This window comes from Gracilinanus agilis, chromosome 5 (genome assembly GCF_016433145.1).
Source record: "Gracilinanus agilis isolate LMUSP501 chromosome 5, AgileGrace, whole genome shotgun sequence".
NCBI classification, from domain to species: domain Eukaryota; kingdom Metazoa; phylum Chordata; class Mammalia; order Didelphimorphia; family Didelphidae; genus Gracilinanus; species Gracilinanus agilis.
This window is the reverse complement of record NC_058134.1, coordinates 81,692,239-81,764,327: the sequence shown is the minus strand read 5'-3', so window position 1 is coordinate 81,764,327 and position 72,089 is coordinate 81,692,239.

Genomic DNA, 72,089 nt, shown 5'->3' with positions numbered 1-72,089 from the left:
AAAGAGTCACTGGAGATAGGGTTCTCTCAAAATAGATTAAGTTAAAAAGAATTGAAGATAAAAAGAACCATAACTATAGAGGAAGAGTTATGAGAGAGATAACTTTTTATGGGTTGTTAGAATCTTCTCTATTGCTTTATATGAAACAACATTCTTGCACTTATTCCTTGATTCTTTTTTTCATTATTCTAGAATCTTACCCCCAATTGAGATATCTTCATATCAAACATGAGGGTCCCTAAAGCCATGGATTTCAACTCCATATACTTGTTTAGGTCCTACATAACTTCATCTTCCTAAATGTCATTGTCACTATCTTATGCAGTATGTAAATAATTTGACTAATCAGATATTATTGATTGGTACTTAGAGATCCTTTGGTTGTTTTTTTTAATTTAATCTATATGCGTGATAAATAATTCATATTTAAAAAGTGGAATTATCAAAATAAAAATTATTAACATGAAAAATTTCCTCATTTGTAGTTTCCAATACATATGAAATCACAGGTCTTTACCCTCCTGCATCCCCCAACAACATTCTTAGTTATTCTTAGGCCTGAAATAAACAATTTTATTCCTCCACCATCCTGAGGTACCACTAATTACATGGTGGCCATCACTAAAACTGAACATAGAGGACCTAGAAAGAATTTTTAAAAGATTGTTTTAGATTTGTCTTGAAACCTCAATGCCTTTTACATGATAAAAAATGTTACACATTGAAATTTGAACTTCATATTACATGTGAGGGCAGATTGATTTTAATACAATTTAATTTGATTTGATTCAGTTCAATTCAATTCAAACTTAAACCCATTTAAGGAACTGGTTTATTTAGTAGACTGAATGAATAAGAGAAGAAATGGATGAATGGACAATCAGTAAAGGGTTCAACAAATTTTAAGTGGGGACAAATCAGTTGTGATACCATAAATACAATGCAATTCAATATATATTACTGTTTTCTTCAGTTTTCTTTTCTTCAATTTTCAGTCATTGGTTTTAGGCAAGTGAGCATGATATAGGTGTACTCTCTGTCACCTTACATTGGAAGCTATAAGCGACTTGCCACAAGCACCACTTCCTCTCTAAAGGTCATAATCAGTGATTTCTAAAGAGAACTCCTCAAAGACTATGCAGAGTATTGAGATAAACAGTTGTAGTTAAAATTTTGCTGGAAAAGCCCAGAATCAAAACAGCACATCAAGAAAAGCTCCCCATGGTGCTCAGTACCATTATCAAGGTCAGCAGGTATTGAAATGCCCCTGAAATAGACAAGTCTTGAGAGCCCACACAAGAAAATTAGGTAAAGTACCAAGGGAAATAACCCATTTTAACCAGAAATGTCATTTGTGCACAGCCATAAGGAAGCATATTCTTCTGCAAGAGAGAAACTTAAATGGTAGCAAAGATAAAAATGCAATCATTTTAAAACTTGGAACTTGATTTCAGAATAACATTTGAATCATAGGTACCTACGCATTCTGGCTATTATTCTTCAGTTTTTGATTTGTTTTCTTTTTGAAATTGACCTCCTCCAAATCATTACTAGCATATTTAGCCTCAAAACAACTCTGAGGTGGTCAGATTGAGGGCTTTTTTCCTAAATAGGTCTGAATTTTTGACCATCATTTACAATGACAAAGCAAAATTCCAAATTGTCTTCTAGGAGATGCAAAATACTCTCTCCAGGGAGCTGATATCTGATGGATTGGGTATCTCTTTTCCTCTAAACTAGAGTTTTTTTTGTTTTGTTTTTGTGGGACTGCCTTCCTTGTTTACTACTAAGTAGTTAGAGCATTTCATTATCTTTAATCATTCTCACAGCAAACTAGGGCTGAATTTAAGAGGAGAACTTGTTGCACCTAAATGTCCTCTGGCAGCTAGGTGGCACAATGGATAGAGCCTAAGCCTAGAGTTAGGAAAACCTGCGTTCAAATCCAGTCTCAGACACTTACTAGCTATGTGATCATATGCAAAACACAACTCTGATTGCCTCAGTTTCCTCACTTAAAAATGAGCTAGAGAAGGAACTGGCAAACAATGCCAATATCTTTGTCAAGAAAACTCCAAGGGGGCATCTGGGTGGCTCAGTGGATTGAGAGCCAGGCCTAGAGATGGAAGGTCTTGGGTTCAAATCTGGTCTCAGACACTTCCTAGCTGTGTGACTCTGGGCAAGTCACTTGACCCCTTACCACTTACCACAAGTCACTCTAGCCCTTACCACTCTTCTGCCTTGGAACCAATACTCTGTATTGGTTCCAAGACAGAAGGTAAGGGTTTACAAAAAAAGAAAACCCCCAAATGGGGTCACAGAGAGTTGGGCATGACAGAACAATAGCATTTCCCTTTAGCATATATGAAAACTTTTCTTTTAGTTTTAATTGGGTACTGTGACAGAAATAAGAAAATGTAGTGATGTAGAATGGGAAATGTAATTGGAGTCCAGGAAGACCTAGATTTACATCCTCCATTTGTCAATGATGAAGTATATTTTTTACCTTTGAGGCTTGGGTTCATACAATGATATGCCTGTAGCACCTAGCCCACTTGATTATTGTAACAATCATAATATTTATATCTTAACATATAATACAATACAATAATATTTGTAGGATATGGGAAATTGTAAGATTACAGGGGTCAGTGACAATCAAGTCTCCCTAATCCCTGGTCTTTGGAGAAACACAAGCAGACTTGACTGGAAGGAGGGGCAGAAGCTTTCTGAGTACTCCTTCACCTCCCCCCCTCCCTCTAATCAGTTGGAAGTCAGTTAACTATTTGGTAATGGTGGGTATTCCTAGCTTGATAACTTCTGGGTCAAGATGTTAAGTGGGGAAAGGCTAAACTCCTTATGATAATATCTTTCTCTGTATTATTCCCCACAGGATAGAATAGGTGAAGCTTGATGTCTTAAAAGCAATTCACTGGCTCAGAGGTTAGGATTAACTTCAGGGCCACTAGTAAGAGGAACTTGGCTTATGGAGGATGTGAGTATTTCCCCAAATTATCTGTATCCAGACACTGTTCCTAGATGATAAGGCTTTAATGATTTCAGGAAATGGGAAGGTGGGAAATGGCTTAGGATTGATAGGTAAGGAGAAACTACATAAACAGCTATGTCAAAAGCAACCCCTCCCACCAAAGGGGGAAAAAGTATCTTGAATGGCTGAACTCTTATCTATGCCTCTAAAATATTCTTCTTTCTAAACCCAGATAGCTAAACTAAGGTAAATTGTGATTTTGCTTGAAGGTCTAACAAAAGTAAAGCAGCTTTGGCTGTCAAAGACTGAATGCGTCAGCTCAGAGTCACACAGATTGCCCCTCTGCTCAGATCCAAGAGCAAAGAGACAGCACCAGGATTAGGACCAGGACCCAGGAACCCTGCAAGCAGGGTGACCTGCCTTTTTATACCAAGACTCCAACTGCCTCTAACTGCCCCCCTCTCTTAGTGTTCTAGAGGGCACTATGGAATTCTGTGCTGCAGCTTGAACCCCTCTCAGCAATATGGATCCCACATATTACAACAATCATAACAAATATAATACTAAGAAAAAGTGTTATAATAAAAAGAGTTCTGAACTTGAAATCAAAGAATCCAGATTCTCATTCTGCCTCTTCCACTTACTGCTTTTGTGAACTTGGACCAGTCTCTTAAGCTTTTAATATATCAGTTTTCTTCTCATTTGCAAAATAAAGAGATTCCATTCAATGAACTCTGTTTCTTTCCCACATTAAATCTGTGATATTTTGATAGTGTGGAAATTATTTTGAAACTCTTAGAATGCTATATAAGTACTAGCCATAGCCTGAAAATGTATCCCTGTCAGCCAACGTATTATAATAAAATACTTCAAAAAGCAATCTCTAGAAGTTTGTAAGAGAGAGTGAAGACCCTTAAATTTCCTCAACCTCCTGTGATCTTACATTTTTTAATGTTAAGATTTTTTCTCCAAAACCTTTCAAATGTTATTAAATCACTTATTTGACATAACCTAGTAAATTATTTTGCATTCTTGCAGGCATCCCTGTCAAGCAAGTGTTATAAGCATAAGCCATGTCTTCAGGCTAAAGATCACCAAAGAGGGCCACCATTTTCTACTCAACTAGAAATATTGTCCAAATGTTGGACATTCCTCTGTAGGGACATCATGATATAGTGGACCATACACAGGACTTTGAATGAAAATTACTTGGATTCACATTCCTGCCTCAGATACTTTATCATAAAATTTAAAAAATCTAGTTATTTTCTAATCACCAAATCTAATGGACTTTCTCAAACATAATCCTGCTTGACCACTGAAATCTTTGACGTTATGAATCACCCTTGTCTCCTTGATGCTCTCTTTTCTCAAGGTTCCTTCTAACTTTGTTCTCCTACCTCTCCAACGGCTCTTTCTCGGTCTCCTTTTCTACATCTTCATCTTTGCCCACTAAACGTATATATTCTCCAAAGTTCTCTCATGGTCCTTTTCTTCTTCTTCCATGTTATTTGCTTTAGTAATTAGCTCCCAAAGATTTAATTATCATCACTATGCAGAAAATTCTCATATATTATTAAGTTTTAACCTTTCTCCTTGCCTCTTGTATCATATGCCTCTTGGAAATGCTGAACTTAGATGCCCCATAGATGTTTTCAAGTCAACACACTCAAAAATGAACTTGTTTTGCCACCAAAACCTCTACTCTGCTTAAATTCCCTATTATTGTTGAGATCACCCACCACCCTTTCAGTTGCCCAAATCTAAGTGTTATCCTCAATTTTCTCACTTCCCATATCTAATCAGCTGCCAAGTCTAGTTGATTATGCTGCGTATTCCCCTCACCACCCTAGGATAGCCTCTCATCATATTTTGCCTGGACTATTACAAATAGCTTGGAAAATCTGTCCTTTTCAAATTTCTCCCTACTTCTGACCATTCTTCACTAAGCTATCAAAGTGATCTTCCTAAAGCACAGGTTTAATCAAGTTATAAACACCCCCTCATTTAACAAACTCAGTTTTCTCCCTACTACTTCTAGGATCAAATATAAAATCCTTAATTTGATTTTTTAAATCCTCTTTTAATCTGGTATCTTCCTCTCTTTACAGTCTTTTCATACCTTACTCCCTGGGAATTCTCATCTTTGCCACTGTCTTCCCTGGCTTCCATCTTTTTAGCTAAAATCCTACCTTCTATAACAGACTTTCCTTATCCCTCCTAATTCTAGTGCCTTCCTTCTGAGATTTTCTCAAATTTAGCATAGACATGTAGATAAGACATATGTGTGTATATCATCTAAACATGGTTGTTTACACGTTCTCTCCCCCACTTGATTCTTAAGATCAGAGACTAGTTTTGTCTTTCTTGGTATCCTCAGTCTTGAGTACATCTGGCACATTGTGTAGGCACACAAATATTTCTTGACTTGTAGTTGTGTGACTCTGGGTCATTTCACCTATTTTTGACTTATTACCACAGTTTCCTCATCTGTAAAATTGAAAGGTTGGATAGTCTCTAAGGTCTCTTCTAGCTCGAGTTGTTATTCTGTTATCCACTGATATATTATGGTAGCATGGAAATGATCTTGCGTTCTGAAAAGCAATGGCAGTTCTAGTGGCACTTAAGCCATAAAATTTCAAGTCTATGCTCAGTAAAATCTGTAAGCTGACCACCCTAGAACCTTTGCTATATGCAGATGCCACAAATGAAATGTTTGTCACTAAGGATACTTGTTTTTAGTGAAAACAAACTTGCAACATCTATTTAGACCTATAGCTGCTAAAAGTTAAATTTATGGAGGGACTATCATCATGTTTAAAACCATATGCTCTTAAATATTAAGTTAAATAGTTATCCATTTTTTATCTTTTTCTCAGAAGGAAACAATTAAAAGCAGTCAGTTCCATTTTCAAATATGCAATTCAAGTTCTGTTACCAGTTAGCGGCAGGGAAGTGAACAATTTAGCCTTCATCCACATTTCAGTAATAAATCTTTTTTTTTTCCTATTTAAGATATAAACCATCTGCCAACCACCCTTCAAGAACAAGAAACCTGAAAAGAAATGAGAATAATCATAAGATGAACTGTGCTTTCCAAAGGTGAGTTGAAAATGGGCAGTGCCAATGGATCCTGCTACATCTGAACACTCTTTCCTTATTTTTGAATTAGTTGGCTTGACCCATTTGGATGACCTTCCATAAAGAGATTATGCCATGGTATCACATTGTGAACACTGTCTCCCAGGAAACGACTTTCAGCATGGGGGTGGTGGTGAAAATCAGAACCTTACCACAGGGTCATGGTTGTCATGGGGATTAGGGCTACCCTATCAAAGTTGGTTCCAATTGCTATATGCAGCAGAGATTTTAGCATTCGACAAGGATAGCTCTCTCACAATCACTCAGGAAACAGTGCACAGGAATTGAGCCAAAATAGGAGGCTATCATATGAAATTTCACTGTTACCTTTTAAAAGTCCAGGTTCCAGTTTAATAATTCATCAATTTGTTCATTCATTCAACAAGCTTATTTTTGTATAAATTGATCATTCTAATGGCAGAAATCAGTCGAAATAAATCTTTCTACACTGGTTTAGGATTTGCTGTTTGGAGCAGCGGGATTGGAGAAAGAGGATTGTTTAGGTGAATCATATGCCATGTCTCCACATTCTTTGGTTTCATATTTGCTGACCCACGAACTGGGAATTATCCAATAAGCACCCACAATTCATGTATACCTTTTTAGAATAGATCATTTAATGGTTCAAAACAGAAGATGCTACATGGATAGGCACATCCAGGGTATACAATGTGAAAAGTAAGAATGTTATCTTAAATTGATCCTCTTTAATCCTACCATTAAGGAAAGTCCTCAATGAAACAATAACTTACATTTTTAAAGCATTTTAAAGTTTATAATACATATTTTATATACAACATCTCATTTAAGTCCTAGAACAACTCTTTAAGATAGGTACGGTCCTAGATATAGAAAGACATGTAAGTGTGTGTGTATCTATCTATATCTATATCTATATATATGCATATGCATACACACAAAACAAACAACCCAGGTTTGGAATAGGTAAATATTCTCTCCATCATGATAGTATCAGAGGGTACCTTCAAAACCACGTTTTTCTTACCTCCAATTCTAGGGCACCATCCCTGACATGAGATTTTATATATATATATATATATATATATATATATATATATTCAAGGATCCCCAAGGGTAAAACTGAGGGGCACAGTAATGCTTCAGGAATAATTAGCACATAGTGCCCCAGTTATATTTCATAATAGCTGATAGTTTTCATTCAATTATTTATTGCTTCAAATACAAACTCCTCGTGAACAAAGACTGCCTTTCATTTTGTTTTTCTATCCCAACTGCTTGGAACATAGTAGGGGTTTCATAAATGATTGCTATTAAATCAAAACAATTCAAAGTATTTCTACAAAGTGTCTGTAACAGGAAATAATATGAGGGTCCTTTTTAAAATTGATAATTTTTAAATGATAAAGCTACTTTTGAAAATAATAAGGGGTTTGTGCTATAGTGTTTATGATCAGCACATACACATTTTTGCTGTATGTTTATATCATATTCTTTCTAGGCTTTCTGAAATACCAACCAGTGCCAGAATAGAAAACCTTTATAAGAAGGATCATAGCATGATTGAAAATATATTCAAAACAGTGAAAGTACTATTCCATGCATCTACCTTCCCATCACCAGTAATTACATCTCTTGCCAGTACATTTTTATTTAGAAATATGCCTCACTGGAGACTTTTATGATGTTTCCAGTCATGGGTAACTGACTCTTAAAACAAGTGAAGAAAACATTTGTCTTTTGATGTTCTTAATTATTTTTTAAAAAAACATGTTGGTGTCACTATATTTAAAAAATGAAACTAGCAAGAAGCAAAGTCCTCCATGACTAACCCCCTTCTTATTGTCTTCTTATATCTTGTTCCCCAATGCTTTCACTTTGATATGGTGACATTGGCTTCCTGACTGTTTTACAAACAAGATACTCAATCTCTTGGCCCTGAGCATTTTCTCTGGCTCCCCTTACTTACCTCATACCTGGAGTGCTCTCCCTCTTCAACTCTACCAACTGGCTTTCCTGACCTCCTCTAAGTTCTAATAAAATTAATTAAATAAATGAACATTTTCAATAAAAAAAAAAGTTCTAGTAAAATCCTATCTTTTATAGGAATCTATTTGTAATCCCTTTTAATTCTATTGCTTTCACTCTGTTAAATATTTTTCTATTTATTGTCTATATAACTGGTGGTATATATATTTGCATGTTGTCTTCCCCATTAGATTGTAAGACCCTTGAGGGAAGAGACTCTCTTTGCCTATTTTAATATCATAAGCTCTTAGAATAATGGCTGGAACATAGTAGTCATTTAATAAATTTTTATTGCTTGAGTAAAAATAAGTATGCGAATATTATTTCATACACGTGACTAAAATGTTTTATTCATTTTTTCCTGGACAACTGAGTCATAATAGCAGAGTTCAGGTATACTTGGGAGGTATAGTTGTATAAGGATTTTAAAACAATATCTCAGAGTTGATTGAGGGAGTTCTCTTACATTTGCATATTGTTTCTTTTATTATTGAAAAGCAATAATAGGGATAGCTGGGTGTTCAAATTATAAAGAGTCAGGCTTAGAGATGGGAGTTCCTGGGTTCAAATTAGGATTCAGACATTTCCTAGCTGTGTGACCCTGGGCAAGTCACTTAGTCCCCACTGCCTGTCCCTTACTGCTCTTCCATCTTAGAATCACTAGTGTAAAGTAAGAGTAAAAGTAAAGTAAGAGTAAAAAAAAGGAATCAGTCACCAAAAGAATTAAAAAGATTGATATTCTTAAAATTTTTATTATAACCTATTTTTATGAGAGAAATAGTGGTTTTAAAATACTTGACAGGAAATATTTCTTTCTTGCTGCTTTTAAGCCCAGTCTTTTGAAAACAACATATAATGTTTCAGCATCTTCAAGAACTCAATTCATCCTTCTCAGAGAATAAAAAAGGAGCCTGCCTCGTTCAAAGAAATGTGATAAAAACTAAATACTCTTAAAGAAAAGAATACGTGGAAAGTTCAACTTACTCCAGATATTACTTCCTAACCTCATCTTCCCTAAAGGATTGCTCTTAACTCCAAAAAGGACAAGCCAAGCAGAGTCTAAATACTACCTACATTTGAGACAGTAAGATGACTGTCTGCCTGCTTTTTGATTTTGCCTAATTTTTATTATTTTTTAAATAAACACAATTTGTCATGTTCACAAACTCGAATTTCTGAGGCAAATTTCCAAAAGCAGCTTCTAATTGATCACCAGACTTCGACAGGTCATGAACGTCTGCAATTTTACTTACCACTAGACTTAAAATAATAATTATCCAATTAGCAATTTGCACCCTTTTAGATAGAATGGAAACTACCCATGGAAATATCAATGTTTCTTCACAGAATCCATATTATAAAAACAACAGAGGTTATAATATTTCTAAAGCTATCCATAAATTCATATTTCCTGAGATTCCGCTGTCTACCTAGCAATATGAGAAAAAGAAAATTGGTGTAGTGGTAAGTGCCAAAAGATAGAGACTGATGTCACCTAGAACTTTGCTCTAAGGCAAGAATGATAGAAGGACTAGAATTCAACAATACTTTGAAAGACCAAGCCAATTTTTACCTCCATAAAAGTGCCTAGTCAATCTAATATTGACTCTATTGTTATTGTTGCACAACCTTTTGGCACTGGTGAAATCTAAGGATCCTTTTTTCAGAAAGTGTTTTCTAATAAATTCATACACATCTATATGTTTGTGTGCACATGTGTGTGTATCTAAAAAGGAAACCAATTATTCTTGAATATGGTTATCAAAATGCAAAACAGAAGAAAAAAAGAAAGAAAGTTTAGGATCCACAGGTTAGGCAGCCCTGCTTTAAACAAAGATTTTAGGGAAGAAATGAGACCTGATTGTCTGATCATGGAAGGTATAAATGTGGGGAAAGAGAAATTTATGTAAATGTCAGCAATAGAAGGCATTTATGTAGCATTTCACATTGTTTGTCTTACTGATTAAAAAAATTATCACATTCTTTTCTGAATATATGTCAGACCTCTACTACCCAGAATATATTTCCTTGATACCGAAGATTTAAAAATAAAAATAAAAGTTGTTCATAAGAAACAACCAATAAATCTATGGGGTTTGACTTCATATCTATATAGCATTTCATACCTGTAGTTCCCCCTCCCCATCTCCATTTTTTCTTTTATTTTAATGAAATTATTTTAAAGACAAGTCTTCCCCTTCAACATTTTCTGTGTATAATTACAGACACCAATGAAATATTGATATTCGGAATTTGGAATTTTCTTTGGATTTGTGTAACTACCTATTCCATTAAATTCAAATATTATTTCAGCACTAAATAATACTTATAACTCAATTTATACTTACTATGTTGTGTCAGGCACTGTGCTAAGCACTTTAAAATTATATTCACATTTCATCCTCACAATAATGCTGGGAGGTAGATACCATTATTATCCCCATTTTGCAAATAAGAAAACGGGCAAACAGAAGTGAAGTTACTTGCCCAGAGTCACACAGCTAGTCAGTATCTAGGGATGAATTTAAATATTGATCTTCCTAACTTAAGGCCAATCACTGTATCCACTGTACCACTTAACTGCTTTTCTAAAAATTAGATACAATATGTTTTAATTAATGTTGAGGAAGAAGTTAAAGGGTTAAAATTATTTGCCAGGCTAGAAGTAACAGAGAAACACTGTTCTCAAATGATAGCAAAGAGGGTTACTGTTGGTGAGAGCCCTTCAGAATCTAAGGGACAATTCTTCTCTATTAAATACAGGAAGAAAACAATCTGGGTCAATTATCTCATGGTAGGCATAAAACTGATCTAGAATGGACACCATAACCTTAAGGACATCATCAGACATCCTTTTCCAAAATGTAGCTTTATGACATAGTCTGCATGGAAAGAACCACAGGATTAGGAACAAGCCAAAAGGTATTCTATGACTTGACAGCAGAGTAGGAATGTAAAGCTTAAAATGCACATATCCATTACCAGAGATGAACATACATGATATGTGGATTATAAAACAATTTGGATTGGCATGAATTCATTTTATATACCTCGTGATTATTCATGAGCTTCCATTAATTCAGATTTGTTAGAATCTGAATAATAGCCAATTTGTTCATTTGGAATTCTAGTCCAATTCACTTGTGTCCTACTGATGACCATGCCACAATGTCACAATATCTCTCCAGACCGGAACCAAAACCCAGCTGGGTGTGTATTAAATTTTGCTTGGACCTACTTCTCAGTTTCCTTCTGTTGTTTTTTTTTCTGATTTCTATATATGCTCTAAATTATTTTCATAGTTAAATTTGTTGTATCTAAAGTAACAAAGTGGGCACAGCTACTATACAATAAGATGAACCCCACAAATATTATGTGTCCCACTTATCATTTAGAAACGAAGAACAACTAATGAGTTCTTGAAATTTTAGCAGCATTGAGAACCAAATGAGGTTAGTTAGTCAAATTTTCATAAACAAAATCAGCTTTGTATTTTAATTGGCCACGTTAAAAAATGACAGTTCACTTATAAATATTGATGTTTAGAAACAAATTCAAGCAAAAATTTAGCATTAAGGGGGGCAGCTGGGTAGCTCAGTGGAGTGAGAGTCAGGCCTAGAGACAGGAGGTCCTAGGTTCAAACCCAGCCTCAGCCACTTCCCAGCTGTGTGACCCTGGGCAAGTCACTTGACCCCCATTGCCCACCCTTACCAATCTTCCACCTATGAGACAATACACCGAAGTACAAGGGTTTAAAAAAAAATTTAGCATTAATCTATTCCCAAGCTAGAAGAATAACTTTCATTTCATGCGGCCCAACTAATATTTAGTTATTTTTATATGCCAGGAAGATACTAAGATTATAGGAATTATTATTGAGGACCATTTTTGAGATCCCTCAGTTCATCTCCTTAATTGTTCAAATGTTGAAACTTCCTCTTCTGTTTTAGAAGTTACTACATTCATACTTTGAAAACACTTTAGAATTTGCTTCCTCATGATCCCTTTGGGTCTGCTCTTGAAATGAGTGAAGGAAGGGGGTAGTGATTAGCCTTCTAATCTTGACAGCTGAAAATTGGTCGGTACTGCATATAAAATAGACCTGTCAGGACGCTTTGTGAGGATTACATTTGGACATCACCTACTAGTAGTTGCTTAATTGCTACAAAGCAAGACACGGGGGAATGGATTTCATCTACAGCTCTGGCATTGGAAGGACGATGTAAAAAGCAAAGGTGAGAAACCCAGAAAGTCAAGAGAAAGTAAGGCATATTTTCTGGCTAATTTTAGAGGGAAGAGGGGGAAATTTTCAGAATTATTCAGGTAATTCATATTAGATTGTCTTACTTTCTCCTGTCACTCATATGTAGAGATAAAGAAAAGGTGAGGGGAAAAAGGAATTATCTGAGTTACTTCTTTAATTCACTAACAGAGAAACAATATGCTTTTACAGAACGTACAACAACCTTACTGGCTAACGAGGGCCTTTTCCTCAGATCATTTGTAATTTGTTCTGTCTACTGCCAATCCTTATGGAGACTCAGTGAGCTTGCTTTTAGAAATTCACAGAAGAGAGCCAGTTCCCTCCCTGCTTCAGAATACAAGCAGATATGCCCTGGCTTATTGCTGAAGGCTTATCATGTGATGGCAAAAAAAAAAAATAGTATAACATTGCTGCTGAGTTATGCAAAAGGTCCAAATGCACTGACTCTGTTCCTTCATCTCTTCCATTTGTTCATGAATACACAGCATTCTATTTCTTCTCTCAGGTGTATTTATTTTTTTACATAATCTTAAAAGACTGAGTATCACAGAAGGAAGGCACCAGTCTACAACCTTGGGAGTTTCAAAAGTTATGAGGAGTCATCAGAGGTCTCCCCAACAACTAGAGTCTAGTGACAATAGTGCCTAAGTCTAACAGAGAAAGAGCCTTTGAGGTGGACCTTACTGGAGGCCAGCATGGAACTAAGCCAGCAGCCAACACACCTCGTCCTACAAACGAGGGAAAAACTTAATCTTTGGCTAAGTCACAATCAAGAGTGAATTTAATGCATATTCTGCAAAGGGCATGAAAGATTCTCTGATTATATCACATTCTGGGCTGGAAGGGAGGAAAAATTAGTCACGTCTTCCCAGAAATTAAGAGGTACAGAAGGGAATGGGTCTCCAATTTGTGATTTTATTCTATTTCTTGTCTTACTATACCTGTTATACTGAAAGTTCATTGTATACATTAAAGGATTTTATAAAAGTGAATTCTTGTAATTTAACTGTAATTGTAATCTTTTAATGTAATTCTTGTGGAAAGATAGAGTAGCAAAAAAAACTATTTTGTTGAAATCTCTGTTACTAGAGCTTTGAATGAAACAAAGAATGGAAAGAAACTACTTTCATTTATAAATAACATTTATTTCAAATTTCATTATAAATCCCTCTTTTGATAGTTTTAGATTCATATTCTTCAAATTGGAAATTGTTGTTCAGTTGACCAGGAAAGGTCAGATGTGTAATTTCTCTCTAGAAGTTATCCATCTCAAATGTATCTTAAACAACTTTAGGGGGAGTGGAGTATTCTAAAAGCAGCTCTCTTCCAATGAGAAGGACTCTACATTGTTTGAATTTGTGGAACTTCCACTAAAATTTTAACAAAGAATATTCTTGTGAGTAAGAGAATAATTTAAACCTAATGTAATTTTATTTACTGAAAGTGTCTGGAGAGAATACTTCCTCTATTTTATCACTGTTTGATCAACAAATAATCTATCACTCATAATGAATCACTTTGCCTTGGTTTTGTTTGTATGGGTGTTTTGTTTTGTTTTTTTCTCTTTGAGCCTGGATCCCCCTAACTTACCCAGTCTGGAAGTGCAGCAGTCACTCACAATCTAGGTTCTACCACCAATCAGTGTTCAAGCTTAGACCTGTTCTGTTTTTTCCTGACCTATAACAGTGTGCTTCTCCATAGGCAGCCTGGTGCCATGATCACTCTTCATGCAGAAGCTTCACAGTTCAGTAAAGATACCTAATTTGTTTTAGCCTTACTGCAGTTGAGAACTCCGGAGCTCATGGGATCTCACAACCTCAGCCTTCTCAGTCAGAGAGGATTACAGTCTGTGCTGATGTAGGCTGATAATGAGCAAGAAGGGGCAGGAACAGGAACAGGAACAGGATCCTCATGCTCTGAAATCTTGCGTTTCTCACTAGTTAGCACTGATTAAACATCAACCACAAAACCTGTAGTTTCAGCATTAGTCAAGTATGAATTGGAGATGGATCATTACCCACTCTGGGTACTGGATCTGAACCATTCTATACTAGGCACCAGCTTTTTACCTTTTCTGTTCCATTCATTACTAATATTGTTCTCAGAAATAATTAATTATCTATAGTAGTCCTCCAATGTACTTCATTCACCCCCCAACCATATTCCCACTCTGAAAGTGCTTCAAGACCTCTTCCTGACAAATGATGACAAGGTGGACAATGGAAGAACATGGAATCTGTGCAGGGGGCACTCAGGCATTCCAGAAGACTCCTTCAATCTTTCACATGCTCCTGATTCCCTATGGCAACAAACAGCAAAATATACCTCCACCTGAATTTGGAAAGGGAGATGCTAAACTACCAGACTCCAATAAATATGCCAACCCTGATCCATAGGGTAAGTCCACTCCTCAGAGGAAGCTGCCACCCAATAGTGTAGCTGCTACTCTACTTTTCCATCAGCTCCAGGGCTATCTGATTATCCCTCAGGCTTTTTTCCTCTAGCTATTAGCCTATTATTCCACCTCTGCTTCAAATAAAATTCTTTTCTTACTTCTGGAGCTTGAGTGCCCCATTCATTCTTCGTTGTATTTCTCCCACATCAGTGCCACCATTTTGTTTTCTTTTCTTTTGAACAAAGTCACTATATGACGTTTAGCCATACTCTGTACTCTCTTTTAAAAAAAACATTCTTTCACTGATTGGTTCATTTCATCCCTCAACAAATATTTCCTAAGTGTTACTTATTTGCAAAACATTGGTGAATCAGGGACAAGGGGTTGTAGCAAGCAGCAGCAGCATCTTCTTCTGCAGCATTTTAAAGCTTTGCAAATTATTTTATATGAAGTAATATCACTTAAACCTACACATAAATAGCCCTTTGAGACATATAGGACAGATATTATCCTTTATGATGCAAGTGGAAACAAAGTCTCAGAGTGATTACAATAGTTTTCCCTTGGTCACACAGGTGTGAGGCAGGAATGGAACCCATATCTTCAAGCCAACACTATCCAAGAATAAGGTGCTGCTATATTGTCCAGAAATTTATTAGCTAAGAGGAAGATGGAGAAGACATGTGCACACATAAATGCAAAACTAGGACATGGTATCACTTTATTGTTTGTTGGTACAAAATTAAATATACCAGATGTTAGTATTTCCCATACACTCTAAATGGTAGATTTAGTCATGCCTCTTGAATGAATTTCAAATATGTAAGTTCCCTTAAAGAAATTTTTGCTTCATGGACAAAAACAATCATAGAGTCTTAAAGCATAAGGTTATTTTTCATATATATCTTGGTTGTCAATTCCAATATATCAATGAAAGGGGCTATGGCATGGTAGAAATAATATTGTACTTAGAGCCATGAGAATTGATTTCAAATTTTGTTTCAGATACTCCCTGGGCAAATGAACCTAGGCAAGTCATTTAACATCAAAAAGCAATAATTTTTTATTTGTAAAATGGGAGTAATAATTATTTGCACTATCTACCTCATTGGGCTGCTATGGGGGAAAGGCATTATAAACCTGAGAGTACTATATTAAGGTGAGTGATTATTTATGATTTTTGCTGGAGATGACACTGGTTTACAAAAAGCTAGGATGGCAGTAGACACTTGAAAGGTTCAATACAGCTGGGAAGGGACCCCAGAGACCTTGGAGGACAGAAAGATTAATAACCAGATTGGCTGCAGGGTCTTAATTCATTCAACAGCAACTCTCAGTGACTATCTCCTGACTACTAGAAGGGATTTTGTGGACATCAAGAAGAGAACACACAGAAGGACAAAAGAATTACAGATTCCTGAAGTTTTTCTGCAAGTATTCATTCATCAGGAAAATGGGAACAAAAGAGTAGTATATTAGATAATCTTTCAAGGTCATCTCAAAGCTTTATGATCATAAGATTAAGAGAGAATAAAAGTATGATTAAAGGGTTATAAAGCAGCACCTATAAAAAAGGAAAAGGAAAAATGAGATTTAGCTTGAAAATGAGACCATTATGGGATAGTTTAAAATAATATTTCAACACAGAAAGGTTTATTATAGCGTCTACTCTCTATCAAGGATCTATTTAGACTCAAGTTCAAGAATTATATATACTTATATATATATATATAGACATATATAGATATATAGATATACACACACATATATACACAAAATAGTCCTACCCTCAAGGAACTTATATTTTAATAGGAAAATACAACACAATAAAGGAGTGATGGAAAGAAGGGAAGGATACTGATTGGAAGGGGAAAAGAGGAGGAAACTGTAGGAAGTGTTATGGTGGCCTGATTTAGCTGGGAGAATCTAGAATGGAGTCCTTGTTTCCATCAGTGGTGAAAATGGACCCACTGTGAGGCTTTGGTGGGGAAATTATAGGAAATGAGGAATTGAAGGGATGTCTGAGAAAAGTGGGTTTAGGGTATTGTGAAGATAAAGGTCCCAACTTATAATTATATAAATACATTTGTATGGTTTAAAAAAAGTTAAATATATTTTCTCCCTAGAAACATATTTACTTAACCAATACATGAAAAAATGTCCACAAAAACAATTACCCCATAAAGGGTGAAATTATAGGTCTAGATTCCTATCATATTCTCACAAAAAAATCATCTTAGATATTAGATAGTGTTCATATTTCATATTAAAGCCAAGGTGTTTTAAGCTATTTTATTTACAGTTGTAAATAGTAGAAATGAAGATGTGAGAGAATTTTTGTCTAATGTTTTAAAATGAAACGAAAGAAAATTCAGTGATATCCAACCTCTTTAGATAGCCACAGCTTTGTACTAACAAATTTTCACACTTTCTCATTAACCTCAATATGACTAAGTATAACAGAACCAAGCCAAATTAGATGCAGTGCAGCTAGAGAGGTCAAGTGAATATGACTATCAGGGAATCTGCATTATAGCTTCTCTGTGACCCATACAAATGGAGTTAATGATTGCAATTTTAATGAAGAAGAAATACAAATATTGAGGGAAACCGTCAGTGAAAATGTATTTTCATTTGCAATTATACTGTCTGATTTAATTTTCTTTTTTACACTATTTTAAATGTTCTGAAAGAATATTTCTTTTATGCTATCTATGTAGCAATAAGATATGTTTGTAAATGAAAAATAACTAATCTCTCATTTCTGTAAGTGTTTGCCTTGCCAAATCACTAATGTTTGTATAATGCTTATTTTGTTCTAGGCACTATGCTAAGTGCTTTATAATTATTATTAAATTTGATCCTTATAAAAATTCTGGGAGATAGGTACTATCATTATTTCTATTTTGCAGATGAGGAACAAGAGGGGAAAGAGGATTTAAGTGACTTGCTCTAGGTCACACAATAAGTTCCTGAAATTGGATCTGAATTCAGATCTTCCTGACTCCAGGCCCAGTTCTTTATCCACTTGCCACCTAGTTGTCAAATATAAGTTTTTATTGAAACTATAAACCTATTAAACAACTCAATTGTGGGGAGGAGAGGCAAGATTTTCCAGTATAAATAAATTGACCATTTTTCTAGGAAAAAAGTAAAATTATTTTCTTCCCAAGTAGCTTACCATTTGAAGCAATTTATTTTAGTTCACGAACAGGATATAAAGCCTCTACAATGGACTTTTTTTCTGACAATGTAGAAGATATAAAAGAAGGGAAATGTCATTCTTATTCTTTAAGAAGTCTCATTGGAGAGGCAAGACTGGCTCACTTAAGACAATTTAAAGGCTGTATTAGGTTAAGATCAGTAAGGATAATGGCATGGACAATAAATACTATGAAAATGTAGAAAATGGAGGATGCTATTGAGGCTAGAAGGAAAATAAAGAGATAGAAGTATAAACAGAAGGAGAGAAGGGAGGCCCTGATAGTATAGGACTAAGTAAAAGACAATAAAAAGAAAAAAAAGGGGAAAAAGACAAGATTGTTGGACATTTAGGCTGATTCCAGGTTCTTTTCTTCTCAAATTACAAATGATGATGCTACAAAAATTTTTGAACCGGTGAAAGTAATGATAGTGGTTCTAAATTGTTGTAGTGGCTGTGGATTAAGGTTATTCTTTGTTGTTTTAAATAACACTTTTAGGTCAACTATGAAAGTATGTATTGGATCCAAGGAGACAATTAAAGTTTACTGCTTAAAGTCGTCAAATCAAGTCAATATCATTTTTTCAATGCCTACCATGTGCCTGACACTCTACTAAGCACTGAGGATACATAGAAAGGCAAAAAAGAGCCCCTGCCCTCCTGGAGCTCACACTCTAATGGGGGAGACAGCATGCAAACTTGTATAAGCAAGCTATATACATATAAATTGAAGATAAGGAACAGAAGTAAGACACTAACATTAAAGGGTACTGGGAAAGGCTTCTTTCTAGAAGGTAGAGTTTTAGCTAAGCTACACATACCATCCACTTCTAAAGCAACCTAGCATTGTTGTCCCTGTTTGGGGCTTCAGGAGAAATCTTCTTCCTCTACCCTTTGGTATAAGGTATAAGGTTTATTTCAAAGAGCAAGTCCTCTGAGATACAGTCTCCTACTTTGTTTTTCACAATATTGCTCTTTTTTCCTAGTTTAATTATTTCTGTAAGATTGTCTTTGCTCCATCTTTCTCCTCTTTTTAACTACTAGTGTCAGCACCCTCTAAAAGTTCCTTTTTCTTTTATACTTTTGTCCTCTCTTTCCTTGACCTCAATCCCTTCATTCAATTATATGCATCCTGATGACTCCCACTTTACTTATCCAGCTCTTATTTCTCTCCTGCATGCCATTTCTTCATCACTTGCTGGAAATATCCACTTAGATTTCTAAGAAGCATCTCCAAATTAAAATGTCCAAAATTATTCTCATTATTTCACAACAAATCTGTCTTTTCTCTAGATTTTTTCTATTTATGTTAAGGAGAAAGCTCCAACGAGTTATCCCTTCATTTGCCTCCCAATTCCAGTCCTTTCCACTTCTCTGTCATGTTCCTTTACTGGATATCTCCCTTGCCCCCTTTTCAATGGCTGTTATGGTATTGTCTTCCCCTATTACATCAGAAATTCCTTAAGAGATTTAGTTTACTTTTCATATTTGAATTCCCAGGTCTTAGCACAGTGCCTGGCACATAGTAGATTTTTGGTTTTCCCTATCAAATGACTAAGACAGGCTTCTCCACTGTTTCTTTATACTTTTTCCATTCTCTCTGTGTTGTTGTTAAATTAATCTGTCAACTGTCCTGCATAAAGGATCCCTCTGCAGATTGTCTTCTAAGTCTGAAATTCCTACCTTCCTTACCTCTTTCTCTTAGAATACCTAATATGACTCAAAGCATAACTCTGGTGCCACCTCTGGTACAAAGCTTCCACTAATCATTGTCTCAAAATCATTTCTTTGCAAAGTTTTCTTTACTTACCTGAGTTCTCTATTTCCCCAGCAGAAGGTTAGCTCCCAAAGGCTAGGGACTATTTTGGTCTTACTTCATATCCCTAACATCTAGAAGAGTACCCTTCATGTACTATGAATTTAATTTCTGAATTGAATTAGATTTAAATTGATGTATGCATACTTAAATCAATTTGTAAAATTTGTAAAAAATTCTTTAATAAAATCAATAAGTCAATATGGACCAATGGATTTCCTGAACTCTAAAGGGTAATAGAATTCATGGTAATACACAAAGTAGTCAATATATCATGCCTAGTTATAGATCTCTTAAGACAATAACTTTATTCTTAATAAACTTCATAACCATTTTGAGACTATTCAGGTACCATATAGGACATAACCTCATTAACATTTTCACAAGGAAGTAAGCCATTATCTTTAGCTTGTGGAAGGGGTGATTACTAGTTCAATTAACTCTTAAATGGATATTTACTGATTCCCCCAATACTGTTTCCAGAGCTTTGGATTTGAGGAATATATTAAGAATTCCAATGTGTATAATGCAGTGATTTCTTCAATGGGTTTTCGACAATAGTAAGCTTTTCAGAAACAAAAAAAAAGCATTGTGTCAAAAGCCTTCTTATCCATTACTGATAAACAGACAAAACCATAGGTAACAGAGGATAGAAAGTTCCTGCCTAGGGGGAGTTTACACTTCATTATCTCTAGACAATTGATTGAATTTTTCTTGAGAAGGAAAGATTATGACCACCCAGAATAATGTAATTCATTAGATGCCTTCCTTTGGAGGTGAATTAAATTTGTAGTCCAACTCTAAATTCTTCCCTTCTTAGACTTTAATCCATTAATGGAATCATCAAAGAGGTGAAAATACCCTTAGAGGCAAATTGAAAAGTTCTTGGCACATCTCTGATAATGCAGGCTTGTTTTCTCTTATCTTTAAGATAAAAAGTCTTTCAAACACCAATTACCAAACTGTCCAAGATGCCAAGGGGTATGAATTAACTTTTACCACTTGATGCTAGGTTATACCACTTAAATAGTCAATCAAGGTGTAATTCTTATTCATTCAATAGTCTTTGGAGACTCAAAGATATTTATTGAGTATCTATGGAATCTGAGGTACCTTTAAATAAGTTAAATAAGTTTTAAAAAAAGAAAGAAAGAAAAGAAAAAAAGTCCCAAGGTGCTATTGAAGTAGAATATAATTTGGAGCTAGAGGTCTTGAATTTATTTATTTATTTTTGTTAAATATTGCTTATGTAACCTTGATTAAATCACTCCATTTCTCTGGGCCTCAGTTTTTCTCACTTTTGAAAAGATTAGGTAGCTTAAAAGGAAAGGAAAATAGATGTTAGGATCTATGAGATAGATAAAATACATTTGATAGTTGATAGATTTATACAAATCTACAACTTTAGGACAGCTGTTATTCAATCATGTCTGACTCTTCATGATATCATTGGGGGTTTTCTTGACAGCAAAGACCCTGGATTGATTTGCTCTTTCCTTCTCCAGCTCATTTCACAGATGAGGAAACTGAATTAAAAAGGGTTAAGGGACTTGCTCAGGGTCACACAGATAAAAAGTGTCTGAGATTCAAATTGGAATTCAGATCTTTCTGACTCCCTGAAACAACTTTAGGACAGAAACTAGATAAGGAAAGAACTTTTTTTTTCCTCCTTCTAGACAAGGAAAGTATGTCTATTAAGACATGTCTATTAAGACTATAAAGTATGTCTGTGTCTTCTCATAGAAGGCATAATAATAAAAAATAATGATAATAACAAGCGCATATATTTACTAATGAATAGACATATGTATGATGTAGATATAAATAATAAGTATATTTCTCAGGATCATGAAAAGGTTTCATAGATAAAGTATAATTTAGACTGAGGCTTAAAAGCCAAGCACCCATCCAATGGGTTTCCTTACTCCATGAGCTTGTGTGAGTCACAACCTCTTTATGCCTTCATTTCTTAATTTATAAAATGAGGAGAATGTACTAAATGAACAAATAAGATCCCTTCCCATTAAAAAAGGCTGTTCCTTTGATCTCTGAGAAATTCACCATATTTTCCAAAAGTATGCACAAAGATGCCCTTCAATAGTTCTTTAGATGATATTTACCTCTTAAAACTTTGTAAGGAAAGTTTTGTGAAGTGAAGGTTGTAGCTATTCTTCCCCTTCTTTGTACTCTTATTCATACTACTTTATGATTTAAAAAAAATTTGCCACCCATAACCCTTGGTTCATTCCATAATTTCCTTTCATTTCTTTTTTGCACTTCTTTGATACGTCATTTAGAAATTGTCTTTGAAGAAGTGAATAGTAAAGACATTTATTCTGCAACTTCAAGGTCCTTAAACAAAGGCTGCTTCCTTTTTGGGTTTCATTTTTATTCTTTTTTTTCTTCCATGCGCATATTCCTATATTTATTCCTGGAATGTACATTCATTTACAAACACTTGCAAAAAAAAAAAAAAGATCAGGTCTGATTTGCTGCCATCTGGCCTTCCTATTTAATATCTGGCTAATACTATTTGCCAAGCCATAGATAAAACATCAGTTCTAGGTTTGGGCCAAGCAAACTGCATTCATCTGAGGCTTTTCTTGCCAGAACTCAAACTATTTAAATAGCCTCACTGTTATTATTTCAACTGCCTGTTCTTTCTCTCCTTAATTTCCCTCATGTTCTAGAATGATCTTTCACTTTTCATAGTTTGTTTTTCAATAGACGTGTTCCTTTTATCTATGTTTCTTGATTTATTCAAGAAACTGATACCCAAATGGCAAAACAGAGAGAGAAGGAATAGTTTGCAGACTTAGTTAATATTATTTGTTATTTCTATGTGTGTTTTCTATTTATATATATGTATATTTATATACACATATATCTCTATAATGTTATTTCCATAAAAAGTTTTATGAGATTGCTTTGAAAAATGATCTGCTGAGAATATCATAGCGATCTTACAGTCACTGCAGAAATGACCCTATTTTAATTATTATTATGAAAGACCCTATTGTGGTTCACCCTAATAATTTTCTGAATCTCTGCTCTCTGGAAGAGAGTGATTAAATAAAAACTGACAAAAGAAAGGTAGCATTCTACTGTGAATGGTTAAAAAATGGTAAAGAATAGTAAAACCTTTCAGAAAACCTAATAAATAAGTAATGAAATAAAGTGTGACTCTGAAAGCTATCAGTGGAATAAGGGTGACCGTAAGCTATTCCAGGCCTTGCTAGTATAACTAAAGTACTGTCAGGCTTTATCAACCTTGAAAGCTTTGGAGTACAATCCTAATAGCAGATTTTTTTTCTCTTGTCCAAAGACTAGTTTTAATGTGGCCCTTTTTAACTGCCTGTACTCAAGCTCACCTGCTAATCCATTTTAGGGATAAAAGATACTTCTGAAGAAGCACCCACCACCAAAGAAAAGACTTGAGTAAATAAGTAATCTGTTTGTTAGAAATATGTTAAAGTTAAGAAGATGGCTGGGGAGAATTTGAAATTGTCATATATTTAGTCCATAGATAGCCTAAATCAGTCAATCAACAAACATTTAAAAAAATGCTTAAAATGGACCTGTTACTGCACAAGATTCAAAGGACCCAAAGACAAAAGCGAAACAGGTTCTAAGCTCAAGAAGTTGACATTCTGGGGACAGCTTTATTCATATGGGTAACAACTATCCATATGCAATTTTAGGCATTTATCTCTAGAAATTAGCAAATAGAAAGGAGACTTTAATGCATTCTCCCATCTCTACAATCTTGAGTACAATGCTACCTTTTTTGTCAGTTTTTATTTAATTACCCTCTTCTGAAGAGCAAAGTGATACAGAGATGTAGAGATTTCAGAAAATGTCACTTATCCTAACATTAAATCAACCCTTCTGTGTTATGAGGTATGTAGGCAGTGCAATGGATAGAATACTATGCCTGGAGTCAGTAAGACTTGAGTTCAAAACCAAAGTCAGACAAATATTAGTTGTGTGACTCTTGGCAAGTCACTTAAACTGTTTCTATGAGTTTCCTCAATTGTAAAATGGGGATCAATGCTGTAATAGCACTTATGTCACAGGGGAGTTACAAGGATCAAAGGCAATAAAGCAGTAAAAAAAAAATGCTCAGCCCAATGCCTGGCATCTAGGAGGTACTATATAAATGCTTATTCCTGTCTTCCTTTCTCTCAGTATTAACCAAACACTACCTCAGGACTTTTGAGCTAGAGAGTTTCTGGTGATATGAACAAAGTATCCCTACTTTCCCATGATTAATAGTTGAGCAAAGTAATGGGAACATTTTAGCTCATGTAGGAAGATGAAAATTCATATATATATATATATATATGTATATATATATGTGTGTGTGTGTGTGTGTGTGTGTGTGTGTGTGTGTATGAATGAGAGCAGGCCCTTTCATCACAAGACTATTGCATGTGTATGTGTGTATGTATGTGTGTGTGCCTGCATACATACCTCCTAATGACACTTATAATAGTGAAATCTAGAGTAGGCTCCTAACCAGAGACAGGTAAGCCTGGAAGATCACAACCAAATTTGGAATTATTCAGAAATACAATCAGTAACCATGTACCTTATCATGAGAGCAAAGACCAACATAATGCTGCCCAAACTTTCATTCCAAAAAATATGTATTTTTTAAAAATAAGTTAACTATCTTTCACCTTTTTGGTATGGATTCAAATATACCACAAAGCTTAGAAAGCATTTGCTCCTACACGATGGAGAGCAAGTAAGGCAAGCTGGATCTTCTACCCCAATTCCATTAAAATCCACATGACCCTTAATATACCATTTCTAGTAAAGTATAATAAGAAAAACCACCGAGATTGGATCCTTAATGATAAAATCTGACAAAATTGGTATAAAATAGATACCACTTTATAATGAACCAATGGTCTACTTCATCTTTCATAGTGATAATGGAAAAGCAGTAGAATAAAGAAGTTGTAGTGCTGAATGGCAGGCAATTCTTAAACCATTTATACTGATATTTGTTCTTCTTAATGGTGCTCACCAAATAAGGAGTTAATATATGACTGAATTACATCTATTCTGCCATCTCAACTAAAAATGAAACTAAAAGGACAAAAAAGTTACTAAATACGAGAATAACAAATAATTTGCTCAGAAAAGAAAATAAAAGAATTGGTAGAACTTTTTTAATTGGGTGTGCAATGGCAAACTAAAATATAATTTCATTGGCAATTTAGTCATTTTGCTTTAGAGAGTTTATAAGATTTATAATTAATGGGGAGTGATACAGTTATTGTTCCAAAATATTGACAGATGGAAAGACACTGCTTCTTCACCTAGTCCATAATCTTTAGTTTTATGATCACACTTCACTCCTTACAATTCTCCCTTTCTCTTTTTGATCTCTGGGAGATTGGAAGCTCTGAGATCATAATATATGGTATGCTGATGAGTCTTGGACTCTCTGGAAATGATTTCCCTGCCCTCTTTATTGGCACAACTACAGCCAACATAAACTGTTCTTTGTTGAAGTTCCCACTCTCCTAATTTGAATTATCCTAAGGCATAACAATCCATCCAAGATCTAGATCTGTTTGTTGTTGTTTTTTTATAAAATAATCAAACAGGACACTGAAGATAATTACAGTTTATGTGCCATCTGCTAAAGAAGATGAAGAAGCAGAGAAATTCTATGAAGAACTTAGAGAAATATTCTGAATTAAATCAACTTCTGCTTTCATATTCAGTGACTTCAGTACAAAAGTGAACCCAGGGTAGGACCTTGTAAAATACACTGGACAATATGGTTGACATTTAGGAAGCTGAAGAGGATAAATCTCGAAATCTATTTATCATCACTGATAAGGACAGCTTAGTTGATAAGAAGTAAGGACACAGAAGATCTTTTCTCTCATGCTTCCAGCTCTGCCTCTAGGAGCATGGAGTTTATTATATATATTTCAAGACTCATTTCACACAAAATAACCCCCCCCAAAACTTCACAGACGGGCAGAAGTTACAAATTATATCATATCAAAACACAAAAAATCTCATTTGACTTCAGAATAGAACAAGGCCAAGACTGAATTTTGGCTGGTCCATTATCAAAAGCTAAGTCTGGGAATACTTTCTCAGGGACAAATAGCCCCCAACTGGAGGAGGTTTTGTCTAAATTTTGTCCATTATTGACCTTAATATGTCTAGAAACAGATTCAGAGTCCAGGCAGCCTTTTGCTTAATTTCTGTCTTTAGTCTTGGAGAGAAATTGTTTACCTCTTAACTGTTGGTTTGCTAGGAACCTAAAGCTTTTCAATAAGGAAAGGTGTGTATCAGAAAAGGAGTCAAAAGAGGAGTCTCAGATTTTTATCTAATTGAGACTGTTTCTTTTATTGGCTTCCCATAGATAAAGTTTTCAAAAGATTCATTTTTTCATAGCGCAAATATTTTCTTTAAGAAGCAAGTCAGAAAGTACTTGACATGATGAATCTTAAACAATATTATTTTTCTCCCCCCTCGCAAGGTGTCCACCTGGAAAAACACAGAACCACTATAGTAGTTAGAAAAACCAAATCTTTAATCAGGAAAGGGATGGGTATCCATAATAATTGGCACCACACAGAGCCAAGCATCAAATACTACACAGTCAAAACCCTGGGGCTCTGGGGACAGTATTTCTGAGAGGATCATGGCACTAGATGATTTTCCAAAGAATAAAAGAACTAGGGATCTTATATACCTTTAGGCAAATTAAGCACATCAAAAATACACTGACAGATTATAAGCAGGTTTGGAAAAGAGGCTGTAGCCAGAGGCTGGGATATCAGGGAGTGGTCTACTACAATGAACACTAAAAGGATGGTTCTCACACAGGTGTTGGTCTTCTTGGGAACAGATCTCTGACACAATGAAGGAAACTTCTAAGACTAAAAGGGTGATTGAGCATTTGAGCATTTCTGTTATTCCTATTCAGAACACTTAATGGGTGCTGGGAGATCCCTTATTCAGTCTAAGACTAAGTCACTTTGGGACTTCCTTTCTGAGAGTTCCCAAGGGAAATGGGCAAACTTGGGGCTTCTAGAATTCTCATTGACAGAGGGTATAAGGTCTAATTCTTCAGATCTGAAAGGAGATCAATATCATATCCAATCCCCACTTTTCAGATTGCTAAATGTTAAATTTTGCCCACATAAAAGAGTTATATACAACTAAAGTAACATTATTCAAAAATATGATCTACTTAGCCAAGTCCCAAAGATGTGCAGGAACAGTGAGCTGTCTCAGGAATTCTCTAGATATGGTTTCAGTTTCTGGGTTAATTCCTCAATCCATGAAGAAAAGTGAATACAAAAGATTGCTTGGGCTTCATATTTATATAGCTTTCAAACTCTTTATCTTATATGTTGAGATTTTCTGTTCCAGATAAGCTTTTCCCAATCTCAGAGAGCCCTAATCTATTGGTTTCTTTGTGGTTTAGGACAGGAGTAGCTATTCTTAAGGCCAGACGGGTTAACCTATGTAAAAATAGTTATTGGTCTGGATTAAACACTTAGAAGGTGGCTGATTATTATAGACAAGTGAGATGTGCTTAGTTACATATTTGAAAATGCTTCAACAAGTCAATCAACAAGCATTTATAATGTGGCTACCGTTTTCCAGGCAAGGCATCTAGGTGATACAGTGGATAAGCGCTGGGCCTGGAGTCAGGAAGATTCCTCTTCCTAAATCCAGATCTGGTATCCAGCATTAGCTGTGTGACCTTGAGCAAGTCACTTAACCCTTTTGCCCAAATTTTCCTTTTCTGTAAAATGAGCTGGAGTAGGAAATGACAAACACTACCATATCTTTTCCAAGAAAACCCCAAAATGTGGTCACAACAATACAGATGCTCCTGAAAAATGAATGAATAATATTTTCCAGTCATTATGTTAGTTACTGGAGATAAATATGTAATTGATGAAATAATTCCTCTTTCAAGAATATTATGTTATAATAGGGAAGAGAATAATGCAAAGATCTATATAAATATGGAAATTAAATGCCCTACAGGCAAGTCACTTGATATAAAGTAGTTTTTAATGCAGGGTTTCTGAAAGGGGATCAAGAAAACTTTCATGAAAATATGATGCTTCAGCTATGTCTTGAAGGAAGAGATGGATTCTAAAATATGAAGGCAGGGAGGGATTCATTGGAAATAAGGAGGAGATCAAGGACAAAAATTCAGAGATAGGATATAGAAAATATGATGAGAAACTAATGTATTCCTCTTTTGGCTGTATTATAGAATGTGAGAAAAAAGGTGATATCACAAGAGATAAGAGCTTTACAATATATTTTCTTTTATTTTAAATAGATCATGAGCCTCAAACAGCGTAATGCTAAGCATCTAAACTTTGTAATCTAGAGGTTCAGATTCATATATCTAAATCTAAATGGACAATGTGATCCTATGCTCAGCATATGACTGTCCCCAAAGTGAAACTGATTCTATCTTAATAGCCCAACAATGGATGGATACCAATGGGGAAAGTCTTCTGATTTTATTTTATTTCTATAAAACATTTAAGAAGTGCCTATTAATTTATTCAGTGATACTAATTGAAGAAGCTTATAGTCCCCCAAAATGATGAAACATGTTTTAATCAATCCTTTATTAAGAACCTGGGGGAGCCCCAAGGTGGCTCAGTGGATAAAGAGGCAGGCCTGAAGATGGGAGTTCCTGTGTTCAAATGTGGCCTCAGAAATTTCCTACCTGTGTGACCCAAGGCAAATCATTTAACCCCCTCTTGCCTGGCCCATACTGCTTTTCTACCTTAGAACCAATACATAGTATTGATTCTAAAATGAAAGGTAAGGGTATAAAAAAAAGAACCTGGTATGTGCCATTATAATTCCCACTTTTTTTCTAATTCTAATGGTTTCATTTGTGCAGTCTTTTTAATTTCATGTAATCAAAATTATCTATTTTACTTCCTATGATTCTCTTTACTTCTTGTTTGGTTCTGTTATTACCAAGCACCAAGTTCAACAATCCAAGTCTGTAGGAGCTTATATTCATTCTATTAGGGGTGGGACATGTGCATACAAAAGTGTAGTAGATGTTAACAAATGGCTCTCTGGAAATAAAAATATACACAGAGGGAGTCAAGATGGTGGAGTAGAGAAAGCACTGTAACCCATCTCTCCCAATATTCTCTTCCAAATAACTATAAAATAAACCTCAAATCAAATTGTGGAGTGGTACACACCCAACAAAGTTGAGGTGAAAAAAATTTCTAGTCCAAAACAAGTGAGAAGGTTGGGAGTGGAGGTCTGTGAATACCAAAGAATTATTTTACAGAGCTAGAACAAAATAGCAACAAAATTCACCTGGAAGAACAAAAAGTCAAGAATATCAAAGGAATAAATAAAAAAATGTGTGAAGAAAGAATCTCGAAAAATCAGATTTCAAACTATATTACGAAGTGGGTATGAACAAAACAATCTGTTATTGGCCAAGAAATAGAGTGGCAGATGAGTCAGATAGATTATGTAAATAAAAATTAATAACATATATAATAAATAACATAGTAATCCAGGGTTTGATAAATCCAAAAATCTAAGCTTTTGTGATAAGAACTCAATATTTGACAAAAATTGCTGAGAACCGGAAAGCAGTTTGGCAGAAACTAAAGAAAGTTCAATATCTCACACTTTATTCCAACATAAGGCCCAAATAGATAAATTATTTAGATATAAATTGTGACAAAATTAATAAATTGGGAACATAGAAAAATTTACTATCAAATCTATTGTTAAGGTGACAGTCTATGACCAAACAAGAAATAGAATTATAAAAATCATATGAAACTTAAAAAAATGCACAAATGAAATCAATGCAACCAAAATTAGATGGAAAACAGGAAATATGTGTGTAGGGGGTGTAATATGGAAAATGGCAGGGTGGAATTTCTTCCCCCTGCCATTTTCCAAGGGATTTCAATGTTTCCTTGATAAAGATTTCATTTCTCAAAAGTACTGGGGATTGATCTAAATTTATAAAAACAAGAACCATACCCTTAACTGGGTATAAACAGGCAGTTTTCAGGAGAAATCAAAGCTGTCTATAATCACATGAAAAAATGATCTAAATCATTATTCATTAGAGATGCGAATCAAAACAAATCTGATATACCACTTTATGTCTATTAAATTGGCTAACATGATAGGAAAGGAAAATAATAAATAAAGGGGAGGTGGAAAAATAGGAATTGTGAATTGATCCAACTATTCTGGAGAACAATTTGAAACTATTCCCAGAGGGCTATAAAACTGTCCATATCCTACTCATGAAAAAAGAATGATAGCCACCTCTAGAGAAAGATCTGCTAGAGTAGGATTGCAGATGAAAGCATATTTATCACTAGTTTATTTGGGTATATATTTTGAAGTTTTAGTTTTATAAGATTATTCACTTATAAAAATAAGTAACATGGAAATGTTTTGCATGATATTATACATATACATATGTATATTTTATATAATCCAGATTGAATTTTTTGCCAGCTTTGAGAGGTAGATGGAATTTGGATCATGGAATTTTGGAAAACTTAGGTGGAAATTTGTTATTGAAATAAAAAATAATAAAAAAAGAGTACCATAAAAAATCACCTAAACCTTTTGACCCAACAATGTCATTACAAAGTCTATATCACTAAGATATGAAAGAAAAAGGAAAAGGATTTATATGTACAGAAATATTTTTTTGCAACTCTTTTTGTAGCAGCAAAGAATTGGAAACTAAGGGATGGTCATTAATTGGGAAACAGCTGACTGAACAGGTTGTGATACATGATTGTAATGGAAAACTATTGTACTATAAGAAATGATGGGGGGGTAAGAAAACTAATGCAAAGTGAGCAGAACTTTATGAACTGATGAAGTGAGCAGAACCTAGAGAACACTGTTCATAGTAACAGCAATATTGCCATGAAAATAAGCAATGAAAGATTGAATGATTCTGATTAATACTGTGATCTAAGACAACTCTAAAGGTCTCATGAAGATGAATGCTATCTATATCCAGAGAGAAAACTGATGAATTATGAGTGTAGACTAGAGCATGCTTTTTTCCAGTTACTCTTTTTATTGCTTTTTTTGCAATGTGGTTAATATGAAAATAGGTTTTTCATGATTTCATATATATATAATTCATATAGTGTTACCTTCTCATGGACGAGAGAGTGGGAGGGATTGAAAGCCAAAAATACTAGCAACTAGAAGGACTGGTGGGCTTTCCCATAGAACATGGCACCTCAGCTAGCTTTGAATCACTGGATTATTTTTCAGTAGAGTAGCTACTGAATATAAGAAAGATCAGAATTAACAGTTTTGGGGCAAGGAGGAAGATAAAGCATTTTAAATGACTTCAACTTAGTCTCTTTAAAGGAGGCATTTTAGAAAGTGAAGACACTGATGCTGAATACAGCTTTTTGTTTGTGAATTTTAACTGATGTAAAATAGCCTGTGAAGGTAGCCAAGGTGGCAGTCAAAGATGGTATGACTTTATAATGCAAGCTAATTTTCACAGTATTACAGGGAAGAAAAGTGGAAGATTATGAGCAAGATCACATGACAAAATGTAAAAAGCTGTAGAAGGCAAAATGACTCTGCAGAAAGCTTGGCATGAGATATAACTAAGCCAGATGGTCCCAAGAACATTCATAGATAAAAATGGAAAGGTAAAAAATAGTATAAAATGGAACATATTTGGCAGTTATCTCTAGTGATCTATTCACATCATACATTGATAATAGTGAATAGTAGCACTAGATTTTGACTGCATTCCATAGTACTGAGTTACATAAAGTATTTTACTTTCCCAGAGCCTTCACCATAGCTCAGACACTCATCATATCTAGGAAGACAAATGCAAAAGGCTTCTTACTGGTTTGCCTGCCTAAGTCTATCTTCTAATTTATCTTCTACAAAGTTACTAAAATTTTTTTTCTTAAAGTCATTTTATTGCCAAATGAATTCTCATGGCTCCTTATTATCTCTGGAATGAAATAGGAAGTCCTTTGTTGGGCATTTTTAGCCCTTCACAATCAAGATGCAAACTACTCTTCCAAGGCTTCCCCTTTAGGTCTAGAGATACTGAAGAGAGGAAAGGTACAAAAATTAAAAAGTACTGGAATCGAAGATGGTTTGATTTCATCTGGAACACAAGGAAAGTCAGAATCTGGGAAATAAAGATAAATTCCACGTATGCAGGGCAGCCAATGTAAAAGCACAGTGAGGAGACAGATTATAGTTTTTAAGAACTGCATGACTACATAATAAAGAAAAGGGAGCAAAGTGTCAGGAAAATGAAAGGGTAGGATGACACCAGGTTACAAAGAGATTTGAAAGCCAAACAGAAAGTCCAGGAGGTGATAGGGAGTTACCAGAGTTATGGAATGGGAAGGCTGCAGAAATATGGTCAAATTTACAGTTTTAAAAGATCAATTTGACAGCTGAGAAGAAGATGGACTGATGGAGAAAGACTTGAGGCATTGAGCCCAATCAGAAGGATTTTGTAATATTGAGTGTGTATGTATGTGTGTGTGTGATGGAGTGTCCTTTACTCTGGCATCTTAGCTCCCAGCGTGATCCATTCTCTGGTATTGTCTTCTGAAGAACCCTAAGAGATGGTATTTCCCAGAACTGTCCCTAGAATAAAAGGAGTAGGGCTTTGTTTGGATCACTGACATTCTCATGGGTAGATTTCATTCCTGAGAAAGTTCCCTTCCTCTCTCAGAGTTCAGGCTTATGCCCCTCAGCAAATGTCCATCCTCCAGTGGTCTATGCTAACTCCTCCACAATATCTTTAGAATACCAAAGTATGATATGATGTCCCTCTCCCAGTGTCAGCTTTCCCTTAAATTCAATCTCCTTGATTGGGATAGAAACAAGCATCCCAGAGGACAGGTCATAACACCTTTCAGTGCTATCATGCTATCTACCTCTAATTCAACCAAAATGGCCCCAAGTAAAATAATCCATATTTATGGCTATGGTATTCACTGCCACTTAACTAGCTTGTTTGCTTCATATTTGGCAAGTACAAGTTGGTTATTTTTTTTCTGTTTAAGATAAAGTTTTAAATCATTGATTTATCTGGTATGTGTCTCACTGCAATTTACTTATGCATTAAAGTGTGAATTTTAAAAAAATCATTCTTTTGTCACTATAAATTTTGGAAAGGGGAGATAATTCATTTGCTAGTTACTGTTATTTCAAAAAGTAGATGATAAACCAGTTTTTTTTATTAAGAATTAACATGAAAATTTCCTTATGACTAGTGTCTAGAGGGAAATGTAATTATGCCGTGTAACAGGTATTTTGTGTTATACTGAAGGTATATGACATAACTGTGTGCACTAAATGAGTTTCTCACTGTCCAACATTACAGTAGATCTCTGATCTCAATGTTTTTGTGGTGTTGGGTTTTTTTCCTCTCCAACAGTACAGATCATAGGTCACAATCACTGGCTTTCCATTTTGTGCCTCATTTTTTCATTTACACCAAAAAGTAACCAAATTTGCAACTTAGTCAAGTTCTTGAATGAACAGCACTTTCCAGTCTATATTGTTCTTAGTAACTCTCAGTCAACAGAGAAGCAGCATTTGCTTTGAATGCAATCAGAGCCATATATCCTTTGAAAGCCAAGCCCTTAATAATAAAATGCAAATGAGCCTTTTAATCTCAATATTCTGGAAACGTTTTGTAATGAAATTCAAACCAGTCCTTACTTGTCTGTGACCTAGCTTTGTTCCTCAAGAGGCAGGGTTCAAATATATCCATAGCTAGAAAACTGTCACTTATTCAGAGGTTTCTTGTTATGGGGCTACCTGGGAAAAGTAAGCTTTCCCTAAAGAGAATAAAGGTTCTGTGGAGGCAGAAGAACAAGACCTTCCTGAATGGCTCTAGTTAAATCCTATACTATAAAAGCAGTCTTTAAGGAACAGAATGTAGTTTGAGGAACAGAGTCAAAAATTAAATCAGTAACTAACTGATCTGTCAATATAAAAATCTATTCCTTCTCCCTCCAAAAATCTGTAATAAATTTGTTATGGATGGCAAAAATAGATGATATTTAATTTTTTAATATATTTCTTCTTTTTCAAAATACTTCAACTATTTTAATAAGCATCACAATTTAAAAAAAAAGTTACAAATCAATGGAACTTATAAGACCTGGGTTTAAGTCCTTGTTCCCCAATTTTTCAACTAAGTGCATGACAATGGGTAATTTACTAATTTAACCTTTCTTTCTTCATCAATAAAAAAAGGCAATATATGCATTGTTTAACTCAAATTTGTTGTGGGGATTAGATAACAAAAGAATATTGGAGTTGTGAAGTACGATAAAATGTTGTGTCATCAATAAAACAAATAAGATAATATTTGTAATGCACGCAGCATAGTACCTAGCACACAGACTGTATTTAATAAATGCTTATTCCTTTCCCCTTTCCATATCAATATTTCATTTTCTAAAGAGCTCTGACTTCTCATTATATTCAATTCTTATTGTGTCCTATCATGGAAACTTCAAAGAGAAAGTGCCTAAATTTCTTTAAATCTTTTTCTAGAAATCATCATATTTTTTCTTATTCAGTGGTTACTATTGAAATACATGGACAAAGGTTATTCCTTCATCCTTACTACATGACACCCCATATCCCTTTAAGTCAGTCATTCCCAAAGTGGGCACCACCGCCCCCTGGTGGGTGCTGCAGCAATCCAGGGGAGTGGTGATGGCCACAGGTGCATTTATCTTTCCTATTAATTGCTATTAAAATTTAAAAAAAATTAATTTCCAGGGGCATTAAGTAATATTTTTTCTGGAAAGGGGGCGGTAGGCCAAAAAAGTTTGGGAACTACTGCTTTAAGTCATGCATTTCCTTCTACTATCTTTCATGACCACTTGTTGTTCAGAGCTCACCACTGGAAATATGTGACTTCCCCCTTGAATCTGCCATTAATCTATCCATTGTGGTGTATGAGGTGTTCAGGAAGAACTAGGCATGTGGAAATTTACCTGATGGAATAGGCAGATAAGAATAATTTGTTCCAATGCTTATGAAAGGAGTCTGAAACAGGCCCTGTGGAAGGCTTAGAAGGTGGTCAGACATGGAAGATGCCAAGGTCATCCACTGGGCTATTAGTAGTCTTCCTGACTTGTCTTCCCACTGACCTTCAATAACTTTGGAAGAAAGAGTGAAGCCACTGACTTTGTGCAATTCTGCTTCCCTGAAATCCAATTCATGAGCAAGTCAAGACATTACCCCATGATAGTCCTTTCTGAGCAAGCAGGATAAACGCCTTTCTCCTGCTCTTTTCATTACATGTAACTTATTCTTTAGAATTCATTTTATTTCAGGATTTCTGTCCATATAGTATTCTTAGGATACATATTAAATGATTCAGTATTCAAAAGGTTATATGTATGTGTGCTGAGAAGCAAGTTGAGAGGGTTAAAAGAACTGTGAAATTTTCTAAGTGTCATATAACCCATTTCTTCCTCAAATTCAATGCTGATCTCAGTGTGTTTTCCATAGACAGTAGCTAGCCTCCACTTCTGTGTCGATATGACAATTCAGTGTGTTGCTTTTCCTGTTGTATGTCATAGCCTACTGAAATGATTAAAATGAGAAAAACTTCTTTTATATTATTAACTAAATTTAATAAAGTAAGAAAAACTGGAGTTTCTCCTAGCTGAAATTAACTAACCCAGCTAAACTTTGAATCTGAGATTCAAAGTTCCCTCCTAGGCACGGGATTGGTCCTTATGTAGACCAATCCCGTGCCTGGATGTAGGGGGCGTGGCCCCTCCCTAGCATGGGATTGGTCCAATTCAAGACCAATTCCATGCCAGGAAGCAGTAGGGAGGGACCCCTGAGGCAAGCTGGGGATGCAGCTCCCCCAGCCACAACACTTTAAAACCCACACCTACTTAAGAGTAATTATTCGTCCATTTTTTTCTCTATAGAAATTAGTGAAACTGATTTATCTTGAGCAATCATGAATCTCACAAAGGAGCCCTGAGAGTGAGTGTCTTGGCACTTCATACAAGCTGCCCAATATCATATACAAATATACAAATAGAATCAAGGTCATCATCATATATATATATATGTGTATATATATACATATATACACATATATATATATAATCTTCCATTTGGACCTGGGGAAAACATTTCTCTGTTTTTTAATTAAATTTAATTAAAAATATTTTGCTGTACTACATATTTCCTGCATTTTACTTTACCTTATTTTTATCTTATTTTATCTTACGTTAATAATAAAATTTGGGGTAAAGTTATCTCTGTTTTCATTTTTCAAGGAATTATATAATTTTTCTATATGAATGGGAAATCTTTTGTGGAGGAAGGTCTTTAAAACTACATTTTGTTCATCTGAAGATGAATGAAGTTTTTTTGAGGGGTAGAGTTGGTGGGGGGTAATCTATAACACAGCAGACTTTTCCTTTTTCCTTGCTTTTTTTAAGTAAAAGACAGTAAGCGATGGTCAAAGATATATGTATATTTTAAAGTTAGCAAGATGACCTGCATACATTTTCCCATTTTAATCTCATAATAACACTACTAGGTAAGTTACTGAAGCATAAATATCTAATTCATTGGGTGCCAGAGAGGTATTAGCTAAAGTTCATTACTCTAGGAAATGCCCAGTGAGGAGTGTCAGAGACTAGATTCTGATTCATGTATCTGAATTCAAGTATTGTATCCAAAACACTTCTTTTTGTGTGACTGTGTTGATGTGATCTGATAGGGAAAATAATTTGTGTTGTTGGCCAGTTGTATCTGATTTTTTGTGACACTATTTGGGGTTTTCTAGGGAGAGATACTGGAGTGTCATTCTCTTCTCCAGCTCATTTTACAAATGAGCCACTGAGGAAAACAAGGGCAAGTGGCTTTTCCAGGGTCAAACAGATAATAAGTGACTGAGGCTATATTTGGACCCAGGAAAATGAGTCTTTCTGACTTAAGGCCCAGCACTCTATCCACTGTGCCACTTAGCCACTTTTACAAAATCCTAACTTGATCTCAACTCATATTTTCATCAAGGGTGACTTTAGTATATATATAGAAATTCTCATATTTTGCTAACACTGAAAAAAAAAGATTTTAGAGAAAAAATAGTGCAAGCTATATTGATACATTCTTACTTTATAAAAAATTCTTCTAAAAAATGGACAAAATATTACCAATTGTTTAAAATGGACTAATATAATATGTTGGATTTTAAAAAAAATTTTTAAAAAGGATTTGACAAGGTTTCTTAAAATTTTATTTTAATGTCCAGGTAGCATCACTTAATGTTATTTAGAAGAGAACCTCAGCTTTCTGTGATGGTTTTAAAGAAATAACTGATTAATTACAGAATGTGAACTGAGGGCACATAATGAATTTAATTTTTTTTTCAATCCTGGGGAATTAGTATGGTACTTTGTAACAAATGAGCATTTATTCCATGTTTCTTGTGAAACCAAAATAAAAAAGTACTAGAATTTAGAATGTATAGAAACCTTTTTAAAAGGTAAAAAAATAGCTAATAATCCATTAACCAAGATTTCTTAAAGTTTCCTCGTTTCCTTTTTGAAATGTCTACTTTTTAGAAGTCATAAATAAAAGACTAGACCTGAAATCTTTCCTGCTTTACATCTCCAGTGCTAAAGCATTCATGATACTCTTAGGTGTCCAAATTATTTTCACAGAGAAAGGCGCTTAAGGAAATAAAAGTTCATGACTTCTCTGATTCTCACCAAATAGAAGAAATTTTACTTTCTGTGCATATTTGATTCAGGATGTGGGTATAGTTCTTATTCACACTCAAGGTAATATTTCTCCCAGAAAACTTGTTTTATTTGAAGATATCCTGTCAGTTAAAGATATCCTCTTGGGAAATGTTTATTTTATTCTTAAAGCAAAATAATTCCATAAGAGCAATGAAAGTGAAAAAATTTCAAGAAGGGTTTGCTCACCTTAAACTGTAATAGACAATTGGGACTTCCTTGACCTCATGACAGTAGGAACACATGTAGTTTAAGGGGGAAAAAAAGATGAGGTGGTGGTCTTCCTAGCAGTGGATGGATTGGGAAAAAGAGAGAAGACAATTACAAACTACCACCTGAATAACCTAATAAAGCAAATGTGAACCAATTTTTTAGCTTATAAGAAAATGTGTTGCTTTCTGGGTTGAAAAAGTGGCCTCTCGAGGGTAATATTTCCTTTGGCACTCCTACTATAAATCTTGGCTACAGCTAATACTATTTATATTATCTTTCCACACACATTGATAATGACTGGTTTCTCAGTTGAGTTAGAAATAGTATATGATTGCTACAGCTGTACCAGGATTACCCTGATGAAGAATCTGAAAGATTGCTTGGGCCACACTATTGCTATGAGATGTAATGACAATTGTGAGGGATTGACATATCCTGAGAAAGAGTTCAGCAATTTTCTGGTGACAGAGGAATTTTGGCTGAAAATGTATTTTATTCTCAGATTTTATAGAAGCAGCAAAGTACATGTTAAGTAAGTATATGGATAGATTTTAATATTAAACCAGTACTCATATAACCTTTATGGCTCTTCAATTCATTTTTTGCCATTAATTTTCCATTGTAAAACTCAACATACTTTTATTATAAGCAAAGAAAAATAAAGTAGTCCTATCATAGCCATTTAAAATACTACAGCTTTTTAAAATATTCTCAGTTCTTAAGGACCTGGCTTATTCAATTGAAAGTCAATTCAGATCTAGATTGGAGAGCTGTGTTGGGATATGATAAACAGATTGCAAAAAATAAGGAGTTCAACTGAATTCTTCCACATGAATTCAAAGTGAAAATGAAATTAAGTTTCCTGTTCTCCTTTGAAATTAGAATGGTTAGGAGATGTTCATGGTCTTGGGAATACATTGAAAAGAGTGGGTGATAGGGGTGACCAAGCATTGGAATTTGGTAAAAGATAAGCAGTGAGTGTATGGTGAAAAGAAGGGGAAAATAAGGGATTGAAAGCTAAGGGGCAATATAAAGTTGAATTAGTAAACTAGTAAATATTTTGAATGGAAAAAAGTGACATCAGTGCAGAGATGTTATAGGAGCAACATGGACTCCATGTAGGCTAGGCTATTTTGCTCCTATAAGTTACTGAAATTTTCCCCAAGATTTAATTAATCCAAGTAATTAGGGTTTGAACTATTTCATAACTTCCTTGTTACCTCAATACAAAAGCCAGTATAGAAGGAGTCAGAAGCTCATCCCTCAGGTTTGGCAAACCCCTTGCCACCAGGATCAATTTAGAGGCTGGAAATCTGCAACTAATTGAATCAATGTTCTATCCTTCCCATGTAATTGCTAAGGAAACTTTCTTTTGTTCGCTATAAAATAGGTGTTCATTATCCTAATCAAGAACCTAGAAAACCAGATTGGCCCAAGTCAGAACAAGGATGATAGCCTGGAAAATCAGCAAGGGATGCAGTGACTGGATACTATGGGTAAAAATAAATAATAGGCTAGGAAATTGGATTTTCATTATCATTCAAGGCAAAACTTTGTGAATCACATCATCTTTAGGTGCTTTATCATTTGATAACAATGATTCCCAGGGCAGTTTCCTTGATTTTTCCTTAAAGCCTATCTTAGGTTAAGAGCCTGGATTCAGCACAATCTGAATCTGAGGGGACATGAGATTCATTTTGGCTAATCCCTTCATTTTACAGATCAGGAAACTGAGGTCTAGATAGAGGATTGTTTGGGACTACTAAGGATGTGAGAATAATTATTTAATTGCAAAACCATTACCTGTGTATTTGCTTTTAGCTAAGGTCATCTATATCTCTCAAATGAATTGTTTTAATGGTATTTTAAAAAGACAAAACGTTTTGAGGGAAGTGGGTGCTTGGAACCTAGAGTGCCCTCCAAAAATTATTAGAGGCAGTAAAGACAAACTAACTATGGCACACTTTTGTCCACAATCAGTGCCACCCATTTGTTTAAGGGCAAGTTAGACATTGCCCTTCCAGGAACTAAGGAACACACAAATTAACCTTTGCAAAAGAATAACCTACCTAATTAAGATTCTCTGATATTTTATTTCTTTTCTTTTAACTCTAACATGCCAAGTCATGTCGTGTTCAACCACTAAAGAATGTCTAGAATGGTTTCATCTTGTGGCACTAGGCTAAGGCTATGATATCTTCTAAGTGAAAGCCACTCTCTTGCTAGCTAGACAGATTTAACACATGAAATGAGTACAATCAGGTACAAATTAAGGAAAGCAAATAGATGTTAGGAGATCATTGCCAGAACTAGATTTTCTCCAATTGTCTCCTCCTGGGCCATTAGTCTTGACCATTGTAATCTGATAATCAGCAGCAATAATGGAACAACCCACACAAAGAATTTGCTATTCTGTATTTCATTTGTCTTTTACTGAAAGCAAAGTAGAGACCCTGAATGGCAAATTAATTATTTCTTTGAGCTGCAGTTCTCTAGGGCATATTTTGCCATGGCTAACACTTATACATTAGGATAGGCACATTATGGTAGTTTCCAACTATAAGGTTGTTTAAAAAAAAAAAAAAGTCAATCCACAAGCCAGATGAATAAATTCTACTTATTCCTTGCACTTTAATTTTCTTTCGACATTCTTTATAGTAACCTTGCTTCTGAAAGGCTAATTTTCAAATATTCAAGAATCTACTATTTTAGATTTGAAAGATAAAGACAAGAAAGAAATTAGCATCCACCAGGAATCTGAAGTTTGTATAGGAGTTTCTTGAGAGGTAGAATATGTGATGTGTGAAAGAGAATTTAAAACTCTCTTTGTTTATTTTAAGTTAATCAATCAAGAATTTGAAGTCCCCCTCCTTTCACACTTACTTAATAAGAGCCTTTTACTAGAAAAAGTTCACACCTCCAAAGACCACAAGCACTGCCCATAGGGCCAGGCAAATTGGGAGGCTGTGACTGGTTCCTGTGAAGTGTGAGAGAGGCAGGAAGTGAAGTGGAGAAACTACTTATAAAAAGCCAGCCCAAGGACTCCTGAGGTGGCATATTAGGAGGAATTCAGCTGAAGAGGAGGCACTTTATGAAGACATATTCAGCATTGGTGAGTAGGGCTAGAAATGTATTCTGAACTGCATAGATTCAGCATTGTGACTCAAGTTGAAGGAAGAGGCTTCCGCTGGTGAGACCCTTTTGAAGAGGCTACTGGACTTGCACTGGGAGATTGGAACTTTGTCAGGGAGTGAGATGAATTTCTTCAGGATAGGAGCTCTAGGTGATAGGCTAGGAAATAGTTTCTACTTCCCTCATACATTTCCCTCCTTTTACTATATTTATATTAAATTAAATTATGAAGAGCTACTAACAACATTTTGACCTAAGAAGTTAATTTTGTATATGGAAACCACAATTCTTTTTTTAAACATTATTATTTCTGTTAAACCAAATTTTTAACAATTACATTTGGCAACCAAACCAATTTTAATTATTACAGATGGAAAGAATGTTGCAATCAATACCATCTTGGGTTTGAAAACTAACTCAAACATTGACTGGCTGAGGGACCATAGTCAAGTTCTTGAATTTCTAATTCCACATCTTAAAAATAGAGATGACAAAATCTGTAACAATTAAAGATTATTTTATTATCTTCCATTGCAATGTAATGTAAGAGTTTATATTCTCTGTATATACTACAAACAAAACTCAGCAAGAAGGAGAAAAGGAAGTTCCATTCGAAATAAATATAAAAATAAAATTCATAAAATACTTGGAAGGTAACCCGCCAAGGTACAATCAAGTATTATATGATTAAAACTACAAAAAATATTCTTTTTAGAATTAAAGAAAAATACTTGAAGACATTTTCATTCTTCAACTTAGTGCTCTATCAATATGATATAAATGATGATACTATATGAATTAATTTGCATATCAAAGTCATTTCATTCCATCTACCATAGACTAGTTACAGAATCAGGAAAAAAATAACAGTAAAATCTATCTCTATAAGAGGAGAAGTTTAAGAATCTGAACAGAAATTATGAAAAAAAAATGAATGAATGGAAGTAAGCATTACCATATAACAAACTGAACCACAAAGCAGTAACCATCAATGCTATATGATGATGTTTACAAACTAAAAGAGTAGATCCATCAATTTACAGGCATATATTAGGTTCCTAGTTTTGCTAGGCAAGTTGTTGAGAATATGCAGGAAAAATTAATCCTTCCTTATATCAGTGGAATAGACTAAGCAATTAGGGAAACAAAGAAGCCTAGAATTTGATAAGCCCAACAACACCAACTGCTGGAGTAAGAAATGTTTGAAATTTAAGCATATTATTATAGCTACAAAGCACCCATAATTTTTTAGCAGCCAAGAGGGATATGTGACAAATTGTAAGAATCAAATTCAGGACATCAAAAGCTGTTAACTTCCCAAGACAGAGATTCTACTCCATACCAAGCAACAGAGAAGGAAAAAAAATGTCTTTCCATAACTACCTGACTATATCCAGGTTTTTAAGATAATGATTTGATATCTAGTTTAGGTATAGGAGAGTAAAGAAAGATCAAATAACAACTATAGTTGCACTCAATTTCCTCAACTATAAAATGGAGCATCTATCTCCTAAGATTGTTGTGAGGATTAAATGAAATAAGAACATGTAAGTATATGGCAAACCTTAAATCACTATAAAAATGGTAGCTGTTATAATTGTGCTTCCATTATAAACTTGTTCCTATCCCATAGCATTTCTGGATGAGAGAGAAAGAGGAACTCAACAGGAACAGACCATTGACATTGTCAGGCTAGTCCTATACTTACCTGTCTGCTCCTCCTTTTGGAGAAAAGATCCCAAGATTCCTTTTATTACATCGATTTTTTTCACACTATGCAGAGTCTTTTTTTGAATCTCTCCATCCATATTTTCCTAGGTCAAGAGGTGGCTCTGAAGCCAAGCAGCCTGAGGGGGTAATACAGGGCTACTTGGGCTGCCTGAAAAATAATGCAGAGTTGCAAACCCAAGACCAGGTCCTCAGATGATGGTCCCTCCCCATTATCCCCTTAAATGAGGACATTCACTTGGGAGCTTAATCCAATCATGCCCAGTTTAAGGATTCTGGGACAACAAGAAGGTTTTATTTCTTCTTCCTCTCCAACCCCCTACCAGTGGCTTAGAAGGGAAATGAATAAATCCAATCAGACAAGGCCTAACTGTTTAACCTGATTCAGCTGGGAAAGTGGAGACCTCCAGCTACAAAGCTGAACTTGTTATGGGCACCTACTCAACAATCAATACCTCTCACCACATAAATCAGGACAACTAGTTGACATAATTTAGTCATATTCAGCTTTTCTAGATTCAGGCACAGTCAGAATTCCCATATCTTATGCAATATATCTAGAGCATTTGCTTTCTGGTGTAGGTCATTCATAATTATTTTGTTTTATTCAGCATATTTCATTTTTTTCTTAGTATTTTTGTGCCTATGAAGAAAGTTTTCCAAAGAGGAGAAAGGTACTAAGGTGTGGGCCTAGGACAGTAAATTCCTCTCTCGGGGTTAAAGGTAGGACTTGATGCCATTTTCATTGATATGTATCAGGTCTGCCCCAGATGATCTGTGAAAACTACAAAATGATTTTCCATCCATCTAATGAAGCCAATTTCCCATTGACTTATCTATAAAATGGAGCATATATTTAAAAGTAGCAGAATTAGTGGTTTACAAAAATAAATTAACATTAGGAGTAGGAGATGGTTTTAAAAAATAGAGTAGAGGGGACTGTCGCTTCCAACATGTACAAATTTTAATCTATTAGAACTGATGTTTAAGGGAAGAAAAGGTTTATTTTTAGGATGTTATTCCATTAATTAAAAAATACCAAACTGATTCCCTTTTTATCAGTTCTATGAGGTTTAAATTACAGGGATTTCTTCATATTAGGGCCTATTGTAAGAGTTAACTTTAGGGTTTTTAACTAAATATGAGAATTATAAAGTAATATTGTGGTCACTGATTTAAACATATCATAGCTTAAGTTAAAATGACTTTTAGCAGCTTTACTACAGAGAGATGGAAAGAGTGAAAGTAGAAAAACATAAGAAGAAGGCAGAGGATTATCTAGCCTATCACCCCAAGTGCTTCTCTAGAGTCTTGCTCAGCCCCGGTAGGGCCTTCCCAAGTCTGATCTCCACATGGATTTCCAGGTAATCTTCAGCCAGAGGTCTCAGTGGTGTCTTCAGCCAGAGTTCCACCAATGCAGTCTCCCTCAAAACCAAGACAGGAATGTCAGTCACTCTCTCCAAATGCCAGGAAGGAAATGAATCTCCAGAACGAGTCTCTCCAGAAGCCAGGAAAGGAATGAATGCTAGACCATGATGGCCTCTTCTTTTGTGCTTCTTTTCCCACGTCACTTCCTGTCACTCCCCCATCTTCACAAAAACCATTGACAGTCTTTCAATTTGCCTAGCACTGCCAGGGTTGGGGTGGAGGGGAAGTGGCCTTTGGAGGTGTGAGCTTGCTCTAGTAAGTGACCCATGAATTCTCATACTTAATGGTAAGTAGGGGTTCTTCAAGTTCTCGTTCTGATTAGCTAAAAATAGGCAAGGGAGAGTTAATCTTATCTTCACACTATCTAATATTAAATCTCATTTTTTTCTGATTTTTTTTTTGCTTCTTCCCATTAGTGTAAAGCAACCTAACTAGCCAAGAATGGCAGGCAATATCAAACAATCACTTTAATAAGAAATGTAGATGATTCTCTTGACTTCGATTAGTGGATGACATCTTGTGAAATAAATTTATCATTATTTATCTTTCTTCTAAATTTAAATACAATTTAGAGCCAAGGAAAAACATAAATGGAAGAGTTTTGCGTTGTTTTAAATAGAACTGCTTTACTTAAAGTCCCCTCACCTTGGTAAAAGGAGAACTTGAAAGAGAGAAGCATTTATCATATTAAAAGAAATCAAGAGAGCAACACTACATGATGTGGAGAACTTAAAGGAGGAGATATGAGTGACTGAAAACTGTAGTCTGGGGGCAGGTAGGTGGCTCAATGGATTGAGAGCCAGGTCCAGAGACAGGAGGTCCTAGTTTCAAGGCTGGCCTCAAACACTTCCTAGCTGTGTAACTCTGGGAAAATCCTTCAAGAGCAATCGCCTAGCCTTTATAATTCTTGGAACCAATACAAAGGATTAATTCTAAGGAGGAATATATAGGTTCCTGGCTTTGATGGTTTGTAGCAAGCTGTATGTGAGGCAACATCACCAGCAAAAGGGAAGGAAATGCAAAGATGAGTTGAATAAAAAAGATATGATAGAAGAACTTAATAACCTTTTCAGAGCTTGTCAGTGTCCTGTGATTATTATCTGTCATTTGGGATTATCCTATACTATAAATTATTGACCTTTAGACCACAACCTACAAAATATTTTAAAACTGATATAGGAATATAATAATATAGGTGAGAGTTTATACACTTAACAGACTTCTGCCCTATTAATTTCAATGAACTCAGAGGATTGATGCTAATATATTCATATGACTTTCATAACTCAAAAATCATTATGAACAAATTAAATATAAGTTTCACAGCTCTGCCTGCTTCAAATCTAGGTGTCTAAAATTGCTCTGATAATAACTTTTGGACCAAAGTAGAGAATTACTCATGGGCTCTACAGTGCTAGAAAGAATGGGGCACAGAAACTGGTCCCACTCTGTGCCCCTTTGTTGTCCTATTAGTATTCCTGACAAAATATCAGTGTACCTTTTTTGATTCTTTAGTCCAAAATGTCTCACTATCTTGCCCTGTTTTTAGTACAGCATTTGACTTTATATTATAAGATGCTGCTACCATCTCTGGAAGGAGTAATATTCTAACAGTGTCAGCCATGAGATGAAATGTATTGATAAAAACATATCTCTGGCCAAAACACACCAACCAACATATAATTTACAGCCCACCTTGAGTTGAAAAAGACCATATTCAGTTATAACTTGGAACTTTGACAATTGACAATCTAGAAACAGAATTTTGTTTATTTTTTTCCCACAAAATGTTTATGCTCACAAGTGTGTTTTCAACATTCAAAGTACCTGAAAAGGTAACCTTACATAAACAGACATAAAAAAATCACAATTAGTGTAATGTTCAACAGGATAAATTTTCTAAATTGGTTTGTTTAAACAATAGAAAGGAAATAATCATAGTTTAAACACATAGCACTTTTTAGTTAATAGGGTATTTTCCTGACAACAACCAATCTAGTGAACCAAGGAGTATCCATATCATTATCCTCATTTTATAGGAGCTAATGAAAGACAGATATAGAGACAGAGTTGGAAACAGAGACACAGTCAAATAAAGACAGAGATAGGAAAACAACAAAAAAATAGCAAGCCAATCACAGAATGAGGCAGAAAGAATAAGTGATTTGCCTGTATTTGCTAAGTTTGTAGTAATTCTTGTAGCTACAGCTAGAAAATAAAACTTCTATCTATAAGACCAATAAGATTCCTACAAAATCAGGCTGCATGTTTTAAATGGCAACAACTATGTATCACACTAGAAAAATGGGTAGGGACTTGATCACTGGGAAGTTTGGAGTAGAGGCTTAATGACCACAAAATAAGGATGCTACTGAGGGGATTTCAGGTGAGGTATGTCACTCAAAATCATTTTCCAAAAAACAAAATGCCTTGATCACCACCAATGTTATTTTTAAACAACAAAAAAGGAAAAGGAAAAGAAAACAGCCTGACCCTTAGGTAGCAATATATTAAAATGACAAAGTTAAAGATGAACTCTGAGAGTCAAGAGATGCTTTGGAAAGAGAAAACAGCTGTATTCTAAAGAATTTTTTATTAAAGATGCAAAATTTCAGTGACTAATGAACAGAATGACTGACTTTTCACCTATTCCTTTCCCTACAATAACTGTTTTGCTGTCACTTACTCTCACAGGCAAATTGTGTACAACAGCCACTCATTGTAGGAGTTGATTGGTGCCAAAATCAATTAGCAGTGCATTTGTCAAAAGTGGTATCTCAATTCAGGTGCTAGACTCTGGGAATGGCTATGGCTTTATCCCATTTTGTTAAAAAAAGGCTGATAATGGGAGGTGAGAAATTCATCACTTACTTACATCATTGCTTACAAATTCTAAGAAAAAAGTGATTTTAATGATTTCTTAGGTAATTTAGAATTAGGTACTATCCCATAGTTCTCATATTTACTCTTCGTAAAACTAACTCAAATTTGGATAGTACTTCAAAGTTTGTACACTATTTTCCTCACAACAACCCTAGGAGATAGGTACCATCTACTTAACATTGCTATACCTATTCCAAATTCCAGTGGCTCCTTGCAATGCTATTCTTATGTTGCTGATGAGCAAAATTTCCTAATTCTTTAATTGTTGCCTTTCTCTGTTTACCTAATATGAAATTATTTTGTATTTTTTTGGTACATCTTTTGAATTTGCTTGTGTACATGGTGTTTCACTCTCCATAGAATGTAAGCTCTTTGAAGGGGAGAGAATTTCATTTTTTTGTATTTGTAGTTCCCCAATCTAGCATATATTAGGTGATTAATAAATGTTTGTAAAACTGATCTGAATTCAAAAGGCAGCTTGTCCTATTTTCTTCTCTGAGTTAATTCTTTCTTTAGAATTCTGACCTCATCCCTGAATTGAAATTGTGATCTCTTTCCAAAGTCACTAATAATCCCTTCCTTTTTTAAATCTGATGGCATTTTCTCAGTTTTCATTTCTCTTACTCTCTTTGCATTATATTGGAGAAGAGGTGAAAGAAGAGAATATAATATATTTGGATAAGAAAGGCATTTTAATAATTAAGAAAGTATTGATAATTATGGTGAATATTTTTAGAATATCAGAAAATGCTTCACACAGAGAGATATTCTTAGGTTTGACCTTAATGGAAGCTAAAAAGAGGATATACAGGAGCATGAATTAGACAACAGAGTCAAAGATCACAAAATGATTAAGAATGAAGAAAGAAGACAGGGAGTAAAGATAGCTAAGCATTAAAAAAGCAATATAATGAGCTCTCATATGCAAACTCCCTCAAACAGGGCTGGAAAGTAAACAAAACTCAATCTTGATAGACATATCTGGGTTGGGGAAAGGTATGAGTTCTTTATCCAGCCCAGTTTGGCATAAGGAGACATTCAAAGTAGTTCTGTGGCTCATACTCTAGGTGAAGAGTAGGATCTCATTTCTACCATGTTGTCCAGCCTGCAGGTGAATAAACAGGACAGAAAATCCAGACCAAAGGGGGGGCTAAAAGTCTACCACTCTACCAACAGCAGAGCTCTCCAGTTGGCTGACAAGGATGGAATCTAGCAGCATTCTACTCTTGTTCTACATCAGGAAATAGCAGAGTCCAGATCCAAGGTGGGGTGGAGTGCTATCACTCTTTGCCCTTTACCAGACCACTCATGGATCACTAAAACTTTGTATGTCACCAACCTATTCCTAAGATCCTGGAATAAGAAAACCTTCAATAGAAAACAACACAACCAGCCCAGACCTTTCTCCACACATGCAACTTCACATCTAAAGTCAGAAAGTAGCTTAGAAGAACAGGTAAACAATCAAATAAAAAAATTCACCATCCTTGAGAGGTTAAGCAAGGTTAAGCAACTTGCCCAGAGTCACAAATGTGAGAAGAGATTTGAACTCAAATCTTCTCTCCAAGTACTCTCTCTACATTTCCTAGCTACCCTTCTGCCATCTATCTGCTTCCAGTGCTCTGGCTAGGCAGTTTTGTGACTTTTTTAAAAATCATTTATTAATATTCATTTTTAACATGGTTACATGATTCAAGCTCCTACTTTCCCCTTTACCCCCCGGCTCTCCCCCCACCCATAGCCGACGCACATTTCCACTGGTTTTAACATGTGTCCTTGTTCAAGACCTATTTCCAAATTGTTGATAGTTGCATTGGTGTGGTAGTTTCGAGTCCACATCCTCAATCATGTCCACCTCAACTCATGTGTTCAAGCATTTGTTTTTCTTACATGTTTCCTCTCCTGTTGTTCTTCCTCTGAATGTGGGTGGCGTTCTTTTCCATAAATCCCTCAGAGCTGTCCTGTGTCATTGTATTGCTGCTGGTACAGAAGTCCATTGTATTCGAATTTTACCATAGTGTATCAGTTTCTGTGTACAATGTTCTTCTGGCTCTGCTCCTTTCACTCTGCATCAGTTCCTGGAGGTCTTTCCAGTTCACATGTAATTCGTCCAGTTTATTATTCCTTTGAGCGCAATAGTATTTCATCACCAGCATATACCACAGTTTGTTCAGCCATTCCCCAATTGAAGGACATACCCTCCTTTTCCAGTTCTTTGCCACCACAAAAAGCGCAGCAAAATTGGATGGATCAAATTGAGGCAGAGACTTAATTGGAGAGGACCAGAGTTTGGTGGGATTGTTCAACTAGAGGATCAATACCTTAGAGGACAGAAAGCTATGGTAAATTGAAAGGAATAGAGAAGAAAATCAAGAAGGGGTAAGAGATCACAACCTGGAGATAATGAAGAACATGAAAAATAAGAAGTGAAGCAGATCATTAGATGAATAATGACAGAAGGAGATTTAATAAATCCCAATCACAACAATAATATATTTAAGAATAATGGTGAAATCTAAGGTATACCTGTCACTATTGGTGGTTGAAGTAGAGTTGAGATATGCAACATATTATTAAAGGAAGCTAATAACTCAGGAAGGTACACATCGATGTCAGTGCTCCTTCATGTTTGTGTAAGTGTGTCATGTACCCCTTTGACAGATTGGTGAAACCTATGGACTCCTCAGGACAACATTTTTAAATGAATTAAATTAAAATGCATAGGATTACAAGAGTAATTTAATTATACTGAAATACAGTTATCAAAGTATTACTAAAAAAAACAAATTCATTGACCCCAGGTTATGATCTCTCTGCATATAGTAAAGATGCCAAACAATAAAATGGAGTTTAAGGTGGAAAAGAAAACAATGAGCTAGGTAGTGCATTCTTTGAGTAATGAGGAAGAATTATTTCTATGATTCCTTTCAGCTCTAAAAATTCCAATAGTTTTAGTGTCAAGCTAGCGAAAGAATTTCTAGACAGCATAATCCCTCTACTCCTTGAAGGTCATGGCTATTAAGAAGACATGAAGAGAACTGCTCACAGGAAGAACACAAGGAAATTCTACATATGCAGAAATAGATAAAGGGCTCCCCTGCGGATTTATACTAGTCCAGTTCTTCCAGTAAATCTAATTAGAAATGCAAAAATTTTAAGCTGAGAAGATTCCCTCTTAACATTCTCCATCATGCACATATATACACGTTTAAAATAATTATGAAGTGATTTGACTCAGAATGTGATAGCTGTATTAGGACTCAAGAAATCATACAATCTAATCTTTTCATTTTACAGATAAGGAAACTGAGGCTTATAAAGATTAAATTGCAAGTTGTGGAATTTGGTTTTTTGTACCTGGTTTCATAAGTATTCCCAGGATCCTACTGCTAATTCCCTTCTCTTTTCATCCTTAATACCCATAGGTTTTTTTAAGCCATGGATTAAAAACAACAAGTATAGCACATAAGTATCTGTTTGGAAATTCATCTATCAAGCCTTCTTATTCTGATAAAGGGGAATTATACTGTTGCACATCATTAGTAGCCTAAATTACACTGACAGTTGTAAGTGAATTAGGGTGACCATTTCTACTAATCCATCTGACCTCCTTGAATGATACTATATTGCAAAATTGAAATCACAAAATGGGAATGACATACATCAACTACTAAGCAATGATTCCATGTATATGAACCTCAGAAGGCCATGAAACACATTTCTGAAGAAATGATAGGAAAAGTATTTTCTGCTTTTTATACTGAAGTCTTTACTACTTTTTAAAATATATACATGACAAAACAAAGGGCAGAAGTGTAAAGGCTTTTTCCCAATTACTAATAATCTAATAGCTAGAATTACTATTATTAGGGCCTCTAGGGAGTGCAATAGATAAAGTCACAAAACTATTCCTCATGAGTCCACTGTGCCTGGAGTCAGAAACACTCATCTTCCTGAGTCCAAATCTACCCTCAAACTTACTTGCTGGGTAACCCTGAGTAAGTCACTTAACCCTGATTACCTTAGTTCCTTATCTGTAAAATGAGTGTGTAAGGAATTAAATTAAGGAGTTTGACTAAATATGTGAGAGTTTTAGATAATACTGTGTTTGCTGACTTTAAAATTAATACAGCCCAAGTCAAAATGACTTTTAGCAGCTTTTATTTACAATTAAGGTAGAGAGAGTGAATCTTTGCCAAGTGGTGTCACAAAGAATCAGACCGAAAAACAATTGAACAAACAACTCATTTTGCACACATGTTCTGCCAAAGAGCTACTTTCCAATGTATCTTCATAAATGTTGGTAAGCCTGGATTACCAAAGGTTATGAGAGTAAATAACAGCTTCTAGAATTGTCTACCAAGTTGGAAAGTCTTCAAATACATTGATAGTTTGAAACCAAGACATTGCCAAAGGTTTGTCACTTGATTAGTTCAGACAAAGGGATGCATTTATCATATATATATTTCTCTGACATCTCTAAATGATTTAAGGCTCAGAAAAAGCATGATATTGTAACTAGAGGATGGTCTTTTAAGTCATAAAAGAACTAGGTTCAAAAACTACCTCTGATCCATACTAGATGAGTGACATTGGACAAGTCCCTTAAAATGTTTAGGCTCTGGGCCATTCTCTGTAACACTAAGTTGCAGAGAAGTAACCAGGGCAGTGTGGCGCTGTGGAAATAACACTGGGTTTTGGGTCAAAACACTTCCAGGTGGTAAAAATGTCAGCTCTGCTGCTTACTACCTGTGTGGTATACATTAAATCAGTTAACCTTTCTGGGCATCAGTTTTGGGCATCTGTAAAATAATGGGACTGACTAGACTAGTTGACATCTAGATTACAGCTCTAAATCTAAGTGCCTAGGAATCACGTCTATGAAGGAAGTTTACACATGGGGAATTCTATACTGATGAAATCACTGGTCTAAATCCCTGCCCTTCAATTATCTTAGCTCAGTCATCTTTACTGTTTTGAAGTATGTCTTTATTCCTTAATGAGAGAGAAATAATGATGATGGTAGGGGTGGTTATGATGGCGATGAAGATAAAGACAGGTAAGAGAGGAACCATACCTATTTTTGTGATCTTGGGAATTATCCTCATATTCTTGAAAAAGAAATTGAGATAGAGGTTAAAGGACTTATAATGTGAAACAATTAGTAACAAAGCTAGGATTATAAAACTAAAACAAGCTTTCCACTTATTTCTTTAGTGATCTTTCTTGTTATTCTAGAAACAAGTTCTTCACTCAGTCTCTCTGAAGTAAAACAAAACAAAAAAGTTAAATCATTTCTTTGTAATAAAAGTCTCCAAATAAATAGAAATTGGATAATTTGCAGCAGTGAATTCTAGGCAGCTAACAGAATTTAAACATTTTCCTCCTGACTCTCTTTCCACCATCCCACCTGTATCCTTACTGCAGGTACAAATGATGCTAATCTCATGGATACAATTCAGCACATGAAAACGTGTCTTCTCAAGCAAGAGCAATTTAACCATTGACCTTCAGCTCTGACTGTGATGCACAAGTTTCATTTTGTTAGGCAGAAAGCCATGTGAGTGGCAAAAGATGCTTTTGCTAATGACAAAGCTCCGCCAAATTGCACAGGAGGAAAACCTGGGCATGCACAGATGACAATTTTGCCTCTTCAAAAAACCAGGCGAAGAATATGATTCACTTTTAGGAAGGGTTAGAGATATTGGGCAGGCGTGTTGTCAGAGGAATAAAATACTTAGCTGCCTTAACATTGCTGTATTACTTGACTATTTCCAATTATTGACTGCATATATTGAGAAAGAGATGTCTCACTATTCTGATTCTTTAGAGAAAGAAAGGAAATGATATGGGAATAAGTGAATCATCAAGTATTAGATATTCTAATTGGAGATAAAGTGAGGAAGAAATTGGGTCATTAGGGTGAAACTTTAGGTTCTGGTTGGGAAAAAAGGCAGAGCTCAGGTTAAAAAATGTTTGTGTTAAAACAATTCAGGGTCAAAAAAGACATGAGGTATCTAGTCCAATCTGTGTTATTTTATTTCATTTTATGATAATTGTTGTTCAGGCATTTGAATGATATCTGACTATGACACCACATGAGATTTTCTCGGTGAAGATACTGGAGTGGTTTTTATTTCCTTCTCCAGTTTATTTTACAGATGAGGAAACTGGGGCAAACAAGGTTAAGTAATCTTTTCAGAGTTAACCAGCTAGTAATGTTTGAGGCTGAATTTGAACTCGTGTCTTCCTGACTCCAGGTCCAACATTCTATCCATTGTGCCCATTATTATTTTCATGAGAGAGTGAGAGCTCTGAACCCAAGTTTCATCATGATTTCTAAATAGGAATTCTATCCAGGATATCTTCCAGGATAGATTTCAACTCTATGCCAGAGTTCATTTCATCATAGTTTAATGGTTTCCCTAACACTGAGGATAGGATGATAGAAGAGGGAAGGAATGGTAAGACAATAGGAAAGTAAGGAAAGATGTGAAGCATACTGAGGTAGAGCTTGTTGGAAGATAAAAAAAAGCCACATCTTACTTTTCTCTTTGTATCCTCATGACTTTATTCATGGTAAATGATTAATACATGTTTTATTCATCCATTTATTCATTAATTTATTCATCTATAAGATTATGGATGCTATAAAACCATAAAATTAAAATAAGTCTTGTTTGTTCTTCAAGAAGTTAAAGAGCCAACATAGCCGTAAATGTAATTATTTAGTAATTGTACTTATTTTTAAGAGTTCAATTTTTCTTTTTTCCAAACAAATCAAGAGGGAAGTAGTGTAAAACTATTATCTCAATGAAACCAAGATTATAATAATCATAATGCTATTTGGCTCCATATGGCCTCTTAAGTTTTTCATTTAATTCATTCCATAGCATTTTCAGTTATTTTTATTCCAAAGAGAGTTAAATAGGCCAGTACATAAATAAACATTTATTAAGTGCTTAATATTTGTCAAACACTATGCCAGGCCCTAGGTCCATGGTGGCAAACCTATGGCACATGTGAGCACAGGGTTCAACAGGCTTTGCTTGATGTTCCCTGTATCTCATTCTCCTCCATTGGTTTTGTTCTTTGGTCCTTATCCTCATAGAAGCTTTCAATAGTTACTTTCTTTTTTCTTCTTCTTTACTAATTGTATTTACTTTTCAAATTTTATTTACTTTCCCCACCCTGTGGACTATAAACTTACCCCCTCCTTTGATTGCTGAACCAGAGTGTTTGAAAGCTGCTATGCCTTGAGATCATATCTTCTCTTTTCTCAGTCCTCTGCTGGTGTACTGGATTCAACTGGTTGAGCTAAGGTTGAGCTAACCCACTGAACTAGCCTGCTCTGGGATAAATTCTTCACTGTAGTCAGCAGGGCTGAAGGTGTCCAGTCAGGTGACCCCACCAAGTTCCTCCCTCCCAGCCACTGTCTGAGCCCTGGACCTTGTGTGGTGGATCAGAGATGTTCCCTCATGGCTGCAGCCTCTGCCCCAGGCTCATATAGACAGCCTGATCTTTTTGCAGGTGGGTGGGAGAGGGTGTTCAGCTAGCCCATCTCTCCCTTATCCCATGAAAATAAACTCTCTGTTCCTATCTTTCAATTTGTGTTCAGCAGGAGAGTCTCATGACTTCTTGTTGGATTTGGATTTCTGATTTCTTTGAAGCATATTTTAACAATTGGTATGGAAGGACTGTGAGAGAGAAGCTGGGCTTTTGGTGCTCCTAAGCTGTCATCTTGGCTCCACCTCTCCATTTCTATTTTTGCTAACATAATGGATGTAAAGTAAAAATTAAGAATTAATTTCTAGTTTATCTTTTTAATGATTTGGAACATTCTTTTAAATGATTATTGATAGCTTGCATTTCTCTTCCTAAATATTACTTATTTATACTCTTTAACAACTTAACCTTGGGGAAATAGCTCTTGTTTGTATGTATTTGCATATATTCTATATTATTTGGATATTAAATCTTTATCAGAGATATATGCTATAGTTTCTTTTTCTCAGTTAACAATTTCTTATCTTTTTCCATTTCCAGTGATTTTGCTCTGCAAAAACTTTAAAGGTTATATATCCAAAGTGATCAATTTTATTTTTTTATGTTTGTTTCCATTTCTTGTTCATTTAACAATTTAGGTGCCAGCCATAGTTATGCAAAGTATCTCTGTACAGCTATTTATGCCTAATTTTTATTTAATATTTTATTTTTTTACATTTAAGTATTATATATGGTTGAACTTAACATGTTAATATAAATCAGCTTCTTTCCATATATTTTCATTATTTTATGGAAGATGTTGACTATAATCTTCTGTTAACCATCTCTATAATAGTTTACAAATGAACTCATATGCTAATATGGTATTATTTTGGCTGCCATGTCTCTCTCCTCGGCAAGATCAAAAGTTTGCTAACTAAGGCTGTTTCTGGGGCTTTTTCAACCTCTTGATTGACTTCAACTGTTTAATTATCAATTAAACTTCTCAGAGAAAGAATGACAATCAGGGACAAGGCCTCCCTTATTCTCCACAGTCTTTCAAAGTACACTGACAGTGGCTCAGAAGTCACATCTGCCAAGTTTTTTCATTTCTCTGAGGTGTGGCTCATTTTGGCTTCATAAATCAAAGGCAATTACATGTTTTTATTATCTCCCTACCTAATTTGGCAATTAGTTCCCTTTTAACCATTTCGGTTCTGTTCTTCCCAATCCAAATTGTTTTCTTCTTCACAGAGAAAACAGAATATCAAAATTAAGTACTTCTCTATTCATCTAAATATTACCCATTTCTTCAAAATTAGCTGGTCTTTCCTCCATAAAGTCTACTTGAATAGCCACAACTCTGTGTGATTCCTCCTTCCCCTGAATACCTGTAACTTATCTGCTCTGTTCGCTTGGCACCAAACATATTGCTAATTAAATGTTTAAATACAACTTGTCCCTTCAACCATACTATAAGTCAATCAAAGCCAAATCATATCTATTATTTTTATGTCCAAGAAAGGTCTTGTATAATGTCATTAGGATATGCAATTAATTATGAAAGATATTGAGTTGAAGGGACAGGGCAGAGACCGTGGAATACCAGCCTCAATGGGTACAGAGAGAAAACAATGTATGCTACATGAATGTAAGGACAGAATGAAAGTTCATTTCAAATGTTGAAGATATTGGGGTGGTGGTGGAGGGTATATATCATCTGGTAGCTCCTGTTTGAACTAATTATTCATTTTTAAAACACTATTAAAGTTCTATATTCCGAAAGGGGTATAAATGCTTTCCATAACTTCTAAATTTTAAAGTTACAATGGGGTAAACTCTTGCTTATACCACCCTAGTTTTAACTCTGTATTAAGGTTGGGAACTATGTTTTATATCTCTTTTTATTCTTAAACACCTCGTCCTCTGATGTGAATATGGGTATTTGAATAAATGTTTGCTAATGTTTATGGTGATATGATTAATCCTTGTCCTTTAAAATGCATTCCCCAAATCTCTCCTAAATGGTTGTCTTAGACTTAGAATACTATTTTTTCCTTTTCAAATAGTCTTTTACCCCTTGAGAAAGCTTTATAAGGCCAGATGATAGATATCGATCTCATACGCTGAAATGAAGAACTCAGCTTTATTCACTATTTAACTAAATAGAATCAAATATCAAGATATCTTTCAGTGCAAGTCTAGATTTGATGCCAGACAACAGAAAACTTATTTGCTATTTTATATGTATGTACATGTACAAATGTATATGTACATACACACATATACATACACAAACACATTAATTACAGTAATCTTTTATTGCTTAAGGAAATCACTGAACATTCATAGAGACAGAAAAAGCACATAAGAGTGGGGTGGAATTGAGAGGTAATTTGCATTCAGAAATAGTTCTCATTCACAGCTTTGAGTTTTTTTCCCCAAAACATTTTAAAATAATCTTTTCTCATTTATTAAAATAGAACTTAAAATAATGCTTTTTTTCTAAATGCCTTGCCTAAAAACAGAGACATATCAGTGAAGTTTAAGCACTTTAACAGAAAGAACAGCTCAGTTTCCAAATTTTTCAGATGCCATCAAATGATGATGTTTTGGGCTTTAACTAAAGACTGAACTAGAGAAGTTGAACTATTTTAGTAGGAAGATATTCAGTAAGATGAAAGGGAACATAAACTTTTAGTGCTCTTTGGAGTCAGAAAGAGCTAGTTTAAAGAGGACAAATTGTCTAATACCTTCATTTACAATTAGAGATGAAGGTGAGGTCTAAATCTCTACCAGGAGTACCCTCAAGATAACTCTAGAAAAGGAAAGCAGAAAATTGGGGGACGGGGGATTTATAGACAGTTTCTCTGATAGAGGTCTCATATCTAAAATATATAGAGAACTTTGTCAAATTTATAAGAGGCATCCCCTAATTGATAAAAGGGTATATATGTGAACAGATGATTTGGGGATGAATAAATCAAAGCCATATATAGAGGGATATGAAAAATGCTCTGTCAATACTAATTAGAGAAATGCAAATCAAAACAATTCTGAAATATCATCTTACGTCTATTAGATTGAGTTAAATGGTAAAGAGGCAAAATGACAAATTTTAGAGGGTATGGGAAAAATGGAGACACTAATACACTATTGGTGGAATTTCAAACTGATACAACCATTTTGGAAAACAACTTAAATTATGGCAAAAGTGTTATAAGACTGTTTATACTCAGACCCTGCAATTGCTGGGTCTGTTTCCTTAGGCAATCAGCGAAAAAGGAAAAATAATCTACGTTCCAAAAATTTTATAGTAGCTCTTTTTGTGGTGGTAAAGAACTGGAAACTGAGAGAATGTTCATTAATTGGGGAATGACTGAACAATCTGTGGTACAAGATTTGAAGGAATCTTACTGTGCCATAAGAAATAATGAGCAAGTTAATTTTTTTAAAACTTGGATAAATTACATGAAGAAATAAAGAGTAAAAAAAATAGAACCAAGAGAATATTATATATAACTATAGAATTAATATTTAAGAGTAACTTGTGAATGTTCACTTCTAGAAAATGAACCAAAAAATAGAGACAGAAAAGACAAAATCTATATAAACATATCTTTTTGTCAGTCAATACTTTCTGTGATATAGGGAGGGAAGATTGGTGCTGAGATGCCTGGGAATAAGTTCCATAAAATAATTTTATAAAATTCCTGTACTTAAATTTTTTTAAGTTAAAAAAAATATGCCTCCAGAACTCTCTAGGAAAAGAAATGTATCAGAGAAGAGCCTTTAATCTAGACTATTTAGTCCAAACCCTTAATTTTACAGAGGAGTAAAATTAAAGTAAAAGTAAAGTAAAATGCATTTAGAATAAATGAATTATTTTTCCATGTTCAAACAAGTAATATTCTTTGTAAGTGGGGTATGTTATCAAAAAGTAAATAAATAATCTGAGTGGGTCAATGGAGGATAAGGTGACTGGAGGAGGAATGAAGGTATGGGAAGGTATATAGGAGATAAAGGAAATGGGGTATGTAGGAGAGGCAGCTCAAACAAGTTTATTCTCAGAGGCTTGAGACAGAGGATACTGGGAGGAAACTATGGCCAGTAAGAAATGTTTAGGTTTGGCTGGAAGGTTTTTCTTGTTAGTTTCTTAAGTCTCTTGAGGGAGGAGTTGAGGGTGCCCCTCCCTGCCAGTCAAACTGATGGCTGGAGGAAGCCTAGGGTAGGTACTTCCTGCCAAGATGGATGCCCCCAGTTCTCTCAAGAAACAAAAGAAAATGATTCCTTCCCCTTGAGCCCTTGTCTTAATTTTGACATAATGATTCACCCCAGGGTTTGAATAGGTAACAAGGGGATTCATTAATACCAGGGTCAGTCAAAAGGGGAGAGGGGTTCAGGGTTTTCTAACTGCTGCTAAGGAGAGGGGTGAGAGTGGGGGATGGGTCGCAGAGAGGTTTAGACAGAGAGAGTCTGGCTCTCCCAGTCAGAAAGATTTGACTGCCTTTTAAGTAAAGTCTTTATCAAATCATTAAAACTAGGGGTAACTTATTTGAGGATATTCTATTAGCCTATAGAAACAAAACCCACAATGTCTAATCACCAAGCCCTCCCTTCCACTTAGGACCCAAAGGAAATTCAGGGAAGGGGAGGAATGGAGCTGGGAGATCAGGGAGAGGTCCAGAGGAATGAGATAGGTCCAAATATCCCCAAGACAAAATAAGCACAGGCCAAGGCCGAAGTAATTAGGCCAAAGTCAACAGGTTAAGCCAAAGCAAAAGCCTCCAGCTACAGCAAAAGCTAGAAGGCAAAAGCCCTGTCAGTTGGAACTTCACCTCTATTTATAGCTTCAAGTTCTGACTTTCTGAAGACTCTAAGATGTTTAACTGACTTTTTGTGACCGTTAGAAATTACAGAAGCAAAAAATTTCTCTTAGCCACCTTGCATTACAGGTATGAATTCAGATCCTCTGATCCAAAAGGCAGTACTTTTTCAAATTTACAATTATCTTATTATTATTAACTGTAAAAAATATATTAGTGGAGATAAATTGCATTGGGTGAAAACAGAACTTCTTGAATTCACCATATCCACTCACCCTTTTTTTTTTGATCCCAAGATAAACATATGACCTTAAATAAACACAAAGATTTAGTTTCTCTGAGTTCTGAAGATACTCTATAAATCAGATAGGAAAAGGTCAGTGTGGTTTTACTTGGCTGAAATGACTCTTCAAGATATCATAAGTCATATCTATTCGATTTGGACAAAAAATAAAGTGAAATTATGAATTTTACTCTCATGGATCAGAAAATTTGTGCCCAGAACACAGTAAGAGGCAAAATAGATCATGCTGACCTAAATTTTGGATTGCCTAAATATACAACCCTTCACAATCTGGCTCCAATCTGTGTTTTTTTGAGCTAATGACAGAGTACACCCTCTCATTCATATTATGTTTTAGAAAAATTGGCTTACTTGTCATTTCCTTATATTTATATGTATGTAAATATACACACATAGATACTAATATGTACATACATATATACATGCAAACATACATACACAGAGATAAATACAGTGTTAGCTAATGTAGTAGTAATATATATGAATATATATATATTTAATTTACTTATGTGAGCATCATTGGCTTTCCCCACAGAATGTAAGCTCCTTGAGGGTAAGATTGTATGTTGTTTTTTTGTTTGTTTGCTTGGTGCATTGAATATAGCATAAGAGAATGTGATTCCATTATGTAGAATAAAGATCCCCTAATGCCATGCCTTTGGTTGGGTCAGTTCCAACTTTAGAGTCATCATGTCAAATTGTAATACCTAGGATTATCATAGTGATAAACATTGTCTTCACAAATGATAATGACTATATTTCCATTTCAGATCTAATTGACCTTTACAAGGTGGCTAAACTGACTAATTGGGAAAAAATGATAGAAAGTAATGATCTTATTTGACAATCAGGATATTATGAAAAATTATTATTCATACCAAATAATATATTTCTTCACTGGACAATTTAATATATTTTCTACTTCAAGAAAAACTAACAAGAACACCTAGATAGAGAGAAGACTTGAGTTGAAGATATACTATCTCTCACACATCCTGGTTGTATCACTCAGGAAAAACTATTTCACTTCTCATTGTACTCTCATGCAACTGTCCAGGACTATAAATTATAGAGCAGTTATCTCTGGGAGTTGGTAGAGAATATTTCCAAATATAAATATTTAAACACCAAACAAACAAAGAAAAGAATATTTCATGCATTACTCCAATTTTCATCACCAGAAATATCTTGCCATATTCTGAACTGTGGTTTGTACAGAGAATGCTAAACAGTTTTTTTTTAATTGATTACATTTTTGTGTATTATTTAAGCATAGTTCTTAGAGGCTATTTTGCTTAGTTTAATGTATCCATAAATTTTATAGTTATAATTCAGAGAGCATCACTTATAGTCAAATTCTTCCATTTTTCTGGGCTTGAGGAGGAGAAAATCAGCTCTATTACTTTTCAGATGGTGCCTTAAAATCAACTCTATTACTTCCCAGAAGGTGCCTTCTAATCTACAACCCTCAAATTCCATTTCAGAGGAATCTTCAAGAAAGCATTGCTCTTCAAGCCTTCATATCCCTGAAATCGACTGGATACAGCAACCCCTCCAGTCCTAACAAGGAAAATAATCTGTGAAACCTTTGTAACCATCAGAAGATACATTAGATAGACCTCCTGAGTCGTTAATAAAACATTCTCAGCTGTGCACAGCTTGGTAATTAATGAGAAAGGAGGCTAAGCGGCAGTATTTTCCTCCTGCTAGCTAGCATTTTGTTCTTTTTTTTTTGTTATTATTGTAACATAAAAATTGCTAATGTAGGGAACGTTAAATATTAGGGCAGGTTGTGGGACTCGTATGTGAGTTGGAAGCCAGTAAGCCAGGATGGCAGGAAGACAGCAAAGCCTCAGCTTTTGTGAATATCAATGAACTAGTTCGCTGCTGGTCTCTCCGGCTGTAATTAACATTGTTTGATTATTCCAGGGACCTGTCAATTACACAATTTGTGGAGAAAAAATATATATTAAAGCAACTTTGGAGGATCTGGGGAGAAGAATATATTAAAACAACTAAGATCTTTTTTTTTAAATCGGTCCTTATTTTTCTCCATTATTCTTTTCTTCTTTCTTTCTTTTTTTTTCTTCAAGAGTTCACTTTTCAACCTCCTTAACCATTTTCCATTTTGATGGCAGTTCCGTCTAGAGGAAGTCTGAATGAGAGAATAAAGTACAGTTCAGAAAGTGGCACAATTTGAGCGCTGGGTCAGTTCACACCCAATTTTACTACTTAGCGCAGGAAAAGGAAAGAGATCTATCAAACGAGTTGAAATGTTTATAATGATGTTTTAAACCCTCTCCATTGAAAATGCATCCAAAAGTACCCTAAGTGCTGTATTTAGAGCAAGGCTATTATTTGGAAGGTGAACCAAACATCTGGGCCTGCTGTTTTTAAAAGAGCTTCCTAAATTCAAGGAAACATTTTACAAAGGAGGATCATAATAGGGAGGGAGCTGGGCCCCCGTCGCATGAATGCTATTTTCTATGTGGTGTCATCTATTGACCATCTGAAACTTGATAAAATGGAAGACAGATTGCAGGAGCCCTCTATGTGTTTAAGTATCAAGCTGATCCATAACTTTCACATGAACCAGAAATCATTTATTGTCAGTGCTGTCCAGAATATATCCTGACAGTTCAGTGGGAGTTTCACTGCCATTTATTTTCAAATCAATACTCAATTACTAAGAGGAAGATTCACTCCCTTTCCCATTTTCAAGATGAAATTATGGACTGGAGCAATAACACTTAGTCAAGGCAAACCACTGTCCATTAACTCATGATGCTACTGAAAACCAGATAGATACTTTATTAAAGTTCACTCTCTCCTCTCTCTCTCTCTCTTGGCTTTTAATTAATCATTGTGAAAAAGGCCTTTCACATTGTGACTGATGACCAGAGAAAACAATTTTCTCCTAACTGCCTTTTAATTTCAACTCTGGGAGAGCTCATTGACTGAATCTCACAACAACCCATCAATGCTAGTTTTTAATGTGTTTTCTCCTTTGTTATTGAGAAGAATGGAGTGGCAATGAAGCTTTGTGCTCCTCTTCATAACTCAAGTAATTGATTCAGTAAATGCTGCACATTTGCTACTGGGTAAAAGGCACTGTCAATGAAGATAGTAGGTACTATATAAATTACTCCATTAGCAGGAAATAAAGCTATTTACGATTTTTAAAGTATAAAATGTAGCTGCTATGGAAAAAAAATAAAATGATAATCTCTTCTGTTCCTTTTACCTTTATGCATGTTTGCTTCCCCCTCCCTGCATCCCTCAGCTTTTGGGAGGTTAATGAAAAATAATGATAAAAAATAGATTAGAAAGATAGATGAAAAAAGTTTAAAATCTACTTTTCAGAAATATAATCCCTAAGGACCAATGGGCACAGTAAACTCATCAACTTTTTATATTAAATTACAATGGGGCATTTTGATGTATGTAAGATTGGTTGGTAGGAAGATATGAGCAACAAAATACTTGAGGATGAGTTTTCACTTAATGGCCCATTTCAAGCAATAATTCTCACATTCACTAAAATATAAAAGTTAAGGAGGTTAAAAAAATCTGTTATTTCATGAGTAGTGTTTTTCTACTCTACTGAAATACCATTCAACCCAAATCCCTCAGGTTTCAAACATTTTTCAACAATTTTGATCTTGAAGTAAGATTTACTTACTAAGAATTGCAATAGGTTAAATCAAGATGTCATTATGTAGTTAGGAAGAACTTTGCATACAATCTTTTCCTATATAATCTAGACAATATTCCAAAATCTAATCCAGTTTTTGAGCATTTATGCAGATGTTCGTAAGGCATCCTGTGTTATGTATTCTTTGGCAATCTGATGAAGTCAGTGGTCTCTTTCTCAGAAAAATGTTTTTAAATGCATTGAATAAAATTAAAAACACTGTAGAGTATTTAAAAGGAAACTGATTATGCCACAATAAAGCTATCAAAATATTTTTTAAAAGTTAAAAGATTCCAAGTCAAGAACCTCTGTATGAGTTTTCTATTTGTGATTAATTTATAGTGGATATATAGGTAGGTAAAAGACAAGTCTACTTTAGAGTACTTTCTAATTCAACAAATTCTAATCTAATAGAGGAGGCAATTTTAATTCAGAGTTTGTTTTTTTAAATGAGGGGTAAGAGAGTGATTTAATTCATTTTAATTTTGAAAGCTATTCATCATTATGAAGACTTTATGGCACCAAAACTGCTAATCAGCCATTGCATAAATATGGTTTTGGTTTAAGAAATACCACAAATTATAAATATCATTATATATGCATATATGTATATAGATGTACACATGTGTATGTAATGATATTTATATATTGATATATACATATATATTGATATTAGAAAAAGTAATATCACTTGGTTTTGGACCATTACCTATCAGTCTTTCTAAACTGTCTAGGAAAATGATGTAACTCCATTTAAACATGGAGTCAACTCAGTTAAGTTCAAATCAAGAACTACATATATTGTCAGATCGTTATCAAAAGAATAAAAAAAAAGAATCCAACTGACTTCATAAAATACTAGAGTCAAAGCATAATGGCTCTAATGCCTCATCATGTCAGGAAAATGGCTTTGGGTTCTTAAAGGCTGTGCCAGGGTAATGCAAACTCTGATAGGTCTGACAAACAAATGCTAAGATTACTATAATAATATCACTTGTTTTTTAGGTTTACAGAGTATCTTATAAATATTATCTCATAAGCCTAAAAGGAATACACTCTTATTTTTCTTATTTTACAGAAGAAGAAACTGAGGGAGTAAGAAATTAAGTAACTAGCCCAGGGTCATACAGTTATTAAGTGTGTGAGTCTGGATTTAAATTCAGATCTTCCATATTACAAGTCCAGGACTCTAAGCACAGTGCTAACTAATTGCTTCAAATCCAGTAATGGCCTTTGTACCTGTTATCTATGGTTTAACTTAAAAAGCATCAGTATCAAAGAGCTGTTGGCCAAAATAATTTCTTTGTTTCACTTGTGACAGTAGGAAGTGTCACAGAAATAAGGGGATCATAGCAACTCCTGAAACTATCTATGCAAGTTACCAGTATGCTAAACAATTACTGCTATGAATTAGGACCATTAAAGATTTCATAGATTTTATAAAATGAGGGAACTGAGTCCTAGAGAAATTAAAGAACTTATCTGAGGTTGCATTAGTGCTAAGTAGCAAAGCCAGAATCAGAGCCTCAAATCCAGACTTTTTTCTTCTGTATTACAGACTAATGAAAATCTGGTATTAAGTGTTAAGTGTAACCTTGAAGTATGTCAAAAAGATATCTTCAGTTTTCCCATGAAACAAAGACTTAAGATTTAGAGTATCTCTTAAACTTATTGTATATCATGGACCTCATGTGCTAGAGCTCATAGATCCCTTCTAAGAATAATGTTTTTAAATTCGTTAAACAAAATATACAGGACTATAAAGAAAATCAATTATATTGAAATAGCTATTTAATTGTCTCTATATCATATATGTACATGTGATAATTATTTTAATATAATATGACATATTATTGTTATAGTATAGTATATAAATTGAGAGTGCCAGTTAAGATCCCCTGCTTTTGAAAATATACAAAAAACAAATGAGTATATTTTGATCTTCATGGAAGAGAGAACCATTTCTTCATTCATCAGTTCTAAAGTTCAGTTAAAGAAAAGAAGTAATAGGAAATTGGTACCAGAAATCATGGATTTAACCTCTACCAGTATATAAAACTAATGATTAACATCCTCATGAAGTGATGATTACTTGGGGGGTTTTATAAATTTAAGATACTTTCATGCTAATTATTATTATCATGTCATCATGATAATTCCTTAGAACATATCTGAAACTACAAAAATCTTTAGGTGAATTTTGTCATGTTTCTGTGAATTATTGACCCCAAAGGTTAATATCTAGTGGGAATATTACCAGGCCTGAAGTCAAAAAGACCTGAATTCCAGTCTGGCCTCAAATGGTTCCTAGCTCTATGATTTTAGGCAAGTCGCAACCTCTGTCTGACACAATATCCTTGTCTGTAAAATAGGGCTAATAATAGCACTTACTTCCCAGAATGATTGTGAGGATCAAATGTGATAATAATTGTAAAGCGTTTAGCACAGTGTAGGTGCTCTCCAAATGTTAGCTATTATAGTTATCATGTTTTTGATACAAAGAAAGAACACAGATATTCTGATATCAGTACTCACGAGAATTTGATCTGTTTTCCAGGGCCACAAACTCCTTTGGTTTATTTCTGTGTTTACTTGAAATCACTTCATAATGGCTTACTCTGAAAGAAAAATTACTACGTAGAAGTATTATCTCAAAATCAAATTCACTTGAATAAACAAGATGCAATAGATATGTTACATGATATCCCTGGTTCATGTTGGAAAATTATCACCTGTCAAGTTGCTGATTACAAGTTTTCTCTTTATACGCATACCTTGTATGCTATTATTGTACAACAGTGATTCAGTTATCCTTCAGTCTCAGTTTGGTCTTCCTCTTCCATTGTCGATACCAATTTAGGAGGAAAATTTTAAGGCGAGAATCTGTATTCTTTTGCTATTTAATCTGGCCCTGCTTGCCTCAGATTTCTTCATTTAATAATGATAATGATGATGCTGATGCTGATGACCCATTATACTGTGTTCTCCTTGAAAGTACAGAGTACCTTTTGCTTTTCTTTGATTCACCCAAGGATGGCACAGTCTTGGCACATAATAGCTACTTAATAAATGCATGCTGAATGACCGATGATGAATATAACAGTAAGAGAATTTAGAGAAATTTCATATAATAACATGAGACTAATAACTCAAAACTATTTCTACCTGGAGTTCATCTAAAAGGATAAGAACTAAATTGGATGAGCAATGATGACAGCATAGAAGGAGGTAGTACAAGCCAGCTCTTCCCCAACCACTCCAACAAAAATCCAGAAAAAGGACCAGATAGAGCTAAGACTCATAATTTCCAAGAAAAAAAACCACAAGGAATCATTCGTACAGTCCAGGTAAGCAGAGTGAGATAGAAGAGGCCTGAAGATATTGAAGATGAGGACTAACCATCAGAAACCTTCTAGCTGAGGGACTGAACTGGACTAAGATGTGGTCCTAGATATAACAGAAACAAACTCAACTAGGTAGAGAGTAGGAAAAGGAAACAAGGGACAACTCCATTGTTTACATTCCAATGACAGGGTCTAAATTGAGTGTGAACTGAGGGAAGGACCTGCATTTAGGAGTGGCTGACCTGTAACTGTTCCAGACCAAGGCTGTATACTAGAAGTGGAAGAACAAAAGTGAGTGGTAGTTGAGTGGCTGAGATGCTGTAGTAGATTCTCTGATTCAACCTCTAACATGGTCTGAGCTCTGCAAGTGCATAATCAGGAAAGGGAACTTAGACCAAAGGTGAACCTGAAGTTCTGTCTCTCTGAATTTGAAAAGTCTTTTAAGTAGCTAACAGAAAGATGGAACCAGCAGGGGCTTTCTCTAGGGGCCAGTTTATAGTTTTTATCTAGTCCCAAACCAGAATCAGAAGCTTGATCAAACAAGAAGAGAAGAAATCAGAATGTATATCAGATCACTAAAGGCTCACTTGAAAACTCAAAGGCTGTTGAGCTTAAAATCTAAAGAAAGCAGCAATAGGACCCAGAGAAACATATTAGTATAAAAAATAGAACATATTCTCTCTAGAAATGTTCAGAGCATGGTCTTTACATAAAATACCTGGCTAAGTCTACAAGTTCTCTACAATCAAAACCTCAAAGAAAAAGATAGCTTGCAGAAACATTCAACTAGAATTCTTGGAAGAAATAAAGTAAGAACTAAAAGATACACTTGTAAAAAAATAAGAGTACTAAAGAAAAGAATTGGAAAAGAAATAATTTGTTTGGAGGAAAGATATGTAAGAAGAATAAATTATTGAAAGAGGCATAAGAATGGGGAAATGGGGTCACTGATATACTATTTGTGGAACTTTGAACTGATACAGCCATTTTGGAGAACAATTTGGAATAACACCCAGAGTTATAAAATTACATATACCCTTAGACTCATTCCTGTCAAAAAGACAATATGCAATCTAAAATATGAGCAAGAAATTGGAAAAGATTAAGAAAGAATGACGGGTCTGTTTCCCAAGGAGATAAGGTTGGAGGGGCAAGAAGAACCAGCATGTTCCAAAATATTTATAACAGTTCTCTTTGTGGTGGCAAAGAATTTGAAGTTGAGAGGATACACATCAATTAGGGAATGGCTAAACAAATTGTGGTATATGATTGTGATGGAATACCACTTTACCATAAGAAATTATGGGCAAGTTAATTAAGAAAAACCTTGGAAAGAACTACACAGGATAATGAACTACATAGTGAAAGAGTATAAACAAGAAAACATCATACACATCTATAGAATTAATAATGGAAGAATAAAATGTGAATGTTACCTCCAGAGATGGAACTGAAAGATGGAAACATGAAAAAATTTATTTTGAAGGAACATGAGTGTCTCTCAGATGATACCTTCTGTGATGCAGAGAGGGTGGAAAGTGCTGGGACAATTGTAGAAATTCTATTAATAAATACATTTTTATATTTGACTGCTCCAAGAGTGGGAAGAAAAGGAGGGAAGGGGATAATTTGGGTCATATAACTTCTGAAAACTTATGTGGAAATTTATTACATGTAATTGGTAATACATATACATACATAAATAAAAAATTTTAAAGAGATATAAAATATTATCTAAACATCATATTTCTTGAAATTGAGAATGTACCAAACATTTTTGATTCAGTGTGATATTAAAATAAAGTCAAAAGTTTGAAAAATAGAATATATAAGGTATCTCCTATCAAGAACAATTAACCTGGAAAACATCAAGTTCAGAAAATTTAAGAATCACTGGATTGGATCATTTCACAACTCCACCACCAATGCATTAATGTCTCAATTTTGCCACATCCCCTCCAACATTCATTACTCTCCCCTGTTGTCATTTTAGCCAATCTGCTAAGTGTGAGGTGATACCTCAGAGTTTTTTTGATTTGCATTTCTCTAAGTATTAGAGATTTAGAACACTTTCTCATGTGCTTATTGATAGTTTTTATTTCTTTATCTGAAAATTGCCTATTCATGTCCCTTGCCCATTTATTGATTGGGGGATGCTTGATTATTTTGTACAATTGATTTAACTCCTTGTATATTTCAGTAATTAGACCTTTGTCTGAGTTTTTTGTTATAAAGAGTTTTCCCCAATTTGATACTTCCCTTCTAATTTTGGTAGCATTGGTTTTGTCTGTACAAAAACTTTTTAGTTTAATGTAGTCAAAATTATTTATTTTACATTTTGTAATTTTTTCTAACTCTTGTTTGGTTTTAAAATCTTTCCCTTCCCAGAGATCTGACAAGTACACTATTCTGTTTTCACCTAATTTACTTATAGTTCCTTCTTTATATTCAAGCCATCCACCCATTCTGAGTTTACCTTGGAATAAGATATGAGATATTGATCTAGACCCAATTTCACCTATATTGTTTTCCAATTTTCCCAGCAGTTTTGGTCAAATAGTGGTTTTTTGTCCCAAAATCTGGGTTCTTTGGGTTTATTGTAGACTGTCTTGCTGAGATTGCTTACCTATAGTCTATTCCACTGATCCTCCCTTCTGTCTCTTTGCTAGTACCATATTTTTTTGATGACTGCTGCTTTATAGTATAGTTTAATGTCTGGTACTGCTAGGCCACCTTCCTTCATATTTTTTTTCATTATTTCCCTTGATATTCTTGGTCTTTTGTTCTTCCAAATGAACTTTGTTATAGTTTTTTTCTAATTCATTAAAAAAGTTTTGTTTTTTATTTTAATTTTTATAGGCAATGGGGGTCAAGTGACTTGCCTGGGGTCACACAGCTGGGAAATGTCTGAGGTCAAATTTTAACTGAGGACTTCCTGTTTCTAGGCCTGGCTCTCAATCCACTGAGCTACCCAGCTGGCCCCCAAAAAGTTTTTTTTTTTGGTATTTTGATAGGTATAGCATAAGTAAGCAAATTAATTTGGGTAGAATGGTCATTTTTATTATGTTAGCTTGTCCTACCCATGAGCACTCAATGTCTTTCCAATTGTTTAGATCTAGTTTTAATTGTATAGAAAGTGTTTTGTAGTTGTGTTCGTATAATTCCTGTGTTTGTCTTGTCAGATAGATTCATAAGTATTTTATATTGTCTAGGGTGATTTTAAATGGAATCTCTCTTTCTAGCTCTTGCTGCTGCAATGTGTTGGAGATATATAGAAATTCTGATGATTTATGTGCGTTTATTTTGTATCCTGCAATTTTGCTAAAGTTGTTGATTATTTCCACTAACATTTTAGTTGATTCTCTAGGATTTTTTTTAAGTAGACCATCATATCATCTGCAAAGACTGATAGCTTAGTCTCCTCATTGCCTATTTTAATACCTTCAATTTCTTTTTCTTCTCTAATTGCTACTGCTAGTGTTTCTAGTACAATGTTAAATGATAGAGGTGACAATGGGCATCCTTGTTTCACTCCTTATCTTATTGGGAAGGCTTCTAATTTATCCCCATTGCATGTGATTTTGTTGATGGTTTTAGATATATACCATTTATTATTTTTAGGAAAGCCCTTCTATTTCTATACTTTCTAGTGTTTTCAGTAGGAATGGGTGTTACTATCTGCCTTTTGATCCAGTCATAGCACTGTTTGGATTATACCCCAAAGAGATAATAAGGAAAAAGACTTGTACAAAAATATTTATAGCCGCACTCTTTGTAGTGGCAAAAAATTGAAAAATGAGAGAATGTCCTTCAATTGGGGAATGGCTGAACAAATTGTGGGTATCTGTTGGTGATGGAATACTATTGTGCTCAAAGGAATAATGAACTGGAGGAATTCCATGTCAACTGGAATGACCTCCAGGAATTGATGCAGAGTGAAAGGAGCAAATCCAGGAGAACATCGTACACAGAGACTGATACGCTGTGGTACAATCGAACATAACAGACTTCTCTACTAGCAGCAATGTAAGAATCCAGAACAAGGCTGAGGGACTTATGAGAAAGAAAACTAGCCACATTCAGAGGAAGAACTGTGAGAGGAGCAACACAGAAGAAAAACAACTGCTTAAACACATGGGCTGATGGGGATATTATTGGGGATGAAGACACTAAACGATAACTCTAGTCCAACTATCAATTATATGGAATTAGGCCTTAATCAATGATGCATGTAAAACCAAGTAGAATTGTGAGTTGGCTATGGGGGGGGGCTTAGGGTGGTTTGGGGGAAAGAGAAAGAACATGAAACATGTAACTATGGGAAAATATTCAATATAAAAATTTTAAAAATTATATTACAATGTTACATATAGTATTATGTTATGTATAAAAATAAATGGTATCTCAAAATAAAAAAAGAATCACTAGATTGTCTGAAAGCCTTTGCTCTCCATCTCCCTCTCAAAAAAAATCACAGCACGTAACACATAATGGGTAATAACAATTGTTCATTTACTCATTGAGAGGAACTACTAGTGGTTTTGTTATATTCTGATTATCTTAAAAGAAGAAAAGAAATACAATACAAAAGAAGCATGAGAGAACTTCTGTCACATGACTTGAGCTATAATGGTATGGAGCTTGAAAATCATATTTCAAAAAATTATTAAAGAAAACTGTCCAAACCCATTAGAATCAAGGAACAAAGTGAAAATAGAAAGTACCCACTAGTTTCTTTCTGAAAGAAACAATTTTTTAAAAAAATCATAACCAAAATACAGAGTTTCTGTGATGAAGTTAAAAAGAATCCCAAAACAGAGTTCAAGTACCAATAAATCACTCAGGATTTCATAGCTACAACTATTAAGGAGGGGAGAACTAAGTATATGATATTCCAAATGGCAAATGATATAAGCTTACAACCCAGAATAACTTGCTCTTCAAGACTGACTAATCTTAAAGGAAGAAATGGATTTTAACTAAATGGAGGAGTTCTAAGCATTCCTATTAAAAACACCATAGCAGAGAATAAAAAAGTAAGTATGAGCAAGAAATTAGAAAGGACCAAATAAGAATGACATTTATATTCCAACAAAGAGGTAATAAAAGTGTCTCCTTAAAACTCTATTTTTGTCATGAATCATAGGAGTTAACCAATACACTCTCTAGGTTTTCATGACTATTCTGTGGAGGTTCTCCTATCTATCTGAATATTCCTTTTCAGTTTCTTCTGCTGTATCTTTATTAAGATCATGCCCACTAACTATGCTTTCTGTGGGATTGTCTTGTTGACCTTTCCTACCTCCCTCTATACTGTTTCACTTGGTAATCTCATCAACTCCCCTGGATTCAATTATTCTCTCTATCCTGATGATACTGAAATTTACTTTATCCATACCTAATC